The following is a 72089-nucleotide window of genomic DNA, read 5'->3' as shown; positions in this document are numbered from 1 at the left end:
TGGTTTTGGCAGTGTTGTATTGTCTTTTCAGACTAATATTTTGATTCAGAGAAGCACATTTTCCATTCAAATGAGTGGAATATTGAGAAAATGGTCTTTGAGAAATATTTGAACCCTAACCCTAATTAGCAAAACCCGAAGCTAGGGTTAGGGTTTTATTCCCATACAATGTAGACAGTTTTTGATGGCATGGCTGTGTTTTAGAGCTGAAAGGATACCTTGGAATATAGTTCTTTCAATGTTCTAAACATTTTTTTCTGACCTATATGGCTGTATACAGTGCTTTGCCCCAAAAAGGAATGGTGTCTGAATTGCCCGACAAGCAACAGTTCGAAAGAACCTGATTTAACGTTCAAACTCTTGCCATGGGCTTTAAAATCAAGGCATATTAACAAATGAAGCCAAAATGTATTAAATGTTTCTGACTTTTAGGGCACTTAAGCCCAAACGTACGTTCATTCAGCACTCCGTTTAACACAACATTTCCAATGAAAGAATACCTTTCAAAAATTAATTTGACCATTCCTGACACACTCTTTTGGTATTGGCAGTGTTGTATTGTCTTTTCAGACTAATATTTTGATTCAGCGAAGCACATTTTCCATTCAAATGAGTGGAATATTGAGAAAATGGTCTTTGAGAAATATTTGAACCCTAACCCTAATTAGCAAAACCCGAAGCTAGGGTTAGGGTTTTATTCCCATACAATGTAGACAGTTTTTGATGGCATGGCTGTGTTTTAGAGCTGAAAGGATACTTAGGAATATAGTTCTTTCAATGTTTTCTAAACATTTTTTTCTGACCTATATGGCTGTGTACAGTGCTTTGCCCAAAAAAGGAATAGTGTCTGAATTGCCCGAGAAGCAACAGTTCGAAAGAACCTGATTTAACTTTCAAACTCTTGCCATGGGCTTTAAAATCAAAGGCATATTAACAAATGAAGCCAAAATGTATTAAATGTTTCAGACTTTTAGGGCACTTAAGCCTAAACGTACGTTCAATCAATACTAAGTTTAACACAACATTTCCAATGAAAGAATACCATTCAAAAATTAATTTGACCATTCCTGACACACTCTTTTGGTTTTGATAGTGTTGTATTGTCTTTTCAGACTAATATTTTGATTCAGAGAAGCACATTTTCCATTCAAATGAGTGGAATATTGAGAATATGGTCTTTGAGAAATATTTGAACCCTAACCCTAACTAGCAAAACACGAAGCTAGGGTTAGGGTTTTATTCCCATACAATGTAGACAGTTTTTGATGGCATGGCTGTGTTTTAGAGCTGAAAGGATACCTAGGAATATAGTTCTTTCAATGTTTTCTAAACATTTTTTTCTGACCTATATGGCTGTATACAGTGCTTTGCCCCAAAAAGGAATGGTGTCTGAATTGCCCGACAAGCAACAGTTCGATAGAAACTGATTTAACATTCAAACTCTTGCCATGGGCTTTAAAATCAAAGGCATATTAACAAATGAAGCCAAAATGTATTAAATGTTTCAGACTTTTAGGGCACTTAATCCTAAACATACATTCATTCAGCACTACGTTTAACACAACATTTCCAATGAAAGAATACCTTTCAAAAATTAATTTGACCATTCCTGCCACACTCTTTTGGTTTTGGCAGTGTTGTATTGTCTTTTCAGACTAATATTTTGATTCAGAGAAGCAGATTTTCCATTCAAATGAGTGGAATATTGAGAAAATGGTCTTTGAGAAATATTTGAACCCTAACCCTAACTAGCAAAACCCGAAGCTAGGGTTAGTGTTTTATTCCCATACAATGTAGACAGTTTTTGATGGCATGGCTGTGTTTTAGGGCTGAAAGGATACCTAGGAATTTAGTTCTTTCAATGTTTTCTAAACATTTTTTTATGACCTCTATGGCTGTATACAGTGCTTTGCCCCAAAAAGGAATGGTGTCTGAATTGCCCGACAAGCAACAGTTGGAAAGAACCTGATTTAACGTTCAAACTCTTGCCATGGGCTTTAAAATCAAAGGCATATTAACAAATGAAGCCAAAATGTATTAAATGTTTCTGACTTTTAGGACACTTAAGCCTAAACGTACGTTCATTCAGTACTACGTTTAACCCAACATTTCCAATGAAAGAATACCTTTCAAAAATTAATTTGATCATTCCTGACACACTCTTTTGGTTTTGACAGTGTTGTATTGTCTTTTCAGACTAATATTTTGATTCAGAGAAGCACATTTTCCATTCAAATGAGTGGAATATTGAGAAAATGGTCTTTGAGAAATATTTGAACCCTAACCCTAACTAGCAAAACCCGAAGCTAGGGTTAGGGTTTTATTCCCATACAATGTAGACAGTTTTTGATGGCATGGCTGTGTTTTAGGGCTGAAAGGATACCTAGGAATTTAGTTCTTTCAATGTTTTCTAAACATTTTTTTCTGACCTCTATGGCTGTATACAGTGCTTTGCCCCAAAAAGGAATGGTGTCTGAATTGCCCGACAAGCAACAGTTTGAAAGAACCTCATTTAACTTTCAAACTCTTGCCATGGGCTTTAAAATCAAAGGCATAATAACAAATGAAGCCAAAATGTATTAAATGTTTCAGACTTTTAGGGCACTTAAGCCTACACGTACATTCATTCAGCACTACGTTTAACCCAACATTTCCAATGAAAGAATAGCTTTCAAAAATTAATTTGACCATTCCTGCCACACTCTTTTGGTTTTGGCAGTGTTGTATTGTCTTTTCAGACTATTATTTTGATTCAGAGAAGCACATTTTCCATTCAAATGAGTGGAATATTGAGAAAATGGTCTTTGAGAAATATTTGAACCCTAACCCTAACTAGCAAAACCCGAAGCTAGGGTTAGGGTTTTATTCCCATACAATGTAGACAGTTTTTGATGGCATGGCTGTGTTTTAGAGCTGAAAGGATACCTAGGAATATAGTTCTTTCAATGTTTTCTAAACATTTTTTTCTGACCTATATGGCTGTATACAGTGCTTTGCCCCAAAAAGGAATGGTGTCTGAATTGCCCGACAAGCAACAGTTCGAAGGAACCTGATTTAACGTTCAAACTCTTTCCATGGGCTTTAAAATCAAAGGCATATTAACAAATAAAGCCAAAATGTATTAAATGTTTCTGACTTTTAGGGCACTTAAGCCCAAACGTACGTTCATTCAGCACTCCGTTTAACACAACATTTCCAATGAAAGAATACCTTTCAAAAATTAATTTAACCATTCCTGACACACTCTTTTGGTATTGGCAGTGTTGTATTGTCTTTTCAGACTAATATTTTGATTCAGAGAAGCACATTTTCCATTCAAATGAGTGGAATATTGAGAAAATGGTCTTTGAGAAATATTTGAACCCTAACCCTAATTAGCAAAACCCGAAGCTAGGGTTAGGGTTTTATTCCCATACAATGTAGACAGTTTTTGATGGCATGGCAGTGTTTTAGAGCTGAAAGGATACTTAGGAATATAGTTCTTTCAATGTTTTCTAAACATTTTTTTCTGACCTATATGGCTGTGTACAGTGCTTTGCCCCAAAAAGGAATGGTGTCTGAATTGCCCGACAAGCAACAGTTCGAAAGAACGTGATTTAACTTTCAAACTCTTGCCATGGGCTTTAAAATCAAAGGCATATTAACAAATGAAGCCAAAATGTATTAAATGTTTCAGACTTTTAGGGCACTTAAGCCTAAACGTACATTCATTCAGCACTACGTTTAACCCAACATTTCCAATGAAAGAATACCTTTCAAAAATTAATTTAACCATTCCTGACACACTCTTTTGGTTTTGATAGTGTTGTATTGTCTTTTCAGACTAATATTTTGATTCAGAGAAGCACATTTTCCAGTCAAATGAGTGGAATATTGAGAAAATGGTCTTTGAGAAATATTTGAACCCTAACCCTAACTAGCAAAACCCGAAGCTAGGGTTAGGGTTTTATTCCCATAGAATGTAGATAGTTTTTGATGGCATGGCAGTGTTTTAGAGCTGAAAGGATACCTAGGAATATAGTTCTTTCAATGTTTTCTAAACATTTTTTTCTGACCTATATGGCTGTGTACAGAGCTTTGCCCCAAAAAGGAATGGTGTCTGAATTGCCCGACAAGCAACAGTTCTAAAGAACGTGATTTAACTTTCAAACTCTTGCCATGGGCTTTAAAATCAAAGGCATATTAACAAATAAAGCCAAAATGTATTAAAAGTTTCAGACTTTTAGGGCACTTAATCCTAAACGTACATTCATTCAGCACTACGTTTAACACAACATTTCCAATGAAAGAATACCTTTCAAAAATTAATTTGACCATTCCTGACACACTCTTTTGGTTTTGGCAGTGTTGTATTGTCTTTTCAGACTAATATTTTGATTCAGAGAAGCACATTTTCCATTCAAATGAGTGGAATATTGAGAAAATGGTCTTTGAGAAATATTTGAACCCTAACCCTAATTAGCAAAACCCGAAGCTAGGGTTAGGGTTTTATTCCCATACAATGTAGACAGTTTTTGATGGCATGGCTGTGTTTTAGAGCTGAAAGGATACCTTGGAATATAGTTCTTTCAATGTTCTAAACATTTTTTTCTGACCTATATGGCTGTATACAGTGCTTTGCCCCAAAAAGGAATGGTGTCTGAATTGCCCGACAAGCAACAGTTCGAAAGAACCTGATTTAACGTTCAAACTCTTGCCATGGGCTTTAAAATCAAGGCATATTAACAAATGAAGCCAAAATGTATTAAATGTTTCTGACTTTTAGGGCACTTAAGCCCAAACGTACGTTCATTCAGCACTCCGTTTAACACAACATTTCCAATGAAAGAATACCTTTCAAAAATTAATTTAACCATTCCTGACACACTCTTTTGGTATTGGCAGTGTTGTATTGTCTTTTCAGACTAATATTTTGATTCAGCGAAGCACATTTTCCATTCAAATGAGTGGAATATTGAGAAAATGGTCTTTGAGAAATATTTGAACCCTAACCCTAATTAGCAAAACCCGAAGCTAGGGTTAGGGTTTTATTCCCATAGAATGTAGACAGTTTTTGATGGCATGGCTGTGTTTTAGAGCTGAAAGGATACTTAGGAATATAGTTCTTTCAATGTTTTCTAAACATTTTTTTCTGACCTATATGGCTGTGTACAGTGCTTTGCCCAAAAAAGGAATAGTGTCTGAATTGCCCGAGAAGCAACAGTTCGAAAGAACCTGATTTAACTTTCAAACTCTTGCCATGGGCTTTAAAATCAAAGGCACATTAACAAATGAAGCCAAAATGTATTAAATGTTTCAGACTTTTAGGGCACTTAAGCCTAAACGTATGTTCAATCAATACTAAGTTTAACACAACATTTCCAATGAAAGAATACCATTCAAAAATTAATTTGACCATTCCTGACACACTCTTTTGGTTTTGATAGTGTTGTATTGTCTTTTCAGACTAATATTTTGATTCAGAGAAGCACATTTTCCATTCAAATGAGTGGAATATTGAGAAAATGGTCTTTGAGAAATATTTGAACCCTAACCCTAACTAGCAAAACCCGAAGCTAGGGTAAGGGTTTTATTCCCATACAATGTAGACAGTTTTTGATGGCATGGCAGTGTTTTAGAGCTGAAAGGATACCTAGGAATATAGTTCTTTCAATGTTTTCTAAACATTTTTTTCTGACCTATATGGCTGTGTACAGTGCTTTGCCCAAAAAAGGAATGGTGTCTGAATTGCCCGACAAGCAACAGTTCGAAAGAACCTGATTTAACTTTCAAACTCTTACCATGGGCTTTAAAATCAAAGGCATATTAACAAATGAAGCCAAAATGTATTAAATGTTTCAGACTTTAGGGCACTTAAGCCTAAACATACGTTCAATCAGCACTAAGTTTAACACAACATTTCCAATGAAAGAATACCTTTCAAAAATTAATTTGACCATTCCTGACACACTCTTTTGGTTTTGGCAGTGTTGTATTGTTTTTTCAGACTAATATTTTGATTCAGAGAAGCACATTATCCATTCAAATTAGTGGAATATTGAGGAAATGGTCTTTGAGAAATATTTGAACCCTAACCCTAACTAGCAAAACCCGAAGCTAGGGTTAGGGTTTTATTCCCATACAATGTAGACAGTTTTTGATGGCATAGCTGTGTTTTAGAGCTGAAAGGATACCGAGGAATATAGTTCTTTCAATGTTTTCTAAACATTTTTTTCTGACCTATATGGCTGTATACAGTGCTTTGCCCAAAAAAGGAATGGTGTCTGAATTGCCCGACAAGCAACAGTTCGAAAGAACCTGATTTAACTTTCAAACTCTTGCCATGGGCTTTAAAATCAAAGGCATATTAACAAATGAAGCCAAAATGTATTAAATGTTTCAGACTTTTAGGGCACTTAATCCTAAACGTACATTCATTCAGCACTACGTTTAACACAACATTTCCAATGAAAGAATACCTTTCAAAAATTAATTTGACCATTCCTGACACACTCTTTTGGTTTTGGCAGTGTTGTATTGTCTTTTCAGACTAATATTGTGATTCAGAGAAGCACATTTTCCATTCAAATGAGTGGAATATTGAGAAAATGGTCTTTGAGAAATATTTGAACCCTAACCCTAACTAGCAAAACCCGAAGCTAGGGTTAGGGTTTTATTCCCATACAATGTAGACAGTTTTTGATGGCATGGCTGTGTTTTAGAGCTGAAAGGAAACCTTGGAATATAGTTCTTTCAATGTTTTCTAAACATTTTTTTCTGACCTATATGGCTGTATACAGTGCTTTGCCCCAAAAAGGAATGGTGTCTGAATTGCCCGACAAGCAACAGTTCGAAAGAACATGATTTAAAGTTCAAACTCTTGCCATGGGCTTTAAAATCAAAGGCATATTAACAAATGAAGCCAAAATGTATTAAATGTTTCAGACTTTTAGGGCACTTAAGCCCAAACGTACATTCATTCAGCACTCCGTTTAACACAACATTTCCAATGAAAGAATACCTTTCAAAAATTAATTTAACCATTCCTGACACACTCTTTTGGTATTGGCAGTGTTGTATTGTCTTTTCAGACTAATATTTTGATTCAGCGAAGCACATTTTCCATTGAAATGAGTGGAATATTGAGAAAATGGTCTTTGAGAAATATTTGAACCCTAACCCTAATTAGCAAAACCCGAAGCTAGGGTTAGGGTTTTATTCCCATACAATGTAGACAGTTTTTGATGGCATGGCTGTGTTTTAGGGCTGAAAGGATACCTAGGAATTTAGTTCTTTCAATGTTTTCTAAACATTTTTTTCTGACCTATATGGCTGTGTACAGTGCTTTGCCCAAAAAAGGAATAGTGTCTAAATTGCCCGAGAAGCAACAGTTCGAAAGAACCTGATTTAACTTTCAAACTCCTGCCATGGGCTTTAAAATCAAAGGCATATTAACAAATGAAGCCCAAATGTATTAAATGTTTCAGACTATTAGGGCACTTAAGCCTAAACATACGTTCAATCAGCACTAAGTTTAACACAACATTTCCAATGAAAGAATACCATTCAAAAATTAATTTGACCATTCCTGACACACTCTTTTGGTTTTGATAGTGTTGTATTGTCTTTTCAGACTAATATTTTGATTCAGAGAAGCACATTTTCCAGTCAAATGAGTGGAATATTGAGAAAATGGTCTTTGAGAAATATTTGAACCCTAACCCTAACTAGCAAAACCCGAAGCTAGGGTTAGGGTTTTATTCCCATACAATGTAGACAGTTTTTGATGGCATGGCTGTGTTTTAGAGCTGAAAGGATACCTTGGAATATAGTTCTTTCAATGTTTTCTAAACATTTTTTTCTGACCTATATGGCTGTATACAGTGCTTTGCCCCAAAAAGGAATGGTGTCTGAATTGCCCGACAAGCAACAGTTCGAAACAACCTGATTTAACGTTCAAACTCTTGCCATGGGCTTTAAAATCAAAGGCATATTAACAAATGAACCCAAAATGTATTAAATGTTTCTGACTTTTAGGGCACTTAAGCCCAAACGTACGTTCATTCAGCACTACGTTTAACACAACATTTCCAATGAAAGAATACCTTTCAAAAATTAATTTAACCATTCCTGACACACTCTTTTGGTATTGGCAGTGTTGTATTGTCTTTTCAGACTAATATTTTGATTCAGCGAAGCACATTTTCCATTCAAATGAGTGGAATATTGAGAAAATGGTCTTTGAGAAATATTTGAACCCTAACCCTAATTAGCAAAACCCGAAGCTAGGGTTAGGGTTTTATTCCCATACAATGTAGACAGTTTTTGATGGCATGGCTGTGTTTTAGAGCTGAAAGGATACTTAGGAATATAGTTCTTTCAATGTTTTCTAAACATTTTTTTCTGACCTATATGGCTGTGTACAGTGCTTTGCCCAAAAAAGGAATAGTGTCTGAATTGCCCGAGAAGCAACAGTTCGAAAGAACCTGATTTAACTTTCAAACTCTTGCCATGGGCTTTAAAATCAAAGGCATATTAACAAATGAAGCCAAAATGTATTAAATGTTTCTGACTTTTAGGGCACTTAAGCCTAAATGTACATTCATTCAGCACTACGTTTAACCCAACATTTCCAATGAAAGAATACCTTTCAAAAATTAATTTGACCATTCCTGACACACTCTTTTGGTATTGGCAGTGTTGTATTGTCTTTTCAGACTAATATTTTGATTCAGAGAAGCACATTTTCCATTCAAATGAGTGGAATATTGAGAAAATGGTCTTTGAGAAATATTTGAACCCTAACCCTAATTAGCAAAACCCGAAGCTAGGGTTATGGTTTTATTCCCATACAATGTAGACAGTTTTTGATGGCATGGCTGTGTTTTAGACCTGAAAGGATACCTAGGAATATAGTTCTTTCAATGTTTTCTAAACATTTTTTTCTGACCTATATGGCTGTGTACAGTGCTTTGCCCAAAAAAGGAATGGTGTCTGAATTGCCCGACAAGCAACAGTTCGAAAGAACCTGATTTAACTTTCAAACTCTTGCCATGGGCTTTAAAATCAAAGGCATATTAACAAATGAAGCCAAAATGTATTAAATGTTTCAGACTTTTGGGGCACTTAAGCCTAAACGTACATTCATTCAGCACTAAGTTTAACACAACATTTCCAATGAAAGAATACCTTTCAAAAATTAATTTAACCATTCCTGACACACTCTTTTGGTATTGGCAGTGTTGTATTGTCTTTTCAGACTAATATTTTGATTCAGAGAAGCACATTTTCCATTCAAATGAGTGGAATATTGAGAAAATGGTCTTTGAGAAATATTTGAACCCTAACCCTAATTAGCAAAACCCGAAGCTAGGGTTAGGGTTTTATTCCCATACAATGTAGACAGTTTTTGATGGCATGGCTGTGTTTTAGAGCTGAAAGGATACCTAGGAATATAGTTCTTTCAATGTTTTCTAAACATTTTTTTCTGACCTATATGGCTGTGTACAGTGCTTTGCCCAAAAAAGGAATAGTGTCTGAATTGCCCGACAAGCAACAGTTCGAAAGAACCTGATTTAACTTTCAAACTCTTGCCATAGGCTTTAAAATCAAAGGCATATTAACAAATGAAGCCAAAATGTATTAAATGTTTCAGACTTTTAGGGCACTTAAGCCTAAACGTACGTTCAATCAGCACTAAGTTTAACACAACATTTCCAATGAAAGAATACCATTCAAAAATTAATTTGACCATTCCTGACACACTCTTTTGGTTTTGATAGTGTTGTATTGTCTTTTCAGACTAATATTTTGATTCAGAGAAGCACATTTTCCAGTCAAATGAGTGGAATATTGAGAAAATGGTCTTTGAGAAATATTTGAACCCTAACCCTAACTAGCAAAACCCGAAGCTAGGGTTAGGGTTTTATTCCCATACAATGTAGACAGTTTTTGATGGCATGGCTGTGTTTTAGGGCTGAAAGGATACCTAGGAATTTAGTTCTTTCAATGTTTTCTAAACATTTTTTTCTGACCTATATGGCTGTGTACAGTGCTTTGCCCAAAAAAGGAATAGTGTCTGAATTGCCCGACAAGCAACAGTTCGAAAGAACCTGATTTAAATTTCAAACTCTTGCCATGGGCTTTAAAATCAAAGGCATATTAACAAATGAAGCCAAAATGTATTAAAAGTTTCAGACTTTTGGGGCACTTAAGCCTAAACGTACATTCATTCAGCACTATGTTTAACACAACATTTCCAATGAAAGAATACCTTTCAAAAATTAATTTGACCATTCCTGACACACCCTTTTGGGTTTGGCAGTGTTGTATTGTCTTTTCAGACTAATATTTTGATTCAGAGAAGCACATTTTCCATTCAAATGAGTGGAATATTGAGAAAATGGTCTTTGAGAAATATTTGAACCCTAACCCTAACTAGCAAAACCCGAAGCTAGGGTTAGGGTTTTATTCCCATACAATGTAGACAGTTTTTGATGGCATGGCTGTGTTTTAGAGCTGAAAGGATACCTAGGAATATAGTTCTTTCAATGTTTTCTAAACATTTTTTTCTGACCTGTATGGCTGTGTACAGTGCTTTGCCCAAAAAAGGAATAGTGTCTGAATTGCCCGACAAGCAACAGTTCGAAAGAACCTGATTTAACTTTCAAACTCTTGCCATAGGCTTTAAAATCAAAGGCATATTAACAAATGAAGCCAAAATGTATTAAATGTTTCAGACTTTTAGGGCACTTAAGCCTAAACGTAATTTCAATCAGCACTAAGTTTAACACAACATTTCCAATGAAAGAATACCATTCAAAAATTAATTTGACCATTCCTGACACACTCTTTTGGTTTTGGCAGTGTTGTATTGTCTTTTCAGACTAATATTTTGATTCAGAGAAGCACATTTTCCATTCAAATGAGTGGAATATTGAGAAAATGGTCTTTGAGAAATATTTGAACCCTAACCCTAATTAGCAAAACCCAAAGCTAGGGTTAGGGTTTTATTCCCATACAATGTAGACAGTTGATGGCATGGCTGTGTTTTTGAGCTGAAAGGATACCTAGGAATATAGTTCTTTCAATGTTTTCTAAACATTTTTTTCTGACCTATATGGCTGTGTACAGTGCTTTGCCCAAAAAAGGAATAGTGTCTGAATTGCCCGACAAGCAACAGTTCGAAAGAACCTGATTTAACTTTCAAACTCTTGTCATAGGCTTTAAAATCAAAGGCATATTAACAAATGAAGCCAAAATGTATTAAATGTTTCTGACTTTTAGGGCACTTAAGCCCAAACGTACATTCATTCAGCACTACGTTTAACACAACATTTCCAATGAAAGAATACCTTTCAAAAATTATTTTGACCATTCCTGACACACTCTTTTGGTTTTGGCAGTGTTGTTTTGTCTTTTCAGACTAATATTTTGATTCAGAGAAGCACATTTTCCATTCAAATGAGTGGAATATTGAGAAAATGGTCTTTGAGAAATATTTGAACCCTAACCCTAATTAGCAAAACCCGAAGCTAGGGTTAGGGTTTTATTCCCATACAATGTTGACAGTTTTTGATGGCATGGCTGTGTTTTAGAGCTGAAAGAATATCTAGGAATATAGTTCTTTCAATGTTTTCTAAACATTTTTTTCTGACCTATATGGCTGTGTACAGTGCTTTGCCCAAAAAAGGAATAGTGTCTGAATTGCCCGACAAGCAACAGTTCGAAAGAACCTGATTTAAATTTCAAACTCTTGCCATGGGCTTTAAAATCAAAGGCATATTAACAAATGAAGCCAAAATGTATTAAAAGTTTCAGACTTTTGGGGCACTTAAGCCTAAACGTACATTCATTCAGCACTATGTTTAACACAACATTTCCAATGAAAGAATACCTTTCAAAAATTAATTTGACCATTCCTGACACACTCTTTTGGTTTTGGCAGTGTTGTATTGTCTTTTCAGACTAATATTTTGATTCAGAGAAGCACATTTTCCATTCAAATGAGTGGAATATTGAGAAAATGGTCTTTGAGAAATATTTGAACCCTAACCCTAACTAGCAAAACCCGAAGCTAGGGTTAGGGTTTTATTCCCATACAATGTAGACAGTTTTTGATGGCATGGCTGTGTTTTAGGGCTGAAAGGATACCTAGGAATTTAGTTCTTTCAATGTTTTCTAAACATTTTTTTCTGACCTCTATGGCTGTATACAGTGCTTTGCCCCAAAAAGGAATGGTGTCTGAATTGCCCGACAAGCAACAGTTTGAAAGAACCTGATTTAACTTTCAAACTCTTGCCATGGGCTTTAAAATCAAAGGCATATTAACAAATGAAGCCAAAATGTATTAAAAGTTTCAGACTTTTGGGGCACTTAAGCCTAAACGTACATTCATTCAGCACTACGTTTAACACAACATTTCCAATGAAAGAATACCTTTCAAAAATTAATTTGACCATTCCTGACACACTCTTTTGGTTTTGGCAGTGTTGTATTGTCTTTTCAGACTAATATTGTGATTCAGAGAAGCACATTTTCCATTCAAATGAGTGGAATATTGAGAAAATGGTCTTTGAGAAATATTTGAACCCTAACCCTAACTAGCAAAACCCGAAGCTAGGGTTAGGGTTTTATTCCCATACAATGTAGACAGTTGATGGCATGGCTGTGTTTTTGAGCTGAAAGGATACCTAGGAATATAGTTCTTTCAATGTTTTCTAAACATTTTTTTCTGACCTATATGGCTGTGTACAGTGCTTTGCCCAAAAAAGGAATAGTGTCTGAATTGCCCGACAAGCAACAGTTCGAAAGAACCTGATTTAACTTTCAAACTCTTGCCATAGGCTTTAAAATCAAAGGCATATTAACAAATGAAGCCAAAATGTATTAAATGTTTCAGACTTTTAGGGCACTTAAGCCTAAACGTACGTTCAATCAGCACTAAGTTTAACACAACATTTCCAATGAAAGAATACCATTCAAAAATTAATTTGACCATTCCTGACACACTCTTTTGGTTTTGATAGTGTTGTATTGTCTTTTCAGACTAATATTTTGATTCAGAGAAGCACATTTTCCAGTCAAATGAGTGGAATATTGAGAAAATGGTCTTTGAGAAATATTTGAACCCTAACCCTAACTAGCAAAACCCGAAGCTAGGATAGGGTTTTATTCCCATACAATGTAGACAGTTTTTGATGGCATGGCTGTGTTTTAGGGCTGAAAGGATACCTAGGAATTTAGTTCTTTCAATGTTTTCTAAACATTTTTTTCTGACCTCTATGGCTGTATACAGTGCTTTGCCCCAAAAAGGAATGGTGTCTGAATTGCCCGACAAGCAACAGTTTGAAAGAACCTGATTTAACTTTCAAACTCTTGCCATGGGCTTTAAAATCAAAGGCATATTAACAAATGAAGCCAAAATGTATTAAAAGTTTCAGACTTTTGGGGCACTTAATCCTAAACGTACATTCATTCAGCACTACGTTTAACACAACATTTCCAATGAAAGAATACCTTTCAAAAATTAATTTGACCATTCCTGACACACTCTTTTGGTTTTGGCAGTGTTGTATTGTCTTTTCAGACTAATATTGTGATTCAGAGAAGCACATTTTCCATTCAAATGAGTGGCATATTGAGAAAATGGTCTTTGAGAAATATTTGAACCCTAACCCTAACTAGCAAAACCCGAAGCTAGGGTTAGGGTTTTATTCCCATACAATGTAGACAGTTTTTGATGGCATGGCTGTGTTTTAGAGCTGAAAGGATACCTAGGAATATAGTTCTTTCAATGTTTTCTAAACATTTTTTTCTGACCTATATGGCTGTATACAGTGCTTTGCCCCAAAAAGGAATGGTGTCTGAATTGCCCGACAAGCAACAGTTCGAAAGAACCTGATTTAACGTTCAAACTCTTGCCATGGGCTTTAAAATCAAAGGCATATTAACAAATAAACCCAAAATGTATTAAATGTTTCTGACTTTTAGGGCACTTAAGCCTAAACGTACGTTCAATCAGCACTAAGTTTAACACAACATTTCCAATGAAAGAATACCATTCAAAAATTAATTTGACCATTCCTGACACACTCTTTTGGTTTTGATAGTGTTGTATTGTCTTTTCAGACTAATATTTTGATTCAGAGAAGCACATTTTCCAGTCAAATGAGTGGAATATTGAGAAAATGGTCTTTGAGAAATATTTGAACCCTAACTAGCAAAACCCGAAGCTAGGGTTAGGGTTTTATTCCCATACAATGTAGACAGTTTTTGATGGCATGGCTGTGTTTTAGAGCTGAAAGGATACCTAGGAATATAGTTCTTTCAATGTTTTCTAAACATTTTTTTCTGACCTATATGGCTGTATACAGTGCTTTGCCCCAAAAAGGAATGGTGTCTGAATTGCCCGACAAGCAACAGTTCGAAAGAACCTGATTTAACGTTCAAACTCTTGCCATGGGCTTTAAAATCAAAGGCATATTAACAAATAAAAGCCAAAATGTATTAAATGTTTCTGACTTTTAGGGCACTTAAGCCCAAACGTACATTCATTCAGCACTACGTTTAACACAACATTTCCAATGAAAGAATACCTTTCAAAAATTATTTTGACCATTCCTGACACACTCTTTTGGTTTTGGCAGTGTTGTATTGTCTTTTCAGACTAATATTTTGATTCAGAGAAGCACATTTTCCATTCAAATGAGTGGAATATTGAGAAAATGGTCTTTGAGAAATATTTGAACCCTAACCCTAATTAGCAAAACCCGAAGCTAGGGTTAGGGTTTTATTCCCATACAATGTTGACAGTTTTTGATGGCATGGCTGTGTTTTAGAGCTGAAAGGATATCTAGGAATATAGTTCTTTCAATGTTTTCTAAACATTTTTTTCTGACCTATATGGCTGTGTACAGTGCTTTGCCCAAAAAAGGAATAGTGTCTGAATTGCCCGACAAGCAACAGTTCGAAAGAACCTGATTTAAATTTCAAACTCTTGCCATGGGCTTTAAAATCACAGGCATATTAACAAATGAAGCCAAAATGTATTAAAAGTTTCAGACTTTTGGGGCACTTAAGCCTAAACGTACATTCATTCAGCACTATGTTTAACACAACATTTCCAATGAAAGAATACCTTTCAAAAATTAATTTGACCATTCCTGACACACTCTTTTGGTTTTGGCAGTGTTGTATTGTCTTTTCAGACTAATATTTTGATTCAGAGAAGCACATTTTCCATTCAAATGAGTGGAATATTGAGAAAATGGTCTTTGAGAAATATTTGAACCCTAACCCTAACTAGCAAAACCCGAAGCTAGGGTTAGGGTTTTATTCCCATACAATGTAGACAGTTTTTGATGGCATGGCTGTGTTTTAGAGCTGAAAGGATATCTAGGAATATAGTTCTTTCAATGTTTTCTAAACATTTTTTTCTGACCTATATGGCTGTGTACAGTGCTTTGCCCAAAAAAGGAATAGTGTCTGAATTGCCCGACAAGCAACAGTTCGAAAGAACCTGATTTAACTTTCAAACTCTTGCCATGGGCTTTAAAATCAAAGGCATATTAACAAATGAAGCCAAAATGTTTTAAAAGTTTCAGACTTTTGGGGCACTTAAGCCTAAACGTACATTCATTCAGCACTAAGTTTAACACAACATTTCCAATGAAAGAATACCTTTCAAAAATTAATTTAACCATTCCTGACACACTCTTTTGGTATTGGCAGTGTTGTATTGTCTTTTCAGACTAATATTTTGATTCAGAGAAGCCCATTTTCCATTCAAATGAGTGGAATATTGAGAAAATGGTCTTTGAGAAATATTTGAACCCTAACCCTAATTAGCAAAACCCGAAGCTAGGGTTAGGGTTTTATTCCCATACAATGTAGACAGTTTTTGATGGCATGGCTGTGCTTTAGAGCTGAAAGGATACCTAGGAATATAGTTCTTTCAATGTTTTCTAAACATTTTTTTCTGACCTATATGGCTGTGTACAGTGCTTTGCCCAACAAAGGAATAGTGTCTGAATTGCCCGACAAGCAACAGTTCGAAAGAACCTGATTTAACTTTCAAACTCTTGCCATAGGCTTTAAAATCAAAGGCATATTAACAAATGAAGCCAAAATGTATTAAATGTTTCAGACTTTTAGGGCACTTAAGCCTAAACGTACGTTCAATCAGCACTAAGTTTAACACAACATTTCCAATGAAAGAATACCATTCAAAAATTAATTTGACCATTCCTGACACACTCTTTTGGTTTTGATAGTGTTGTATTGTCTTTTCACACTAATATTTTGATTCAGAGAAGCACATTTTCCAGTCAAATGAGTGGAATATTGAGAAAATGGTCTTTGAGAAATATCTGAACCCTAACCCTAACTAGCAAAACCCGAAGCTAGGGTTAGGGTTTTATTCCCATACAATGTAGACAGTTTTTGATGGCATGGCTGTGTTTTAGGGCTGAAAGGATACCTAGGAATTTAGTTCTTTCAATGTTTTCTAAACATTTTTTTCTGACCTCTATGGCTGTATACAGTGCTTTGCCCCAAAAAGGAATGGTGTCTGAATTGCCCGACAAGCAACAGTTTGAAAGAACCTGATTTAACTTTCAAACTCTTGCCATGGGCTTTAAAATCAAAGGCATATTAACAAATGAACCCAAAATGTATTAAAAGTTTCAGACTTTTGGGGCACTTAATCCTAAACGTACATTCATTCAGCACTATGTTTAACACAACATTTCCAATGAAAGAATACCTTTCAAAAATTAATTTGACCATTCCTGACACACTCTTTTGGTTTTGGCAGTGTTGTATTGTCTTTTCAGACTAATATTTTGATTCAGAGAAGCACATTTTCCATTCAAATGAGTGGAATATTGAGAAAATGGTCTTTGAGAAATATTTGAACCCTAACCCTAACTAGCAAAACCCGAAGCTAGGATAGGGTTTTATTCCCATACAATGTAGACAGTTTTTGATGGCATGGCTGTGTTTTAGGGCTGAAAGGATACCTAGGAATTTAGTTCTTTCAATGTTTTCTAAACATTTTTTTCTGACCTCTATGGCTGTATACAGTGCTTTGCCCCAAAAAGGAATGGTGTCTGAATTGCCCGACAAGCAACAGTTCGAAAGAACCTGATTTAACGTTCAAACTCTTGCCATGGGCTTTAAAATCAAAGGCATATTAACAAATAAACCCAAAATGTATTAAATGTTTCTGACTTTTAGGGCACTTAAGCCTAAACGTACGTTCAATCAGCACTAAGTTTAACACAACATTTCCAATGAAAGAATACCATTCAAAAATTAATTTGACCATTCCTGACACACTCTTTTGGTTTTGATAGTGTTGTATTGTCTTTTCAGACTAATATTTTGATTCAGAGAAGCACATTTTCCAGTCAAATGAGTGGAATATTGAGAAAATGGTCTTTGAGAAATATTTGAACCCTAACTAGCAAAACCCGAAGCTAGGGTTAGGGTTTTATTCCCATACAATGTAAACAGTTTTTGATGGCATGGCTGTGTTTTAGAGCTGAAAGGATACCTAGGAATATAGTTCTTTCAATGTTTTCTAAACATTTTTTTCTGACCTATATGGCTGTATACAGTGCTTTGCCCCAAAAAGGAATGGTGTCTGAATTGCCCGACAAGCAACAGTTCGAAAGAACCTGATTTAACGTTCAAACTCTTGCCATGGGCTTTAAAATCAAAGGCATATTAACAAATAAAAGCCAAAATGTATTAAATGTTTCTGACTTTTAGGGCACTTAAGCCCAAACGTACATTCATTCAGCACTACGTTTAACACAACATTTCCAATGAAAGAATACCTTTCAAAAATTATTTTGACCATTCCTGACACACTCTTTTGGTTTTGGCAGTGTTGTATTGTCTTTTCAGACTAATATTTTGATTCAGAGAAGCACATTTTCCATTCAAATGAGTGGAATATTGAGAAAATGGTCTTTGAGAAATATTTGAACCCTAACCCTAATTAGCAAAACCCGAAGCTAGGGTTAGGGTTTTATTCCCATACAATGTTGACAGTTTTTGATGGCATGGCTGTGTTTTAGAGCTGAAAGGATATCTAGGAATATAGTTCTTTCAATGTTTTCTAAACATTTTTTTCTGACCTATATGGCTGTGTACAGTGCTTTGCCCAAAAAAGGAATAGTGTCTGAATTGCCCGACAAGCAACAGTTCGAAAGAACCTGATTTAAATTTCAAACTCTTGCCATGGGCTTTAAAATCACAGGCATATTAACAAATGAAGCCAAAATGTATTAAAAGTTTCAGACTTTTGGGGCACTTAAGCCTAAACGTACATTCATTCAGCACTATGTTTAACACAACATTTCCAATGAAAGAATACCTTTCAAAAATTAATTTGACCATTCCTGACACACTCTTTTGGTTTTGGCAGTGTTGTATTGTCTTTTCAGACTAATATTTTGATTCAGAGAAGCACATTTTCCATTCAAATGAGTGGAATATTGAGAAAATGGTCTTTGAGAAATATTTGAACCCTAACCCTAACTAGCAAAACCCGAAGCTAGGGTTAGGGTTTTATTCCCATACAATGTAGACAGTTTTTGATGGCATGGCTGTGTTTTAGAGCTGAAAGGATATCTAGGAATATAGTTCTTTCAATGTTTTCTAAACATTTTTTTCTGACCTATATGGCTGTGTACAGTGCTTTGCCCAAAAAAGGAATAGTGTCTGAATTGCCCGACAAGCAACAGTTCGAAAGAACCTGATTTAACTTTCAAACTCTTGCCATGGGCTTTAAAATCAAAGGCATATTAACAAATGAAGCCAAAATGTTTTAAAAGTTTCAGACTTTTGGGGCACTTAAGCCTAAACGTACATTCATTCAGCACTAAGTTTAACACAACATTTCCAATGAAAGAATACCTTTCAAAAATTAATTTAACCATTCCTGACACACTCTTTTGGTATTGGCAGTGTTGTATTGTCTTTTCAGACTAATATTTTGATTCAGAGAAGCCCATTTTCCATTCAAATGAGTGGAATATTGAGAAAATGGTCTTTGAGAAATATTTGAACCCTAACCCTAATTAGCAAAACCCGAAGCTAGGGTTAGGGTTTTATTCCCATACAATGTAGACAGTTTTTGATGGCATGGCTGTGCTTTAGAGCTGAAAGGATACCTAGGAATATAGTTCTTTCAATGTTTTCTAAACATTTTTTTCTGACCTATATGGCTGTGTACAGTGCTTTGCCCAACAAAGGAATAGTGTCTGAATTGCCCGACAAGCAACAGTTCGAAAGAACCTGATTTAACTTTCAAACTCTTGCCATAGGCTTTAAAATCAAAGGCATATTAACAAATGAAGCCAAAATGTATTAAATGTTTCAGACTTTTAGGGCACTTAAGCCTAAACGTACGTTCAATCAGCACTAAGTTTAACACAACATTTCCAATGAAAGAATACCATTCAAAAATTAATTTGACCATTCCTGACACACTCTTTTGGTTTTGATAGTGTTGTATTGTCTTTTCACACTAATATTTTGATTCAGAGAAGCACATTTTCCAGTCAAATGAGTGGAATATTGAGAAAATGGTCTTTGAGAAATATCTGAACCCTAACCCTAACTAGCAAAACCCGAAGCTAGGGTTAGGGTTTTATTCCCATACAATGTAGACAGTTTTTGATGGCATGGCTGTGTTTTAGGGCTGAAAGGATACCTAGGAATTTAGTTCTTTCAATGTTTTCTAAACATTTTTTTCTGACCTCTATGGCTGTATACAGTGCTTTGCCCCAAAAAGGAATGGTGTCTGAATTGCCCGACAAGCAACAGTTTGAAAGAACCTGATTTAACTTTCAAACTCTTGCCATGGGCTTTAAAATCAAAGGCATATTAACAAATGAAGCCAAAATGTATTAAAAGTTTCAGACTTTTGGGGCACTTAATCCTAAACGTACATTCATTCAGCACTATGTTTAACACAACATTTCCAATGAAAGAATACCTTTCAAAAATTAATTTGACCATTCCTGACACACTCTTTTGGTTTTGGCAGTGTTGTATTGTCTTTTCAGACTAATATTTTGATTCAGAGAAGCACATTTTCCATTCAAATGAGTGGAATATTGAGAAAATGGTCTTTGAGAAATATTTGAACCCTAACCCTAACTAGCAAAACCCGAAGCTAGGATAGGGTTTTATTCCCATACAATGTAGACAGTTTTTGATGGCATGGCTGTGTTTTAGGGCTGAAAGGATACCTAGGAATTTAGTTCTTTCAATGTTTTCTAAACATTTTTTTCTGACCTCTATGGCTGTATACAGTGCTTTGCCCCAAAAAGGAATGGTGTCTGAATTGCCCGACAAGCAACAGTTTGAAAGAACCTGATTTAACTTTCAAACTCTTGCCATGGGCTTTAAAATCAAAGGCATATTAACAAATGAAGCCAAAATGTATTAAAAGTTTCAGACTTTTGGGGCACTTAATCCTAAACGTACATTCATTCAGCACTACGTTTAACACAACATTTCCAATGAAAGAATACCTTTCAAAAATTAATTTGACCATTCCTGACACACTCTTTTGGTTTTGGCAGTGTTGTATTGTCTTTTCAGACTAATATTGTGATTCAGAGAAGCACATTTTCCATTCAAATGAGTGGCATATTGAGAAAATGGTCTTTGAGAAATATTTGAACCCTAACCCTAACTAGCAAAACCCGAAGCTAGGGTTAGGGTTTTATTCCCATACAATGTAGACAGTTTTTGATGGCATGGCTGTGTTTTAGAGCTGAAAGGATACCTAGGAATATAGTTCTTTCAATGTTTTCTAAACATTTTTTTCTGACCTATATGGCTGTATACAGTGCTTTGCCCCAAAAAGGAATGGTGTCTGAATTGCCCGACAAGCAACAGTTCGAAAGAACCTGATTTAACGTTCAAACTCTTGCCATGGGCTTTAAAATCAAAGGCATATTAACAAATAAACCCAAAATGTATTAAATGTTTCTGACTTTTAGGGCACTTAAGCCTAAACGTACGTTCAATCAGCACTAAGTTTAACACAACATTTCCAATGAAAGAATACCATTCAAAAATTAATTTGACCATTCCTGACACACTCTTTTGGTTTTGATAGTGTTGTATTGTCTTTTCAGACTAATATTTTGATTCAGAGAAGCACATTTTCCAGTCAAATGAGTGGAATATTGAGAAAATGGTCTTTGAGAAATATTTGAACCCTAACTAGCAAAACCCGAAGCTAGGGTTAGGGTTTTATTCCCATACAATGTAGACAGTTTTTGATGGCATGGCTGTGTTTTAGAGCTGAAAGGATACCTAGGAATATAGTTCTTTCAATGTTTTCTAAACATTTTTTTCTGACCTATATGGCTGTATACAGTGCTTTGCCCCAAAAAGGAATGGTGTCTGAATTGCCCGACAAGCAACAGTTCGAAAGAACCTGATTTAACGTTCAAACTCTTGCCATGGGCTTTAAAATCAAAGGCATATTAACAAATAAAAGCCAAAATGTATTAAATGTTTCTGACTTTTAGGGCACTTAAGCCCAAACGTACATTCATTCAGCACTACGTTTAACACAACATTTCCAATGAAAGAATACCTTTCAAAAATTATTTTGACCATTCCTGACACACTCTTTTGGTTTTGGCAGTGTTGTATTGTCTTTTCAGACTAATATTTTGATTCAGAGAAGCACATTTTCCATTCAAATGAGTGGAATATTGAGAAAATGGTCTTTGAGAAATATTTGAACCCTAACCCTAATTAGCAAAACCCGAAGCTAGGGTTAGGGTTTTATTCCCATACAATGTTGACAGTTTTTGATGGCATGGCTGTGTTTTAGAGCTGAAAGGATATCTAGGAATATAGTTCTTTCAATGTTTTCTAAACATTTTTTTCTGACCTATATGGCTGTGTACAGTGCTTTGCCCAAAAAAGGAATAGTGTCTGAATTGCCCGACAAGCAACAGTTCGAAAGAACCTGATTTAAATTTCAAACTCTTGCCATGGGCTTTAAAATCACAGGCATATTAACAAATGAAGCCAAAATGTATTAAAAGTTTCAGACTTTTGGGGCACTTAAGCCTAAACGTACATTCATTCAGCACTATGTTTAACACAACATTTCCAATGAAAGAATACCTTTCAAAAATTAATTTGACCATTCCTGACACACTCTTTTGGTTTTGGCAGTGTTGTATTGTCTTTTCAGACTAATATTTTGATTCAGAGAAGCACATTTTCCATTCAAATGAGTGGAATATTGAGAAAATGGTCTTTGAGAAATATTTGAACCCTAACCCTAACTAGCAAAACCCGAAGCTAGGGTTAGGGTTTTATTCCCATACAATGTAGACAGTTTTTGATGGCATGGCTGTGTTTTAGAGCTGAAAGGATATCTAGGAATATAGTTCTTTCAATGTTTTCTAAACATTTTTTTCTGACCTATATGGCTGTGTACAGTGCTTTGCCCAAAAAAGGAATAGTGTCTGAATTGCCCGACAAGCAACAGTTCGAAAGAACCTGATTTAACTTTCAAACTCTTGCCATGGGCTTTAAAATCAAAGGCATATTAACAAATGAAGCCAAAATGTTTTAAAAGTTTCAGACTTTTGGGGCACTTAAGCCTAAACGTACATTCATTCAGCACTAAGTTTAACACAACATTTCCAATGAAAGAATACCTTTCAAAAATTAATTTAACCATTCCTGACACACTCTTTTGGTATTGGCAGTGTTGTATTGTCTTTTCAGACTAATATTTTGATTCAGAGAAGCCCATTTTCCATTCAAATGAGTGGAATATTGAGAAAATGGTCTTTGAGAAATATTTGAACCCTAACCCTAATTAGCAAAACCCGAAGCTAGGGTTAGGGTTTTATTCCCATACAATGTAGACAGTTTTTGATGGCATGGCTGTGCTTTAGAGCTGAAAGGATACCTAGGAATATAGTTCTTTCAATGTTTTCTAAACATTTTTTTCTGACCTATATGGCTGTGTACAGTGCTTTGCCCAACAAAGGAATAGTGTCTGAATTGCCCGACAAGCAACAGTTCGAAAGAACCTGATTTAACTTTCAAACTCTTGCCATAGGCTTTAAAATCAAAGGCATATTAACAAATGAAGCCAAAATGTATTAAATGTTTCAGACTTTTAGGGCACTTAAGCCTAAACGTACGTTCAATCAGCACTAAGTTTAACACAACATTTCCAATGAAAGAATACCATTCAAAAATTAATTTGACCATTCCTGACACACTCTTTTGGTTTTGATAGTGTTGTATTGTCTTTTCACACTAATATTTTGATTCAGAGAAGCACATTTTCCAGTCAAATGAGTGGAATATTGAGAAAATGGTCTTTGAGAAATATCTGAACCCTAACCCTAACTAGCAAAACCCGAAGCTAGGGTTAGGGTTTTATTCCCATACAATGTAGACAGTTTTTGATGGCATGGCTGTGTTTTAGGGCTGAAAGGATACCTAGGAATTTAGTTCTTTCAATGTTTTCTAAACATTTTTTTCTGACCTCTATGGCTGTATACAGTGCTTTGCCCCAAAAAGGAATGGTGTCTGAATTGCCCGACAAGCAACAGTTTGAAAGAACCTGATTTAACTTTCAAACTCTTGCCATGGGCTTTAAAATCAAAGGCATATTAACAAATGAAGCCAAAATGTATTAAAAGTTTCAGACTTTTGGGGCACTTAATCCTAAACGTACATTCATTCAGCACTATGTTTAACACAACATTTCCAATGAAAGAATACCTTTCAAAAATTAATTTGACCATTCCTGACACACTCTTTTGGTTTTGGCAGTGTTGTATTGTCTTTTCAGACTAATATTTTGATTCAGAGAAGCACATTTTCCATTCAAATGAGTGGAATATTGAGAAAATGGTCTTTGAGAAATATTTGAACCCTAACCCTAATTAGCAAAACCCAAAGCTAGGGTTAGGGTTTTATTCCCATACAATGTAGACAGTTGATGGCATGGCTGTGTTTTTGAGCTGAAAGGATACCTAGGAATATAGTTCTTTCAATGTTTTCTAAACATTTTTTTCTGACCTATATGGCTGTGTACAGTGCTTTGCCCAAAAAAGGAATAGTGTCTGAATTGCCCGACAAGCAACAGTTCGAAAGAACCTGATTTAAATTTCAAACTCTTGCCATGGGCTTTAAAATCAAAGGCATATTAACAAATGAAGCCAAAATGTATTAAAAGTTTCAGACTTTTGGGGCACTTAAGCCTAAACGTACATTCATTCAGCACTATGTTTAACACAACATTTCCAATGAAAGAATACCTTTCAAAAATTAATTTGACCATTCCTGACACACTCTTTTGGTTTTGATAGTGTTGTATTGTCTTTTCAGACTAATATTTTGATTCAGAGAAGCACATTTTCCAGTCAAATGAGTGGAATATTGAGAAAATGGTCTTTGAGAAATATTTGAACCCTAACCCTAACTAGCAAAACCCGAAGCTAGGGTAAGGGTTTTATTCCCATACAATGTAGACAGTTTTTGATGGCATGGCAGTGTTTTAGAGCTGAAAGGATACCTAGGAATATAGTTCTTTCAATGTTTTCTAAACATTTTTTTCTGACCTATATGGGTGTATACAGTGCTTTGCCCCAAAAAGGAATGGTGTCTGAATTGCCCGACAAGCAACAGTTCGAAAGAACCTGATTTAACGTTCAAACTCTTGCCATGGGCTTTAAAATCAAAGGCATATTAACAAATGAAGCCAAAATGTATTAAATGTTTCAGAATTTTAGGGCACTTAATCCTAAACGTACATTCATTCAGCACTACGTTTAACACAACATTTCCAATGAAAGAATACCTTTCAAAAATTAATTTGACCATTCCTGACACACTCTTTTGGTTTTGGCAGTGTTGTATTGTCTTTTCAGACTAATATTGTGATTCAGAGAAGCACATTTTCCATTCAAATGAGTGGAATATTGAGAAAATGGTCTTTGAGAAATATTTGAACCCTAACCCTAACTAGCAAAACCCGAAGCTAGGGTTAGGGTTTTATTCCCATACAATGTAGACAGTTTTTGATGGCATGGCTGTGTTTTAGAGCTGAAAGGATACCTTGGAATATAGTTCTTTCAATGTTTTCTAAACATTTTTTTCTGACCTATATGGCTGTATACAGTGCTTTGCCCCAAAAAGGAATGGTGTCTGAATTGCCCGACAAGCAACAGTTCGAAAGAACCTGATTTAAAGTTCAAACTCTTGCCATGGGCTTTAAAATCAAAGGCATATTAACAAATGAAGCCAAAATGTATTAAATGTTTCAGACTTTTAGGGCACTTAAGCCCAAACGTACGTTCATTCAGCACTCCGTTTAACACAACATTTCCTATGAAAGAATACCTTTCAAAAATTAATTTAACCATTCCTGACACACTCTTTTGGTATTGGCAGTGTTGTATTGTCTTTTCAGACTAATATTTTGATTCAGCGAAGCACATTTTCCATTGAAATGAGTGGAATATTGAGAAAATGGTCTTTGAGAAATATTTGAACCCTAACCCTAATTAGCAAAACCCGAAGCTAGGGTTAGGGTTTTATTCCCATACAATGTTGACAGTTTTTGATGGCATGGCTGTGTTTTAGAGCTGAAAGGATATCTAGGAATATAGTTCTTTCAATGTTTTCTAAACATTTTTTTCTGACCTATATGGCTGTGTACAGTGCTTTGCCCAAAAAAGGAATAGTGTCTGAATTGCCCGACAAGCAACAGTTCGAAAGAACCTGATTTAAATTTCAAACTCTTGCCATGGGCTTTAAAATCAAAGGCATATTAACAAATGAAGCCAAAATGTATTAAAAGTTTCAGACTTTTGGGGCACTTAAGCCTAAACGTACATTCATTCAGCACTACGTTTAACACAACATTTCCAATGAAAGAATACCTTTCAAAAATTAATTTGACCATTCCTGACACACTCTTTTGGTTTTGGCAGTGTTGTATTGTCTTTTCAGACTAATATTTTGATTCAGAGAAGCACATTTTCCATTCAAATGAGTGGCATATAGAGAAAATGGTCTTTGAGAAATATTTGAACCCTAACCCTAACTAGCAAAACCCGAAGCTAGGGTTAGGGTTTTATTCCCATACAATGTAGACAGTTATTGATGGCATGGCTGTGTTTTAGAGCTGAAAGGATACCTAGGAATATAGTTCTTTCAATGTTTTCTAAACATTTTTTTCTGACCTATATGGCTGTATACAGTGCTTTGCCCCAAAAAGGAATGGTGTCTGAATTGCCCGACAAGCAACAGTTCGGAAGAACCTGATTTAACGTTCAAACTCTTGCCATGGGCTTTAAAATCAAAGGCATATTAACAAATAAAGCCAAAATGTATTAAATGTTTCTGACTTTTAGGGCATTTAAGCCTAAACGTATGTTCAATCAGCACTAAGTTTAACACATTTCCAATGAAAGAATACCTTTCAAAAATTATTTTAACCATTCCTGACACACTCTTTTGGTATTGGCAGTGTTGTATTGTCTTTTCAGACTAATATTTTGATTCAGAGAAGCACATTTTCCATTCAAATGAGTGGAATATTGAGAAAAGGGTCTTTGAGAAATATTTGAACCCTAACCCTAACTAGCAAAACCCGAAGCTAGGGTTAGGGTTTTATTCCCATACAATGTAGACAGTTTTTGATGGCATGGCTGTGTTTTAGAGCTGAAAGGATACCTAGGAATATAGTTCTTTCAATGTTTTCTAAACATTTTTTTCTGACCTATATGGCTGTATACAGTGCTTTGCCCCAAAAAGGAATGGTGTCTGAATTGCCCGACAAGCAACAGTTCGAAAGAACCTTATTTAACTTTCAAACTCTTGCCATGGGCTTTAAAATCAAAGGCATATTAACAAATGAAGCCAAAATGTATTAAATGTTTCTGACTTTTAGGGCACTTAAGCCTAAACGTACGTTCAATCAGCACTAAGTTTAACACAACATTTCCAATGAAAGAATACCATTCAAAAATTAATTTGACCATTCCTGACACACTCTTTTGGTTTTGATAGTGTTGTATTGTCTTTTCAGACTAATATTTTGATTCAGAGAAGCACATTTTCCAGTCAAATGAGTGGAATATTGAGAAAATGGTCTTTGAGAAATATTTGAACGCTAACCCTAACTAGCAAAACCCGAAGCTAGGGTTAGGGTTTTATTCCCATACAATGTAGACAGTTTTTGATGGCATGGCTGTGTTTTAGAGCTTAAAGGATATCTAGGAATATAGTTCTTTCAATGTTTTCTAAACATTTTTTTCTGACCTATATGGCTGTGTACAGTGCTTTGCCCAAAAAAGGAATAGTGTCTGAATTGCCCGACAAGCAACAGTTCGAAAGAACCTGATTTAACTTTCAAACTCTTGCCATGGGCTTTAAAATCAAAGGCATATTAACAAATGAAGCCAAAATGTATTAAAAGTTTCAGACTTTTGGGGCACTTAAGCCTAAACGTACATTCATTCAGCACTAAGTTTAACACAACATTTCCAATGAACGAATACCTTTCAAAAATTAATTTAACCATTCCTGACACACTCTTTTGGTATTGGCAATGTTGTATTGTCTTTTCAGACTAATATTTTGATTCAGAGAAGCACATTTTCCATTCAAATGAGTGGAATATTGAGAAAATGGTCTTTGAGAAATATTTGAACCCTAACCCTAATTAGCAAAACCCGAAGCTAGGGTTAGGGTTTTATTCCCATACAATGTAGACAGTTTTTGATGGCATGGCTGTGTTTTAGAGCTGAAAGGATACCTAGGAATATAGTTCTTTCAATGTTTTCTAAACATTTTTTTCTGACCTATATGGCTGTGTACAGTGCTTTGCCCAAAAAAGGAATAGTGTCTGAATTGCCCGACAAGCAACAGTTCGAAAGAACCTGATTTAACTTTCAAACTCTTGCCATAGGCTTTAAAATCAAAGGCATATTAACAAATGAAGCCAAAATGTATTAAATGTTTCAGACTTTTAGGGCACTTAAGCCTAAACGTACGTTCAATCAGCACTAAGTTTAACAACATTTCCAATGAAAGAATACCATTCAAAAATTAATTTGACCATTCCTGACACACTCTTTTGGTTTTGATAGTGTTGTATTGTCTTTTCAGACTAATATTTTGATTCAGAGAAGCACATTTTCCAGTCAAATGAGTGTAATATTGAGAAAATGGTCTTTGAGAAATATTTGAACCCTAACCCTAACTAGCAAAACCCGAAGCTAGGGTTAGGGTTTTATTCCCATACAATGTAGACAGTTTTTGATGGCATGGCTGTGTTTTAGGGCTGAAAGGATACCTAGGAATTTAGTTCTTTCAATGTTTTCTAAACATTTTTTTCTGACCTCTATGGCTGTATACAGTGCTTTGCCCCAAAAAGGAATGGTGTCTGAATTGCCCGACAAGCAACAGTTTGAAAGAACCTGATTTAACTTTCAAACTTTTGCCATGGGCTTTAAAATCAAAGGCATATTAACAAATGAAGCCAAAATGTATTAAAAGTTTCAGACTTTTGGGGCACTTAATCCTAAACGTACATACATTCAGCACTATGTTTAACACAACATTTCCAATGAAAGAATACCTTTCAAAAATTAATTTGACCATTCCTGACACACTCTTTTGGTTTTGGCAGTGTTGTATTGTCTTTTCAGACTAATATTTTGATTCAGAGAAGCACATTTTCCATTCAAATGAGTGGAATATTGAGAAAATGGTCTTTGAGAAATATTTGAACCCTAACCCTAATTAGCAAAACCCAAAGCTAGGGTTAGGGTTTTATTCCCATACAATGTAGACAGTTGATGGCATGGCTGTGTTTTTGAGCTGAAAGGATACCTAGGAATATAGTTCTTTCAATGTTTTCTAAACATTTTTTTCTGACCTATATGGCTGTGTACAGTGCTTTGCCCAAAAAAGGAATAGTGTCTGAATTGCCCGACAAGCAACAGTTCGAAAGAACCTGATTTAACTTTCAAACTCTTGTCATAGGCTTTAAAATCAAAGGCATATTAAGAAATGAAGCCAAAATGTATTAAATGTTTCTGACTTTTAGGGCACTTAAGCCCAAACGTACATTCATTCAGCACTACGTTTAACACAACATTTCCAATGAAAGAATACCTTTCAAAAATTATTTTGACCATTCCTGACACACTCTTTTGGTTTTGGCAGTGTTGTATTGTCTTTTCAGACTAATATTTTAATTCAGAGAAGCACATTTTCCATTCAAATGAGTGGAATATTGAGAAAATGGTCTTTGAGAAATATTTGAACCCTAACCCTAATTAGCAAAACCCGAAGCTAGGGTTAGGGTTTTATTCCCATACAATGTTGACAGTTTTTGATGGCATGGCTGTGTTTTAGAGCTGAAAGGATATCTAGGAATTTAGTTCTTTCAATGTTTTCTAAACATTTTTTTCTGACCTATATGGCTGTGTACAGTGCTTTGCCCAAAAAAGGAATAGTGTCTGAATTGCCCGACAAGCAACAGTTCGAAAGAACCTGATTTAACTTTCAAACTCTTGCCATGGGCTTTAAAATCAAAGGCATATTAACAAATGAAGCCAAAATGTATTAAAAGTTTCAGACTTTTGGGGCACTTAAGCCTAAACGTACATTCATTCAGCACTAAGTTTAACACAACATTTCCAATGAAAGAATACCTTTCAAAAATTAATTTAACCATTCCTGACACACTCTTTTGGTATTGGCAGTGTTGTATTGTCTTTTCAGACTAATATTTTGATTCAGAGAAGCACATTTTCCATTCAAATGAGTGGAATATTGAGAAAATCGTCTTTGAGAAATATTTGAACCCTAACCCTAATTAGCAAAACCCGAAGCTAGGGTTAGGGTTTTATTCCCATACAATGTAGACAGTTTTTGATGGCATGGCTGTGTTTTAGAGCTGAAAGGATACCTAGGAATATAGTTCTTTCAATGTTTTCTAAACATTTTTTTCTGACCTATATGGCTGTGTACAGTGCTTTGCCCAAAAAAGGAATAGTGTCTGAATTGCCCGACAAGCAACAGTTCAAAAGAACCTGATTTAACTTTCAAACTCTTGCCATGGGCTTTAAAATCAAAGGCATATTAACAAATGAAGCCAAAATGTATTAAAAGTTTCAGACTTTTGGGGCACTTAAGCCTAAACGTACATTCATTCAGCACTAAGTTTAACACAACATTTCCAATGAAAGAATACCTTTCAAAAATTAATTTAACCATTCCTGACACACTCTTTTGGTATTGGCAGTGTTGTATTGTCTTTTCAGACTAATATTTTGATTCAGAGAAGCACATTTTCCATTCAAATGAGTGGAATATTGAGAAAATGGTCTTTGAGAAATATTTGAACCCTAACCCTAATTAGCAAAACCCGAAGCTAGGGTTATGGTTTTATTCCCATACAATGTAGACAGTTTTTGATGGCATGGCTGTGTTTTAGAGCTGAAAGGATACCTAGGAATATAGTTCTTTCAATGTTTTCTAAACATTTTTTTCTGACCTATATGGCTGTGTACAGTGCTTTGCCCAAAAAAGGAATAGTGTCTGAATTGCCCGACAAGCAACAGTTCGAAAGAACCTGATTTAACTTTCAAACTCTTGCCATAGGCTTTAAAATCAAAGGCATATTAACAAATGAAGCCAAAATGTATTAAATGTTTCTGACTTTTAGGGCACTTAAGCCCAAACGTACATTCATTCAGCACTACGTTTAACACAACATTTCCAATGAAAGAATACCTTTCAAAAATTAATTTAACCATTCCTGACACACTCTTTTGGTATTGGCAGTGTTGTATTGTCTTTTCAGACTAATATTTTGATTCAGAGAAGCACATTTTCCATTCAAATGAGTGGAATATTGAGAAAATGGTCTTTGAGAAATATTTGAACCCTAACCCTAATTAGCAAAACCCGAAGCTAGGGTTAGGGTTTTATTCCCATACAATGTAGACAGTTTTTGATGGCATGGCTGTGTTTTAGAGCTGAAAGGATACCTAGGAATATAGTTCTTTCAATGTTTTCTAAACATTTTTTTCTGACCTATATGGCTGTGTACAGTGCTTTGCCCAAAAAAGGAATAGTGTCTGAATTGCCCGACAAGCAACAGTTCGAAAGAACCTGATTTAACTTTCAAACTCTTGCCATAGGCTTTAAAATCAAAGGCATATTAACAAATGAAGCCAAAATGTATTAAATGTTTCAGACTTTTAGGGCACTTAAGCCTAAACGTACGTTCAATCAGCACTAAGTTTAACACAACATTTCCAATGAAAGAATACCATTCAAAAATTAATTTGACCATTCCTGACACACTCTTTTGGTTTTGATAGTGTTGTATTGTCTTTTCAGACTAATATTTTGATTCAGAGAAGCACATTTTCCAGTCAAATGAGTGGAATATTGAGAAAATGGTCTTTGAGAAATATTTGAACCCTAACCCTAACTAGCAAAACCCGAAGCTAGGGTTAGGGTTTTATTCCCATACAATGTAGACAGTTTTTGATGGCATGGCTGTGTTTTAGGGCTGAAAGGATACCTAGGAATTTAGTTCTTTCAATGTTTTCTAAACATTTTTTTCTGACCTATATGGCTGTGTACAGTGCTTTGCCCAAAAAAGGAATAGTGTCTGAATTGCCCGACAAGCAACAGTTCGAAAGAACCTGATTTAAATTTCAAACTCTTGCCATGGGCTTTAAAATCAAAGGCATATTAACAAATGAAGCCAAAATGTATTAAAAGTTTCAGACTTTTGGGGCACTTAAGCCTAAACGTACATTCATTCAGCACTATGTTTAACACAACATTTCCAATGAAAGAATACCTTTCAAAAATTAATTTGACCATTCCTGACACACCCTTTTGGGTTTGGCAGTGTTGTATTGTCTTTTCAGACTAATATTTTGATTCAGAGAAGCACATTTTCCATTCAAATGAGTGGAATATTGAGAAAATGGTCTTTGAGAAATATTTGAACCCTAACCCTAACTAGCAAAACCCGAAGCTAGGGTTAGGGTTTTATTCCCATACAATGTAGACAGTTTTTGATGGCATGGCTGTGTTTTAGAGCTGAAAGGATATCTAGGAATATAGTTCTTTCAATGTTTTCTAAACATTTTTTTCTGACCTATATGGCTGTGTACAGTGCTTTGCCCAAAAAAGGAATAGTGTCTGAATTGCCCGACAAGCAACAGTTCGAAAGAACCTGATTTAACTTTCAAACTCTTGCCATGGGCTTTAAAATCAAAGGCATATTAACAAATGAAGCCAAAATGTATTAAAAGTTTCAGACTTTTGGGGCACTTAAGCCTAAACGTACATTCATTCAGCACTAAGTTTAACACAACATTTCCAATGAAAGAATACCTTTCAAAAATTAATTTAACCATTCCTGACACACTCTTTTGGTATTGGCAGTGTTGTATTGTCTTTTCAGACTAATATTTTGATTCAGAGAAGCACATTTTCCATTCAAATGAGTGGAATATTGAGAAAATGGTCTTTGAGAAATATTTGAACCCTAACCCTAATTAGCAAAACCCGAAGCTAGGGTTATGGTTTTATTCCCATACAATGTAGACAGTTTTTGATGGCATGGCTGTGTTTTAGAGCTGAAAGGATACCTAGGAATATAGTTCTTTCAATGTTTTCTAAACATTTTTTTCTGACCTGTATGGCTGTGTACAGTGCTTTGCCCAAAAAAGGAATAGTGTCTGAATTGCCCGACAAGCAACAGTTCGAAAGAACCTGATTTAACTTTCAAACTCTTGCCATAGGCTTTAAAATCAAAGGCATATTAACAAATGAAGCCAAAATGTATTAAATGTTTCAGACTTTTAGGGCACTTAAGCCTAAACGTACGTTCAATCAGCACTAAGTTTAACACAACATTTCCAATGAAAGAATACCATTCAAAAATTAATTTGACCATTCCTGACACACTCTTTTGGTTTTGATAGTGTTGTATTGTCTTTTCAGACTAATATTTTGATTCAGAGAAGCACATTTTCCAGTCAAATGAGTGTAATATTGAGAAAATGGTCTTTGAGAAATATTTGAACCCTAACCCTAACTAGCAAAACCCGAAGCTAGGGTTAGGGTTTTATTCCCATACAATGTAGACAGTTTTTGATGGCATGGCTGTGTTTTAGGGCTGAAAGGATACCTAGGAATTTAGTTCTTTCAATGTTTTCTAAACATTTTTTTCTGACCTCTATGGCTGTATACAGTGCTTTGCCCCAAAAAGGAATGGTGTCTGAATTGCCCGACAAGCAACAGTTTGAAAGAACCTGATTTAACTTTCAAACTCTTGCCATGGGCTTTAAAATCAAAGGCATATTAACAAATGAAGCCAAAATGTATTAAAAGTTTCAGACTTTTGGGGCACTTAATCCTAAACGTACATACATTCAGCACTATGTTTAACACAACATTTCCAATGAAAGAATACCTTTCAAAAATTAATTTGACCATTCCTGACACACTCTTTTGGTTTTGGCAGTGTTGTATTGTCTTTTCAGACTAATATTTTGATTCAGAGAAGCACATTTTCCATTCAAATGAGTGGAATATTGAGAAAATGGTCATTGAGAAATATTTGAACCCTAACCCTAATTAGCAAAACCCAAAGCTAGGGTTAGGGTTTTATTCCCATACAATGTAGACAGTTGATGGCATGGCTGTGTTTTTGAGCTGAAAGGATACCTAGGAATATAGTTCTTTCAATGTTTTCTAAACATTTTTTTCTGACCTATATGGCTGTGTACAGTGCTTTGCCCAAAAAAGGAATAGTGTCTGAATTGCCCGACAAGCAACAGTTTGAAAGAACCTGATTTAACTTTCAAACTCTTGTCATAGGCTTTAAAATCAAAGGCATATTAACAAATGAAGCCAAAATGTATTAAATGTTTCTGACTTTTAGGGCACTTAAGCCCAAACGTACATTCATTCAGCACTACGTTTAACACAACATTTCCAATGAAAGAATACCTTTCAAAAATTATTTTGACCATTCCTGACACACTCTTTTGGTTTTGGCAGTGTTGTTTTGTCTTTTCAGACTAATATTTTGATTCAGAGAAGCACATTTTCCATTCAAATGAGTGGAATATTGAGAAAATGGTCTTTGAGAAATATTTGAACCCTAACCCTAATTAGCAAAACCCGAAGCTAGGGTTAGGGTTTTATTCCCATACAATGTTGACAGTTTTTGATGGCATGGCTGTGTTTTAGAGCTGAAAGAATATCTAGGAATATAGTTCTTTCAATGTTTTCTAAACATTTTTTTCTGACCTATATGGCTGTGTACAGTGCTTTGCCCAAAAAAGGAATAGTGTCTGAATTGCCCGACAAGCAACAGTTCGAAAGAACCTGATTTAAATTTCAAACTCTTGCCATGGGCTTTAAAATCAAAGGCATATTAACAAATGAAGCCAAAATGTATTAAAAGTTTCAGACTTTTGGGGCACTTAAGCCTAAACGTACATTCATTCAGCACTATGTTTAACACAACATTTCCAATGAAAGAATACCTTTCAAAAATTAATTTGACCATTCCTGACACACTCTTTTGGTTTTGGCAGTGTTGTATTGTCTTTTCAGACTAATATTTTGATTCAGAGAAGCACATTTTCCATTCAAATGAGTGGAATATTGAGAAAATGGTCTTTGAGAAATATTTGAACCCTAACCCTAACTAGCAAAACCCGAAGCTAGGGTTAGGGTTTTATTCCCATACAATGTAGACAGTTTTTGATGGCATGGCTGTGTTTTAGGGCTGAAAGGATACCTAGGAATTTAGTTCTTTCAATGTTTTCTAAACATTTTTTTCTGACCTCTATGGCTGTATACAGTGCTTTGCCCCAAAAAGGAATGGTGTCTGAATTGCCCGACAAGCAACAGTTCGAAAGAACCTGATTTAACTTTCAAACTCTTGCCATGGGCTTTAAAATCAAAGGCATATTAACAAATGAAGCCAAAATGTATTAAAAGTTTCAGACTTTTGGGGCACTTAATCCTAAACGTACATTCATTCAGCACTACGTTTAACACAACATTTCCAATGAAAGAATACCTTTCAAAAATTAATTTGACCATTCAAGACACACTCTTTTGGTTTTGGCAGTGTTGTATTGTCTTTTCAGACTAATATTGTGATTCAGAGAAGCACATTTTCCATTCAAATGAGTGGCATATTGAGAAAATGGTCTTTGAGAAATATTTGAACCCTAACCCTAACTAGCAAAACCCGAAGCTAGGGTTAGGGTTTTATTCCCATACAATGTAGACAGTTTTTGATGGCATGGCTGTGTTTTAGAGCTGAAAGGATACCTAGGAATATAGTTCTTTCAATGTTTTCTAAACATTTTTTTCTGACCTATATGGCTGTATACAGTGCTTTGCCCCAAAAAGGAATGGTGTCTGAATTGCCCGACAAGCAACAGTTTGAAAGAACCTGATTTAACTTTCAAACTCTTGCCATGGGCTTTAAAATCAAAGGCATATTAACAAATGAAGCCAAAATGTATTAAAAGTTTCAGACTTTTGGGGCACTTAATCCTAAACGTACATTCATTCAGCACTACGTTTAACACAACATTTCCAATGAAAGAATACCTTTCAAAAATTAATTTGACCATTCCTGACACACTCTTTTGGTTTTGGCAGTGTTGTATGGTCTTTTCAGACTAATATTTTGATTCAGAGAAGCACATTTTCCATTCAAATGAGTGGAATATTGAGAAAATGGTCTTTGAGAAATATTTGAACCCTAACCCTAACTAGCAAAACCCGAAGCTAGGGTTAGGGTTTTATTCCCATACAATGTAGACAGTTTTTGATGGCATGGCTGTGTTTTAGAGCTGAAAGGATATCTAGGAATATAGTTCTTTCAATGTTTTCTAAACATTTTTTTCTGACCTATATGGCTGTGTACAGTGCTTTGCCCAAAAAAGGAATAGTGTCTGAATTGCCCGACAAGCAACAGTTCGAAAGAACCTGATTTAACTTTCAAACTCTTGCCATGGGCTTTAAAATCAAAGGCATATTAACAAATGAAGCCAAAATGTATTAAAAGTTTCAGACTTTTGGGGCACTTAAGCCTAAACGTACATTCATTCAGCACTAAGTTTAACACAACATTTCCAATGAAAGAATACCTTTCAAAAATTAATTTAACCATTCCTGACACACTCTTTTGGTATTGGCAGTGTTGTATTGTCTTTTCAGACTAATATTTTGATTCAGAGAAGCACATTTTCCATTCAAATGAGTGGAATATTGAGAAAATGGTCTTTGAGAAATATTTGAACCCTAACCCTAATTAGCAAAACCCGAAGCTAGGGTTAGGGTTTTATTCCCATACAATGTAGACAGTTTTTGATGGCATGGCTGTGTTTTAGAGCTGAAAGGATACCTAGGAATATAGTTCTTTCAATGTTTTCTAAACATTTTTTTCTGACCTATATGGCTGTGTACAGTGCTTTGCCCAAAAAAGGAATAGTGTCTGAATTGCCCGACAAGCAACAGTTCGAAAGAACCTGATTTAACTTTCAAACTCTTGCCATAGGCTTTAAAATCAAAGGCATATTAACAAATGAAGCCAAAATGTATTAAATGTTTCAGACTTTTAGGGCACTTAAGCCTAAACGTACGTTCAATCAGCACTAAGTTTAACACAACATTTCCAATGAAAGAATACCATTCAAAAATTAATTTGACCATTCCTGACACACTCTTTTGGTTTTGATAGTGTTGTATTGTCTTTTCAGACTAATATTTTGATTCAGAGAAGCACATTTTCCAGTCAAATGAGTGGAATATTGAGAAAATGGTCTTTGAGAAATATTTGAACCCTAACCCTAACTAGCAAAACCCGAAGCTAGGGTTAGGGTTTTATTCCCATACAATGTAGACAGTTTTTGATGGCATGGCTGTGTTTTAGGGCTGAAAGGATACCTAGGAATTTAGTTCTTTCAATGTTTTCTAAACATTTTTTTCTGACCTCTATGGCTGTATACAGTGCTTTGCCCCAAAAAGGAATGGTGTCTGAATTGCCCGACAAGCAACAGTTTGAAAGAACCTGATTTAACTTTCAAACTCTTGCCATGGGCTTTAAAATCAAAGGCATATTAACAAATGAAGCCAAAATGTATTAAAAGTTTCAGACTTTTGGGGCACTTAATCCTAAACGTACATTCATTCAGCACTACGTTTAACACAACATTTCCAATGAAAGAATACCTTTCAAAAATTAATTTGACCATTCCTGACACACTCTTTTGGTATTGGCAGTGTTGTATTGTCTTTTCAGACTAATATTTTGATTCAGAGAAGCCCATTTTCCATTCAAATGAGTGGAATATTGAGAAAATGGTCTTTGAGAAATATTTGAACCCTAACCCTAATTAGCAAAACCCGAAGCTAGGGTTAGGGTTTTATTCCCATACAATGTAGACAGTTTTTGATGGCATGGCTGTGCTTTAGAGCTGAAAGGATACCTAGGAATATAGTTCTTTCAATGTTTTCTAAACATTTTTTTCTGACCTATATGGCTGTGTACAGTGCTTTGCCCAACAAAGGAATAGTGTCTGAATTGCCCGACAAGCAACAGTTCGAAAGAACCTGATTTAACTTTCAAACTCTTGCCATAGGCTTTAAAATCAAAGGCATATTAACAAATGAAGCCAAAATGTATTAAATGTTTCAGACTTTTAGGGCACTTAAGCCTAAACGTACGTTCAATCAGCACTAAGTTTAACACAACATTTCCAATGAAAGAATACCATTCAAAAATTAATTTGACCATTCCTGACACACTCTTTTGGTTTTGATAGTGTTGTATTGTCTTTTCACACTAATATTTTGATTCAGAGAAGCACATTTTCCAGTCAAATGAGTGGAATATTGAGAAAATGGTCATTGAGAAATATCTGAACCCTAACCCTAACTAGCAAAACCCGAAGCTAGGGTTAGGGTTTTATTCCCATACAATGTAGACAGTTTTTGATGGCATGGCTGTGTTTTAGGGCTGAAAGGATACCTAGGAATTTAGTTCTTTCAATGTTTTCTAAACATTTTTTTCTGACCTCTATGGCTGTATACAGTGCTTTGCCCCAAAAAGGAATGGTGTCTGAATTGCCCGACAAGCAACAGTTTGAAAGAACCTGATTTAACTTTCAAACTCTTGCCATGGGCTTTAAAATCAAAGGCATATTAACAAATGAAGCCAAAATGTATTAAAAGTTTCAGACTTTTGGGGCACTTAATCCTAAACGTACATTCATTCAGCACTATGTTTAACACAACATTTCCAATGAAAGAATACCTTTCAAAAATTAATTTGACCATTCCTGACACACTCTTTTGGTTTTGGCAGTGTTGTATTGTCTTTTCAGACTAATATTTTGATTCAGAGAAGCACATTTTCCATTCAAATGAGTGGAATATTGAGAAAATGGTCTTTGAGAAATATTTGAACCCTAACCCTAATTAGCAAAACCCAAAGCTAGGGTTAGGGTTTTATTCCCATACAATGTAGACAGTTGATGGCATGGCTGTGTTTTTGAGCTGAAAGGATACCTAGGAATATAGTTCTTTCAATGTTTTCTAAACATTTTTTTCTGACCTATATGGCTGTGTACAGTGCTTTGCCCAAAAAAGGAATAGTGTCTGAATTGCCCGACAAGCAACAGTTCGAAAGAACCTGATTTAAATTTCAAACTCTTGCCATGGGCTTTAAAATCAAAGGCATATTAACAAATGAAGCCAAAATGTATTAAAAGTTTCAGACTTTTGGGGCACTTAAGCCTAAACGTACATTCATTCAGCACTATGTTTAACACAACATTTCCAATGAAAGAATACCTTTCAAAAATTAATTTGACCATTCCTGACACACTCTTTTGGTTTTGGCAGTGTTGTATTGTCTTTTCAGACTAATATTTTGATTCAGAGAAGCACATTTTCCATTCAAATGAGTGGAATATTGAGAAAATGGTCTTTGAGAAATATTTGAACCCTAACCCTAACTAGCAAAACCCGAAGCTAGGGTTAGGGTTTTATTCCCATACAATGTAGACAGTTTTTGATGGCATGGCTGTGTTTTAGAGCTGAAAGGATATCTAGGAATATAGTTCTTTCAATGTTTTCTAAACATTTTTTTCTGACCTATATGGCTGTGTACAGTGCTTTGCCCAAAAAAGGAATAGTGTCTGAATTGCCCGACAAGCAACAGTTCGAAAGAACCTGATTTAACTTTCAAACTCTTGCCATGGGCTTTAAAATCAAAGGCATATTAACAAATGAAGCCAAAATGTATTAAAAGTTTCAGACTTTTGGGGCACTTAAGCCTAAACGTACATTCATTCAGCACTAAGTTTAACACAACATTTCCAATGAAAGAATACCTTTCAAAAATTAATTTAACCATTCCTGACACACTCTTTTGGTATTGGCAGTGTTGTATTGTCTTTTCAGACTAATATTTTGATTCAGAGAGGAACATTTTCCATTCAAATGAGTGGAATATTGAGAAAATGGTCTTTGAGAAATATTTGAACCCTAACCCTAATTAGGAAAACCCGAAGCTAGGGTTAGGGTTTTATTCCCATACAATGTAGACAGTTTTTGATGGCATGGCTGTGTTTTAGAGCTGAAAGGATACCTAGGAATATAGTTCTTTCAATGTTTTCTAAACATTTTTTTCTGACCTATATGGCTGTGTACAGTGCTTTGCCCAAAAAAGGAATAGTGTCTGAATTGCCCGACAAGCAACAGTTCGAAAGAACCTGATTTAACTTTCAAACTCTTGCCATAGGCTTTAAAATCAAAGGCATATTAACAAATGAAGCCAAAATGTATTAAATGTTTCAGACTTTTAGGGCACTTAAGCCTAAACGTACGTTCAATCAGCACTAAGTTTAACACAACATTTCCAATGAAAGAATACCATTCAAAAATTAATTTGACCATTCCTGACACACTCTTTTGGTTTTGATAGTGTTGTATTGTCTTTTCAGACTAATATTTTGATTCAGAGAAGCACATTTTCCAGTCAAATGAGTGGAATATTGAGAAAATGGTCTTTGAGAAATATTTGAACCCTAACCCTAACTAGCAAAACCCGAAGCTAGGGTTAGGGTTTTATTCCCATACAATGTAGACAGTTTTTGATGGCATGGCTGTGTTTTAGGGCTGAAAGGATACCTAGGAATTTAGTTCTTTCAATGTTTTCTAAACATTTTTTTCTGACCTCTATGGCTGTATACAGTGCTTTGCCCCAAAAAGGAATGGTGTCTGAATTGCCCGACAAGCAACAGTTTGAAAGAACCTGATTTAACTTTCAAACTCTTGCCATGGGCTTTAAAATCAAAGGCATATTAACAAATGAAGCCAAAATGTATTAAAAGTTTCAGACTTTTGGGGCACTTAATCCTAAACGTACATTCATTCAGCACTATGTTTAACACAACATTTCCAATGAAAGAATACCTTTCAAAAATTAATTTGACCATTCCTGACACACTCTTTTGGTTTTGGCAGTGTTGTATTGTCTTTTCAGACTAATATTTTGATTCAGAGAAGCACATTTTCCATTCAAATGAGTGGAATATTGAGAAAATGGTCTTTGAGAAATATTTGAACCCTAACCCTAATTAGCAAAACCCAAAGCTAGGGTTAGGGTTTTATTCCCATACAATGTAGACAGTTGATGGCATGGCTGTGTTTTTGAGCTGAAAGGATACCTAGGAATATAGTTCTTTCAATGTTTTCTAAACATTTTTTTCTGACCTATATGGCTGTGTACAGTGCTTTGCCCAAAAAAGGAATAGTGTCTGAATTGCCCGACAAGCAACAGTTCGAAAGAACCTGATTTAAATTTCAAACTCTTGCCATGGGCTTTAAAATCAAAGGCATATTAACAAATGAAGCCAAAATGTATTAAAAGTTTCAGACTTTTGGGGCACTTAAGCCTAAACGTACATTCATTCAGCACTATGTTTAACACAACATTTCCAATGAAAGAATACCTTTCAAAAATTAATTTGACCATTCCTGACACACTCTTTTGGTTTTGGCAGTGTTGTATTGTCTTTTCAGACTAATATTTTGATTCAGAGAAGCACATTTTCCATTCAAATGAGTGGAATATTGAGAAAATGGTCTTTGAGAAATATTTGAACCCTAACCCTAACTAGCAAAACCCGAAGCTAGGGTTAGGGTTTTATTCCCATACAATGTAGACAGTTTTTGATGGCATGGCTGTGTTTTAGAGCTGAAAGGATATCTAGGAATATAGTTCTTTCAATGTTTTCTAAACATTTTTTTCTGACCTATATGGCTGTGTACAGTGCTTTGCCCAAAAAAGGAATAGTGTCTGAATTGCCCGACAAGCAACAGTTCGAAAGAACCTGATTTAACTTTCAAACTCTTGCCATGGGCTTTAAAATCAAAGGCATATTAACAAATGAAGCCAAAATGTATTAAAAGTTTCAGACTTTTGGGGCACTTTAGCCTAAACGTACATTCATTCAGCACTAAGTTTAACACAACATTTCCAATGAAAGAATACCTTTCAAAAATTAATTTAACCATTCCTGACACACTCTTTTGGTATTGGCAGTGTTGTATTGTCTTTTCAGACTAATATTTTGATTCAGAGAGGAACATTTTCCATTCAAATGAGTGGAATATTGAGAAAATGGTCTTTGAGAAATATTTGAACCCTAACCCTAATTAGGAAAACCCGAAGCTAGGGTTAGGGTTTTATTCCCATACAATGTAGACAGTTTTTGATGGCATGGCTGTGTTTTAGAGCTGAAAGGATACCTAGGAATATAGTTCTTTCAATGTTTTCTAAACATTTTTTTCTGACCTATATGGCTGTGTACAGTGCTTTGCCCAAAAAAGGAATAGTGTCTGAATTGCCCGACAAGCAACAGTTCGAAAGAACCTGATTTAACTTTCAAACTCTTGCCATAGGCTTTAAAATCAAAGGCATATTAACAAATGAAGCCAAAATGTATTAAATGTTTCAGACTTTTAGGGCACTTAAGCCTAAACGTACGTTCAATCAGCACTAAGTTTAACACAACATTTCCAATGAAAGAATACCTTTCAAAAATTTATTTGACCATTCCTGACACACTCTTTTGGTTTTGGCAGTGTTGTATTGTCTTTTCAGACTAATATTTTGATTCAGAGAAGCACATTTTCCATTCAAATGAGTGGAATATTGAGAAAATGGTCTTTGAGAAATATTTGAACCCTAACCCTAATTAGCAAAACCCAAAGCTAGGGTTAGGGTTTTATTCCCATACAATGTAGACAGTTGATGGCATGGCTGTGTTTTTGAGCTGAAAGGATACCTAGGAATATAGTTCTTTCAATGTTTTCTAAACATTTTTTTCTGACCTATATGGCTGTGTACAGTGCTTTGCCCAAAAAAGGAATAGTGTCTGAATTGCCCGACAAGCAACAGTTCGAAAGAACCTGATTTAACTTTCAAACTCTTGCCATAGGCTTTAAAATCAAAGGCATATTAACAAATGAAGCCAAAATGTATTAAATGTTTCCGACTTTTAGGGCACTTAAGCCCAAACGTACATTCATTCAGCACTACGTTTAACACAACATTTCCAATGAAAGAATACCTTTCAAAAATTATTTTGACCATTCCTGACACAATCTTTTGGTTTTGGCAGTGTTGTATTGTCTTTTCAGACTAATATTTTGATTCAGAGAAGCACATTTTCCATTCAAATGAGTGGAATATTGAGAAAATGGTCTTTGAGAAATATTTGAACCCTAACCCTAATTAGCAAAACCCGAAGCTAGGGTTAGGGTTTTATTCCCATACAATGTTGACAGTTTTTGATGGCATGGCTGTGTTTTAGAGCTGAAAGGATATCTAGGAATATAGTTCTTTCAATGTTTTCTAAACATTTTTTTCTGACCTATATGGCTGTGTACAGTGCTTTGCCCAAAAAAGGAATAGTGTCTGAATTGCCCGACAAGCAACAGTTCGAAAGAACCTGATTTAAATTTCAAACTCTTGCCATGGGCTTTAAAATCAAAGGCATATTAACAAATGAAGCCAAAATGTATTAAAAGTTTCAGACTTTTGGGGCACTTAAGCCTAAACGTACATTCATTCAGCACTATGTTTAACACAACATTTCCAATGAAAGAATACCTTTCAAAAATTAATTTGACCATTCCTGACACACTCTTTTGGTTTTGGCAGTGTTGTATTGTCTTTTCAGACTAATATTTTGATTCAGAGAAGCACATTTTCCATTCAAATGAGTGGAATATTGAGAAAATGGTCTTTGAGAAATATTTGAACCCTAACCCTAATTAGCAAAACCCAAAGCTAGGGTTAGGGTTTTATTCCCATACAATGTAGACAGTTGATGGCATGGCTGTGTTTTTGAGCTGAAAGGATACCTAGGAATATAGTTCTTTCAATGTTTTCTAAACATTTTTTTCTGACCTATATGGCTGTGTACAGTGCTTTGCCCAAAAAAGGAATAGTGTCTGAATTGCCCGACAAGCAACAGTTCGAAAGAACCTGATTTAAATTTCAAACTCTTGCCATGGGCTTTAAAATCAAAGGCATATTAACAAATGAAGCCAAAATGTATTAAAAGTTTCAGACTTTTGGGGCACTTAAGCCTAAACGTACATTCATTCAGCACTATGTTTAACACAACATTTCCAATGAAAGAATACCTTTCAAAAATTAATTTGACCATTCCTGACACACTCTTTTGGTTTTGGCAGTGTTGTATTGTCTTTTCAGACTAATATTTTGATTCAGAGAAGCACATTTTCCATTCAAATGAGTGGAATATTGAGAAAATGGTCTTTGAGAAATATTTGAACCCTAACCCTAATTAGCAAAACCCAAAGCTAGGGTTAGGGTTTTATTCCCATACAATGTAGACAGTTGATGGCATGGCTGTGTTTTTGAGCTGAAAGGATACCTAGGAATATAGTTCTTTCAATGTTTTCTAAACATTTTTTTCTGACCTATATGGCTGTGTACAGTGCTTTGCCCAAAAAAGGAATAGTGTCTGAATTGCCCGACAAGCAACAGTTCGAAAGAACCTGATTTAACTTTCAAACTCTTGTCATAGGCTTTAAAATCAAAGGCATATTAACAAATGAAGCCAAAATGTATTAAATGTTTCTGACTTTTAGGGCACTTAAGCCCAAACGTACATTCATTCAGCACTACGTTTAACACAACATTTCCAATGAAAGAATACCTTTCAAGAAATATTTTGACCATTCCTGACACACTCTTTTGGTTTTGGCAGTGTTGTATTGTCTTTTCAGACTAATATTTTGATTCAGAGAAGCACATTTTCCATTCAAATGAGTGGAATATTGAGAAAATGGTCTTTGAGAAATATTTGAACCCTAACCCTAATTAGCAAAACCCGAAGCTAGGGTTAGGGTTTTATTCCCATACAATGTTGACAGTTTTTGATGGCATGGCTGTGTTTTAGAGCTGAAAGAATATCTAGGAATATAGTTCTTTCAATGTTTTCTAAACATTTTTTTCTGACCTATATGGCTGTGTACAGTGCTTTGCCCAAAAAAGGAATAGTGTCTGAATTGCCCGACAAGCAACAGTTCGAAAGAACCTGATTTAAATTTCAAACTCTTGCCATGGGCTTTAAAATCAAAGGCATATTAACAAATGAAGCCAAAATGTATTAAAAGTTTCAGACTTTTGGGGCACTTAAGCCTAAACGTGCATTCATTCAGCACTATGTTTAACACAACATTTCCAATGAAAGAATACCTTTCAAAAATTAATTTAACCATTCCTGACACACTCTTTTGGTATTGGCAGTGTTGTATTGTCTTTTCAGACTAATATTTTGATTCAGAGAAGCACATTTTCCATTCAAATGAGTGGAATATTGAGAAAATGGTCTTTGAGAAATATTTGAACCCTAACCCTAATTAGCAAAACCCGAAGCTAGGGTTAGGGTTTTATTCCCATACAATGTAGACAGTTTTTGATGGCATGGCTGTGTTTTAGAGCTGAAAGGATACCTAGGAATATAGTTCTTTCAATGTTTTCTAAACATTTTTTTCTGACCTATATGGCTGTGTACAGTGCTTTGCCCAAAAAAGGAATAGTGTCTGAATTGCCCGACAAGCAACAGTTCGAAAGAACCTGATTTAACTTTCAAACTGTTGCCATAGGCTTTAAAATCAAAGGCATATTAACAAATGAAGCCAAAATGTATTAAATGTTTCAGACTTTTAGGGCACTTAAGCCTAAACGTACGTTCAATCAGCACTAAGTTTAACACAACATTTCCAATGAAAGAATACCATTCAAAAATTAATTTGACCATTCCTGACACACTCTTTTGGTTTTGATAGTGTTGTATTGTCTTTTCAGACTAATATTTTGATTCAGAGAAGCACATTTTCCATTCAAATGAGTGGAATATTGAGAAAATGGTCTTTGAGAAATATTTGAACCCTAACCCTAATTAGCAAACCCCGAAGCTAGGGTTAGGGTTTTATTCCCATACAATGTAGACAGTTTTTGATGGCATGGCTGTGTTTTAGAGCTGAAAAGATACCTAGGAATATAGTTCTTTCATTGTTTTCTAAACATTTTTTTCTGACCTCTATGGCTGTATACAGTGCTTTGCCCCAAAAAGGAATGGTGTCTGAATAGCCCGACAAGCAACAGTTTGAAAGAACCTGATTTAACTTTCAAACTCTTGCCATGGGCTTTAAAATCAAAGGCATATTAACAAATGAAGCCAAAATGTATTAAAAGTTTCAGACTTTTGGGGCACTTAATCCTAAACGTACATTCATTCAGCACTATGTTTAACACAACATTTCCAATGAAAGAATACCTTTCAAAAATTAATTTGACCATTCCTGACACACTCTTTTGGTTTTGATAGTGTTGTATTGTCTTTTCAGACTAATATTTTGATTCAGAGAAGCACATTTTCCATTCAAATGAGTGGAATATTGAGAAAATGGTCTTTGAGAAATATTTGAACCCTAACCCTAACTAGCAAAACCCGAAGCTAGGGTTAGGGTTTTATTCCCATACAATGTAGACAGTTTTTGATGGCATGGCTGTGTTTTAGAGCTGAAAGGATACCTAGGAATATAGTTCTTTCAACGTTTTCTAAACATTTTTTTCTGACCTCTATGGCTGTATACAGTGCTTTGCCCCAAAAAGGAATGGTGTCTGAATTGCCCGACAAGCAACTGTTCGAAAGAACCTGATTTAAATTTCAAACTCTTGCCATGGGCTTTAAAATCAAAGGCATATTAACAAATGAAGCCAAAATGTATTAAAAGTTTCAGACTTTTGGGGCACTTAATCCTAAACGTACATTCATTCAGCACTACGTTTAACACAACATTTCCAATGAAAGAATACCTTTCAAAAATTAATTTGACCATTCCTGACACACTCTTTTGGTTTTGGCAGTGTTGTATTGTCTTTTCAGACTAATATTTTGATTCAGAGAAGCACATTTTCCATTCAAATGAGTGGAATATTGAGAAAATGGTCTTTGAGAAATATTTGAACCCTAACCCTAATTAGCAAAACCCGAAGCTAGGGTTAGGGTTTTATTCCCATACAATGTTGACAGTTTTTGATGGCATGGCTGTGTTTTAGAGCTGAAAGGATACCTAGGAATATAGTTCTTTCAATGTTTTCTAAACATTTTTTTCTGACCTCTATAGCTGTATACAGTGCATTGCCCCAAAAAGGAATGGTGTCTGAATTGCCCGACAAGCAACAGTTCGAAAGAACCTTATTTAACGTTCAAACTCTTGCCATGGGCTTTAAAATCAAACGCATATTAACAAATAAAACCAAAATGTATTAAATGTTTCTGACTTTTAGGGCACTTAAGCCCAAACGTACATTCATTCAGCACTACGTTTAACAAAACATTTCCAATGAAAGAATACCTTTCAAAAATTAATTTGACCATTCCTGCCACACACTTTTGGTTTTGGCAGTGTTGTATTGTCTTTTCAGACTAATATTTTGATTCAGAGAAGCACATTTTCCATTCAAATGAGTGGAATATTGAGAAAATGGTCTTTGAGAAATATTTGAACCCTAACCCTAATTAGCAAAACCCGAAGCTAGGGTTAGGGTTTTATTCCCATACAATGTAGACAGTTTTTGATGGCATGGCTGTGTTTTAGAGCTGAAAGGATACCTAGGAATATAGTTCTTTCAATGTTTTCTAAACATTTTTTTCTGACCTATATGGCTGTATACAGTGCTTTGCCCCAAAAAGGAATGGTGTCTGAATTGCCCGACAAGCAACAGTTCGAAAGAACCTTATTTAACGTTCAAACTCTTGCCATGGGCTTTAAAATCAAAGGCATATTAACAAATAAAGCCAAAATGTATTAAATGTTTCTGACTTTTAGGGCACTTAAGCCTAAACGTACATTCATTCAGCACTAAGTTTAACACAACATTTCCAATGAAAGAATACCTTTCAAAAATTAATTTGACCATTCCTGACACACTCTTTTGGTATTGGCAGTGTTGTATTGTCTTTTCAGACTAATATTTTGATTCAGAGAAGCACATTTTCCAGCCCATGAGTGGAATATTGAGAAAATGGTCTTTGAGAAATATTTGAACCCTAACCCTAACTAGCAAAACCCAAAGCTAGGGTTAGGGTTTTATTCCCATACAATGTAGACAGTTTTTGATGGCATGGCTGTGTTTTAGAGCTGAAAGGATATCTAGGAATATAGTTCTTTCAATGTTTTCTAAACATTTTTTTCTGACCTCTATGGCTGTATACAGTGCTTTGCCCCAAAAAGGAATGGTGTCTGAATTGCCCGACAAGCAACAGTTTGAAAGAACCTGATTTAACTTTCAAACTCTTGCCATGGGCTTTAAAATCAAAGGCATATTAACAAATGAAGCCAAAATGTATTAAAAGTTTCAGACTTTTGGGGCACTTAATCCTAAACGTACATTCATTCAGCACTATGTTTAACACAACATTTCCAATGAAAAAATACCTTTCAAAAATTAATTTAACCATTCCTGACACACTCTTTTGGTTTTGGCAGTGTTGTATTGTCTTTTCAGACTAATATTTTGATTCAGAGAAGCACATTTTCCATTCAAATGAGTGGAATATTGAGAAAATGGTCTTTGAGAAATATTTGAACCCTAACCCTAATTAGCAAAACCCGAAGCTAGGGTTAGGGTTTTATTCCCATACAATGTTGACAGTTTTTGATGGCATGGCTGTGTTTTAGAGCTGAAAGGATATCTAGGAATATAGTTCTTTCAATGTTTTCTAAACATTTTTTTCTGACCTATATGGCTGTGTACAGTGCTTTGCCCAAAAAAGGAATAGTGTCTGAATTGCCCGACAAGCAACAGTTCGAAAGAACCTGATTTAAATTTCAAACTCTTGCCATGGGCTTTAAAATCACAGGCATATTAACAAATGAAGCCAAAATGTATTAAATGTTTCAGACTTTTAGGGCACTTAAGCCTAAACGTACCTTCAATCAGCAGTAAGTTTAACACAACATTTCCAATGAAAGAATACCATTCAAAAATTAATTTGACCATTCCTGACACACTCTTTTGGTTTTGATAGTGTTGTATTGTCTTTTCAGACTAATATTTTGATTCAGAGAAGCACATTTTCCATTCAAATGAGTGGAATATTGAGAAAATGGTCTTTGAGAAATATTTGAACCCTAACCCTAACTAGCAAAACCCGAAGCTAGGGTTAGGGTTTTATTCCCATACAATGTAGACAGTTTTTGATGGCATGGCTGTGTTTTAGGGCTGAAAGGATACCTAGGAATTTAGTTCTTTCAATGTTTTCTAAACATTTTTTTCTGACCTCTATGGCTGTATACAGTGCTTTGCCCCAAAAAGGAATGGTGTCTGAATTGCCCGACAAGCAACAGTTTGAAAGAACCTGATTTAACTTTCAAACTCTTGCCATGGGCTTTAAAATCAAAGGCATATTAACAAATGAAGCCAAAATGAATTAAAAGTTTCAGACTTTTGGGGCACTTAATCCTAAACGTACATTCATTCAGCAGTGCGTTTAACACAACATTTCCAATGAAAGAATACCTTTCAAAAATTAATTTGACCATTCCTGCCACACTCTTTTGGTTTTGGCCGTGTTGTATTGTTTTTTCAGACTAATATTTTGATTCAGAGAAGCACATTTTCCATTCAAATGAGTGGAATATTGAGAAAATGGTCTTTGAGAAATATTTGAACCCTAACCCTAATTAGCAAAACCCGAAGCTAGGGTTAGGGTTTTATTCCCATACAATGTAGATAGTTTTTGATGGCATGGCTGTTTTTTAGAGCTGAAAGGATACCTAGGAATATAGTTCTTTCAATGTTTTCTAAACATTTTTTTCTGACCTATATGCTGTGTACAGTGCTTTGCCCAAAAAAGGAATAGTGTCTGAATTGCCCGACAAGCAACAGTTCGAAAGAACCTGATTTAACTTTCAAACTCTTGCCATGGGCTTTAAAATCAAAGGCATATTAACAAATGGAGCCAAAATGTATTAAATGTTTCAGACTTTTAGGGCACTTAAGCCTAAACGTACGTTCAATCAGCACTAAGTTTAACACAACATTTCCAATGAAAGAATACCATTCAAAAATTAATTTGACCATTCCTGACACACTCTTTTGGTTTTGGCATTGTTGTATTGTCTTTTCAGACTAATATTTTCATTCAGAGAAGCACATTTTCCATTCAAATGAGTGGAATATTGAGAAAATGGTCTTTGAGAAATATTTGAACCCTAACCCTAACTAGCAAAACCCGAAGCTAGGGTTAGGGTTTTATTCCCATACAATGTAGACAGTTTTTGATGGCATGGCTGTGTTTTAGAGCTGAAAGGATACCTAGGAATATAGTTCTTTCAATGTTTTCTAAACATTTTTTTCTGACCTATATGGCTGTATACAGTGCTTTGCCCCAAAAAGGAATGGTGTCTGAATTGCCCGACAAGCAACAGTTCGAAAGAACCTTATTTAACGTTCAAACTCTTGCCATGGGCTTTAAAATCAAAGGCATATTAACAAATAAAGCCAAAATGTATTAAATGTTTCTGACTTTTAGGGCACTTAAGCCCAAACGTACATTCATTCAGCACTACGTTTAACACAACATTTCCAATGAAAGAATACCTTTCAAAAATTAATTTGACCATTCCTGCCACACTCTTTTGGTTTTGGCCGTGTTGTATTGTCTTTTCAGACTAATATTTTGATTCAGAGAAGCACATTTTCCATTCAAATGAGTGGAATATTGAGAAAATGGTCTTTGAGAAATATTTGAACCCTAACCCTAACTAGCAAAACCCGAAGCTAGGGTTAGGGTTTTATTCCCATACAATGTAGACAGTTTTTGATGGCATGGCTGTGTTTTAGAGCTGAAACGATACCTAGGAATATAGTTCTTTCAATGTTTTCTAAACATTTTTTTCTGACCTATATGGCTGAATACAGTGCTTTGCCCCAAAAAGGAATGGTGTCTGAATTGCCCGACAAGCAACACTTCGAAAGAACCTTATTTAACGTTCAAACTCTTGCCATGGGCTTTAAAATCAAAGGCATATTAACAAATGAAGCCAAAATGTATTAAATGTTTCAGACTTTTAGGGCACTTAAGCCCAAAAGTACGTTCATTCAGCACTACATTTAACATAACATTTCCAATGAAAGAATACCTTTCAAAAATTATTTTGACCATTCCTGACACACTCTTTTGGTTTTGGCAGTGTTGCATTGTCTTTTCAGACTAATATTTTGATTCAGAGAAGCACATTTTCCATTCAAATGAGTGGAATATTGAGAAAATGGTCTTTGAGAAATATTTGAACCCTAACCCTAACTAGCAAAACCCGAAGCTAGGGTTAGGGTTTTATTCCCATACAATGTAGACAGTTTTTGGTGGCATGCCTGTGTTTTATAGCTGAAAGGATACCTAGGAATATAGTTCTTTCAATGTTTTCTAAACATTTTTTTCTGACCTATATGGCTGTATACAGTGCTTTGCCCCAAAAAGGAATGGTGTCTGAATTGCCCGACAAGCAACAGTTCGAAAGAACCTGATTTAACTTTCAAACTCTTGCCATGGGCTTTAAAATCAAAGGCATATTAATAAATGAAGCCAAAATGTATTAAATGTTTCAGACTTTTAGGGTCCTTAAGCCTAAACGTACGTTCAATCAGCACTAAGTTTAACACAACATTTCCAATGAAGGAATACCTTTCAAAAATTAATTTAACCATTCCTGACACACTCTTTTGGTATTGGCAGTGTTGTATTGTCTTTTCAGACTAATATTTTGATTCAGAGAAGCACATTTTCCATTCAAATGAGTGGAATATTGAGAAAATGGTCTTTGAGAAATATTTGAACCCTAACCCTAATTAGCAAAACCCGAAGCTAGGGTTAGGGTTTTATTCCCATACAATGTAGACAGTTTTTGATGGCATGGCTGTGTTTTAGAGCTGAAAGGATACCTAGGAATATAGTTCTTTCAATGTTTTCTAAACATTTTTTTCTGACCTCTATGGCTGTATACAGTGCTTTGCCCCAAAAAGGAATGGTGTCTGAATAGCCCGACAAGCAACAGTTTGAAAGAACCTGATTTAACTTTCAAACTCTTGCCATGGGCTTTAAAATCAAAGGCATATTAACAAATGAAGCCAAAATGTATTAAATGTTTCAGACTTTTAGGGCACTTAAGCCTAAACGTACGTTCAATCAGCACTAAGTTTAACACAACATTTCCAATGAAAGAATACCATTCAAAAATTAATTTGACCATTCCTGACACACTCTTTTGGTTTTGATAGTGTTGTATTGTCTTTTCAGACTAATATTTTGATTCAGAGAAGCACATTTTCCAGTCAAATGAGTGGAATATTGAGAAAATGGTCTTTGAGAAATATTTGAACCCTAACCCTAACTAGCAAAACCCGAAGCTAGGGTTAGGGTTTTATTCCCATACAATGTAGACAGTTTTTGATGGCATGGCTGTGTTTTAGGGCTGAAAGGATACCTAGGAATTTAGTTCTTTCAATGTTTTCTAAACATTTTTTTCTGACCTCTATGGCTGTATACAGTGCTTTGCCCCAAAAAGGAATGGTGTCTGAATTGCCCGACAAGCAACAGTTTGAAAGAACCTGATTTAACTTTCAAACTCTTGCCATGGGCTTTAAAATCAAAGACATATTAACAAATGAAGCCAAAATGTATTAAATGTTTCAGACTTTTATGGCACTTAAGCCTAAACGTACGTTCAATCAGCACTAAGTTTAACACAACATTTCCAATGAAAGAATACCTTTCAAAAATTAATTTGACCATTCCTGACACACTCTTTTGGTTTTGATAGTGTTGTATTGTCTTTTCAGACTAATATTTTGATTCAGAGAAGCACATTTTCCAATCAAATGAGTGGAATATTGAGAAAATGGTCTTTGAGAAATATTTGAACCCTAACCCTAACTAGCAAAACCCGAAGCTAGGGTTAGGGTTTTATTCCCATACAATGTAGACAGTTTTTGATGGCATGGCTGTGTTTGAGAGCTGAAAGGATACCTAGGAATATAGTTCTTTCAATGTTTTCTAAACATTTTTTTCTGACCTATATGGCTGTGTACAGTGCTTTGCCCCAAAAAGGAATAGTGTCTAAATTGCCCGACAAGCAACAGTTTGAAAGAACCTGATTTAACTTTCAAACTCTTGCCATGGGCTTTAAAATCAAAGGCATATTAACAAATGAAGCCAAAATGTATTAAAAGTTTCAGACTTTTGGGGCACTTAATCCTAAACGTACATTCATTCAGCACTATGTTTAACACAACATTTCCAATGAAAGAATACCTTTCAAAAATTAATTTGACCATTCCTGACACACTCTTTTGGTTTTGGCAGTGTTGTATTGTCTTTTCAGACTAATATTTTGATTCAGAGAAGCACATTTTCCATTCAAATGAGTGGAATATTGAGAAAATGGTCTTTGAGAAATATTTGAACCCTAAGCCTAATTACCAAAACCCGAAGCTAGGGTTAGGGTTTTATTCCCATACAATGTAGACAGTTTTTGATGGCATGGCTGTGTTTTAGAGCTGAAAGGATACCTAGGAATATAGTTCTTTCAATGTTTTCTAAACATTTTTTTCTGACCTATATGGCTGTGTACAGTGCTTTGCCCAAAAAAGGAATAGTGTCTAAATTGCCCGACAAGCAACAGTTCGAAAGAACCTGATTTAACTTTCAAACTCTTGCCATGGGCTTTAAAATCAAAGGCATATTAACAAATGAAGCCAAAATGTATTAAATGTTTCAGACTTTTAGGGCACTTAAGCCTAAACGTACGTTCAATCAGCACTAAGTTTAACACAACATTTCCAATGAAAGAATACCATTCAAAAATTAATTTGACCATTCCTGACACACTCTTTTGGTTTTGATAGTGTTGTATTGTCTTTTCAGACTAATATTTTGATTCAGAGAAGCACATTTTCCAATCAAATGAGTGGAATATTGAGAAAATGGTCTTTGAGAAATATTTGAACCCTAACCCTAACTAGCAAAACCCGAAGCTAGGGTTAGGGTTTTATTCCCATACAATGTAGACAGTTTTTGATGGCATGGCTGTGTTTTAGGGCTGAAAGGATACCTAGGAATTTAGTTCTTTCAATGTTTTCTAAACATTTTTTTCTGACCTCTATAGGTGTATACAGTGCTTTGCCCCAAAAAGGAATGGTGTCTGAATTGCCCGACAAGCAACAGTTCGAAAGAACCTTATTTAACGTTCAAACTCTTGCCATGGGCTTTAAAATCAAAGGCATATTAACAAATGAAGCCAAAATGTATTAAATGTTTCAGACTTTTAGGGCACTTAAGCCTAAACGTACGTTCAATCAGCACTAAGTTTAACACAACATTTCCAATGAAAGAATACCATTCAAAAATTAATTTGACCATTCCTGACACACTCTTTTGGTTTTGGCAGTGTTGTATTGTCTTTTCAGACTAATATTTTGATTCAGAGAAGCACATTTTCCATTCAAATGAGTGGAATATTGAGAAAATGGTCTTTGAGAAATATTTGAACCCTAACCCTAATTAGCAAAACCCGAAGCTAGGGTTAGGGTTTTATTCCCATACAATGTAGACAGTTTTTGATGGCATGGCTGTGTTTTAGAGCTGAAAGGATACCTAGGAATATAGTTCTTTCAATGTTTTCTAAACATTTTTTTCTGACCTCTATGGCTGTATACAGTGCTTTGCCCCAAAAAGGAATGGTGTCTGAATAGCCCGACAAGCAACAGTTTGAAAGAACCTGATTTAACTTTCAAACTCTTGCCATGGGCTTTAAAATCAAAGGCATATTAACAAATGAAGCCAAAATGTATTAAATGTTTCAGACTTTTAGGGCACTTAAGCCTAAACGTACGTTCAATCAGCACTAAGTTTAACACAACATTTCCAATGAAAGAATACCATTCAAAAATTAATTTGACCATTCCTGACACACTCTTTTGGTTTTGATAGTGTTGTATTGTCTTTTCAGACTAATATTTTGATTCAGAGAAGCACATTTTCCAGTCAAATGAGTGGAATATTGAGAAAATGGTCTTTGAGAAATATTTGAACCCTAACCCTAACTAGCAAAACCCGAAGCTAGGGTTAGGGTTTTATTCCCATACAATGTAGACAGTTTTTGATGGCATGGCTGTGTTTTAGGGCTGAAAGGATACCTAGGAATATAGTTCTTTCAATGTTTTCTAAACATTTTTTTCTGACCTCTATGGCTGTATACAGTGCTTTGCCCCAAAAAGGAATGGTGTCTGAATTGCCCGACAAGCAACAGTTTGAAAGAACCTGATTTAACTTTCAAACTCTTGCCATGGGCTTTAAAATCAAAGACATATTAACAAATGAAGCCAAAATGTATTAAATGTTTCAGACTTTTATGGCACTTAAGCCTAAACGTACGTTCAATCAGCACTAAGTTTAACACAACATTTCCAATGAAAGAATACCTTTCAAAAATTAATTTGACCATTCCTGACACACTCTTTTGGTTTTGATAGTGTTGTATTGTCTTTTCAGACTAATATTTTGATTCAGAGAAGCACATTTTCCAATCAAATGAGTGGAATATTGAGAAAATGGTCTTTGAGAAATATTTGAACCCTAACCCTAACTAGCAAAACCCGAAGCTAGGGTTAGGGTTTTATTCCCATACAATGTAGACAGTTTTTGATGGCATGGCTGTGTTTGAGAGCTGAAAGGATACCTAGGAATATAGTTCTTTCAATGTTTTCTAAACATTTTTTTCTGACCTATATGGCTGTGTACAGTGCTTTGCCCCAAAAAGGAATAGTGTCTAAATTGCCCGACAAGCAACAGTTTGAAAGAACCTGATTTAACTTTCAAACTCTTGCCATGGGCTTTAAAATCAAAGGCATATTAACAAATGAAGCCAAAATGTATTAAAAGTTTCAGACTTTTGGGGCACTTAATCCTAAACGTACATTCATTCAGCACTATGTTTAACACAACATTTCCAATGAAAGAATACCTTTCAAAAATTAATTTGACCATTCCTGACACACTCTTTTGGTTTTGGCAGTGTTGTATTGTCTTTTCAGACTAATATTTTGATTCAGAGAAGCACATTTTCCATTCAAATGAGTGGAATATTGAGAAAATGGTCTTTGAGAAATATTTGAACCCTAAGCCTAATTACCAAAACCCGAAGCTAGGGTTAGGGTTTTATTCCCATACAATGTAGACAGTTTTTGATGGCATGGCTGTGTTTTAGAGCTGAAAGGATACCTAGGAATATAGTTCTTTCAATGTTTTCTAAACATTTTTTTCTGACCTATATGGCTGTGTACAGTGCTTTGCCCAAAAAAGGAATAGTGTCTAAATTGCCCGACAAGCAACAGTTCGAAAGAACCTGATTTAACTTTGAAACTCTTGCCATGGGCTTTAAAATCAAAGGCATATTAACAAATGAAGCCAAAATGTATTAAATGTTTCAGACTTTTAGGGCACTTAAGCCTAAACGTACGTTCAATCAGCACTAAGTTTAACACAACATTTCCAATGAAAGAATACCATTCAAAAATTAATTTGACCATTCCTGACACACTCTTTTGGTTTTGATAGTGTTGTATTGTCTTTTCAGACTAATATTTTGATTCAGAGAAGCACATTTTCCAATCAAATGAGTGGAATATTGAGAAAATGGTCTTTGAGAAATATTTGAACCCTAACCCTAACTAGCAAAACCCGAAGCTAGGGTTAGGGTTTTATTCCCATACAATGTAGACAGTTTTTGATGGCATGGCTGTGTTTTAGGGCTGAAAGGATACCTAGGAATTTAGTTCTTTCAATGTTTTCTAAACATTTTTTTCTGACCTCTATAGGTGTATACAGTGCTTTGCCCCAAAAAGGAATGGTGTCTGAATTGCCCGACAAGCAACAGTTCGATAGAACCTTATTTAACGTTCAAACTCTTGCCATGGGCTTTAAAATCAAAGGCATATTAACAAATGAAGCCAAAATGTATTAAATGTTTCAGACTTTTAGGGCACTTAAGCCTAAACGTACGTTCAATCAGCACTAAGTTTAACACAACATTTCCAATGAAAGAATACCATTCAAAAATTAATTTGACCATTCCTGACACACTCTTTTGGTTTTGGCAGTGTTGTATTGTCTTTTCAGACTAATATTTTGATTCAGAGAAGCACATTTTCCATTCAAATGAGTGGAATATTGAGAAAATGGTCTTTGAGAAATATTTGAACCCTAACCCTAACTAGCAAAACCCGAAGCTAGGGTTAGGGTTTTATTCCCATACAATGTAGACAGTTTTTGATGGCATGGCTGTGTTTTAGAGCTGAAAGGATACCTAGGAATATAGTTCTTTCAATGTTTTCTAAACATTTTTTTCTGACCTCTATGGCTGTATACAGTGCTTTGCCCCAAAAAGGAATGGTGTCTGAATTGCCCGACAAGCAACAGTTTGAAAGAACCTGATTTAACTTTCAAACTCTTGCCATGGGCTTTAAAATCAAAGGCATATTAACAAATGAAGCCAAAATGTATTAAATGTTTCTGACTTTTAGGGCACTTAAGCCCAAAAGTACGTTCATTCAGCATTACATTTAACATAACATTTCCAATGAAAGAATACCTTTCAAAAATTATTTTGACCATTCCTGACACACTCTTTTGGTTTTGGCAGTGTTGCATTGTCTTTTCAGACTAATATTTTGATTCAGAGAAGCACATTTTCCATTCAAATGAGTGGAATATTGAGAAAATGGTCTTTGAGAAATATTTGAACCCTAACCCTAACTAGCAAAACCCGAAGCTAGGGTTAGCGTTTTATTCCCATACAATGTAGACAGTTTTTGGTGGCATGCCTGTGTTTTATAGCTGAAAGGATACCTAGGAATATAGTTCTTTCAATGTTTTCTAAACATTTTTTTCTGACCTATATGGCTGTATACAGTGCTTTGCCCCAAAAAGGAATGGTGTCTGAATTGCCCGACAAGCAACAGTTCGAAAGAACCTGATTTAACTTTCAAACTCTTGCCATGGGCTTTAAAATCAAAGGCATATTAATAAATGAAGCCAAAATGTATTAAATGTTTCAGACTTTTAGGGTCCTTAAGCCTAAACGTACGTTCAATCAGCACTAAGTTTAACACAACATTTCCAATGAAAGAATACCTTTCAAAAATTAATTTAACCATTCCTGACACACTCTTTTGGTATTGGCAGTGTTGTATTGTCTTTTCAGACTAATATTTTGATTCAGAGAAGCACATTTTCCATTCAAATGAGTGGAATATTGAGAAAATGGTCTTTGAGAAATATTTGAACCCTAACCCTAATTAGCAAAACCCGAAGCTAGGGTTAGGGTTTTATTCCCATACAATGTAGACAGTTTTTGATGGCATGGCTGTGTTTTAGAGCTGAAAGGATACCTAGGAATATAGTTCTTTCAATGTTTTCTAAACATTTTTTTCTGACCTCTATGGCTGTATACAGTGCTTTGCCCCAAAAAGGAATGGTGTCTGAATAGCCCGACAAGCAACAGTTTGAAAGAACCTGATTTAACTTTCAAACTCTTGCCATGGGCTTTAAAATCAAAGGCATATTAACAAATGAAGCCAAAATGTATTAAATGTTTCAGACTTTTAGGGCACTTAAGCCTAAACGTACGTTCAATCAGCACTAAGTTTAACACAACATTTCCAATGAAAGAATACCATTCAAAAATTAATTTGACCATTCCTGACACACTCTTTTGGTTTTGATAGTGTTGTATTGTCTTTTCAGACTAATATTTTGATTCAGAGAAGCACATTTTCCAGTCAAATGAGTGGAATATTGAGAAAATGGTCTTTGAGAAATATTTGAACCCTAACCCTAACTAGCAAAACCCGAAGCTAGGGTTAGGGTTTTATTCCCATACAATGTAGACAGTTTTTGATGGCATGGCTGTGTTTTAGGGCTGAAAGGATACCTAGGAATTTAGTTCTTTCAATGTTTTCTAAACATTTTTTTCTGACCTCTATGGCTGTATACAGTGCTTTGCCCCAAAAAGGAATGGTGTCTGAATTGCCCGACAAGCAACAGTTTGAAAGAACCTGATTTAACTTTCAAACTCTTGCCATGGGCTTTAAAATCAAAGGCATATTAACAAATGAAGCCAAAATGTATTAAATGTTTCAGACTTTTATGGCACTTAAGCCTAAACGTACGTTCAATCAGCACTAAGTTTAACACAACATTTCCAATGAAAGAATACCTTTCAAAAATTAATTTGACCATTCCTGACACACTCTTTTGGTTTTGATAGTGTTGTATTGTCTTTTCAGACTAATATTTTGATTCAGAGAAGCACATTTTCCAATCAAATGAGTGGAATATTGAGAAAATGGTCTTTGAGAAATATTTGAACCCTAACCCTAACTAGCAAAACCCGAAGCTAGGGTTAGGGTTTTATTCCCATACAATGTAGACAGTTTTTGATGGCATGGCTGTGTTTTAGAGCTGAAAGGATACCTAGGAATATAGTTCTTTCAATGTTTTCTAAACATTTTTTTCTGACCTATATGGCTGTGTACAGTGCTTTGCCCAAAAAAGGAATAGTGTCTGAATTGCCCGACAAGCAACAGTTCGAAAGAACCTGATTTAAATTTCAAACTCTTGCCATGGGCTTTAAAATCAAAGGCATATTAACAAATGAAGCCAAAATGTATTAAAAGTTTCAGACTTTTGGGGCACTTAATCCTAAACGTACATTCATTTAGCACTACGCTTAACACAACATTTCCAATGAAAGAATACCTTTCAAAAATTAATTTGACCATTCCTGACACACTCTTTTGGTTTTGGCAGTGTTGTATTGTCTTTTCAGACTAATATTTTGATTCAGAGAAGCACATTTTCCATTCAAATGAGTGGAATATTGAGAAAATGGTCTTTGAGAAATATGTGAACCCTAACCCTAATTAGCAAAACCTGAAGCTAGGGTTAGGGTTTTATTCCCATACAATGTTGACAGTTTTTGATGGCATGGCTGTGTTTTAGAGCTGAAAGGATATCTAGGAATATAGTTCTTTCAATGTTTTCTAAACATTTTTTTCTGACCTATATGGCTGTGTACAGTGCTTTGCCCAAAAAAGGAATAGTGTCTGAATTGCCCGACAAGCAACTGTTCGAAAGAACCTGATTTAAATTTCAAACTCTTGCCATGGGCTTTAAAATCAAAGGCATATTAACAAATGAAGCCAAAATGTATTAAAAGTTTCAGACTTTTGGGGCACTTAATCCTAAACGTACATTCATTCAGCACTACGTTTAACACAACATTTCCAATGAAAGAATACCTTTCAAAAATTAATTTGACCATTCCTGACACACTCTTTTGGTTTTGGCAGTGTTGTATTGTCTTTTCAGACTAATATTTTGATTCAGAGAAGCACATTTTTCATTCAAATGAGTGGAATATTGAGAAAATGGTCTTTGAGAAATATTTGAACCCTAACCCTAACTAGCAAAACCCGAAGCTAGGGTTAGGGTTTTATTCCCCTACAATGTAGACAGTTTTTGATGGCATGGCTGTGTTTTAGAGCTGAAAGGATACCTAGGAATTTAGTTCTTTCAATGTTTTCTAAACATTTTTTTCTGACCTCTATAGCTGTATACAGTGCTTTACCCCAAAAAGGAATGGTGTCTGAATTGCCCGACAAGCAACAGTTTGAAAGAACCTTATTTAACGTTCAAACTCTTGCCATGGGCTTTAAAATCAAAGGCATATTAACAAATGAAGCCAAAATGTATTAAAAGTTTCAGACTTTTGGGGCACTTAATCCTAAACGTACATTCATTTAGCACTATGTTTAACACAACATTTCCAATGAAAGAATACCTTTCAAAAATTAATTTGACCATTCCTGACACACTCTTTTGGTTTTGGCAGTGTTGTATTGTCTTTTCAGACTAATATTTTGATTCAGAGAAGCACATTTTCCATTCAAATGAGTGGAATATTGAGAAAATGGTCTTTGAGAAATATGTGAACCCTAACCCTAATTAGCAAAACCTGAAGCTAGGGTTAGGGTTTTATTCCCATACAATGTTGACAGTTTTTGATGGCATGGCTGTGTTTTAGAGCTGAAAGGATATCTAGGAATATAGTTCTTTCAATGTTTTCTAAACATTTTTTTCTGACCTATATGGCTGTGTACAGTGCTTTGCCCAAAAAAGGAATAGTGTCTGAATTGCCCGACAAGCAACTGTTCGAAAGAACATGATTTAAATTTCAAACTCTTGCCATGGGCTTTAAAATCAAAGGCATATTCACAAATGAAGCCAAAATGTATTAAAAGTTTCAGACTTTTGGGGCACTTAATCCTAAACGTACATTCATTCAGCACTACGTTTAACACAACATTTCCAATGAAAGAATACCTTTCAAAAATTAATTTGACCATTCCTGACACACTCTTTTGGTTTTGGCAGTGTTGTATTGTCTTTTCAGACTAATATTTTGATTCAGAGAAGCACATTTTTCATTCAAATGAGTGGAATGTTGAGAAAATGGTCTTTGAGAAATATTTGAACCTTAACCCTAACTAGCAAAACCCGAAGCTAGGGTTAGGGTTTTATTCCCCTACAATGTAGACAGTTTTTGATGGCATGGCTGTGTTTTAGAGCTGAAAGGATACCTAGGAATTTAGTTCTTTCAATGTTTTCTAAACATTTTTTTCTGACCTCTATAGCTGTATACAGTGCTTTACCCCAAAAAGGAATGGTGTCTGAATTGCCCGACAAGCAACAGTTTGAAAGAACCTTATTTAACGTTCAAACTCTTGCCATGGGCTTTAAAATCAAAGGCATATTAACAAATGAAGCCAAAATGTATTAAAAGTTTCAGACTTTTGGGGCACTTAATCCTAAACGTACATTCATTTAGCACTATGTTTAACACAACATTTCCAATAAAAGAATACCTTTCAAAAATTAATTTGACCATTCCTGACACACTCTTTTGGTTTTGGCAGTGTTGTATTGTCTTTTCAGACTAATATTTTGATTCAGAGAAGCACATTTTCCATTCAAATGAGTGGAATATTGAGAAAATGGTCTTTGAGAAATATGTGAACCCTAACCCTAATTAGCAAAACCCGAAGCTAGGGTTAGGGTTTTATTCCCATACAATGTTGACAGTTTTTGATGGCATGGCTGTGTTTTAGAGCTGAAAGGATATCTAGGAATATAGTTCTTTCAATGTTTTCTAAACATTTTTTTCTGACCTATATGGCTGTGTACAGTGCTTTGCCCAAAAAAGGAATAGTGTCTGAATTGCCCGACAAGCAACTGTTCGAAAGAACCTGATTTAAATTTCAAACTCTTGCCATGGGCTTTAAAATCAAAGGCATATTAACAAATGAAGCCAAAATGTATTAAAAGTTTCAGACTTTTGGGGCACTTAATCCTAAACGTACATTCATTCAGCACTACGTTTAACACAACATTTCCAATGAAAGAATACCTTTCAAAAATTAATTTGACCATTCCTGACACACTCTTTTGGTTTTGGCAGTGTTGTATTGTCTTTTCAGACTAATATTTTGATTCAGAGAAGCACATTTTTCATTCAAATGAGTGGAATATTGAGAAAATGGTCTTTGAGAAATATTTGAACCCTAACCCTAACTAGCAAAACCCGAAGCTAGGGTTAGGGTTTTATTCCCCTACAATGTAGACAGTTTTTGATGGCATGGCTGTGTTTTAGAGCTGAAAGGATATCTAGGAATATAGTTCTTTCAATGTTGTCTAAACATTTTTTTCTGACCTATATGGCTGTGTACAGTGCTTTGCCCAAAAAAGGAATAGTGTCTGAATTGCCCGACAAGCAACAGTTCGAAAGAACCTGATTTAACTTTCAAACTCTTGCCATGGGCTTTAAAATCAAAGGCATATTAACAAATAAAGCCAAAATGTATTAAAAGTTTCAGACTTTTGGGGCAATTAATCCTAAACGTACATTCATTCAGCACTACGTTTAACACAACATTTCCAATGAAAGAATACCTTTCAAAAATTAATTTGACCATTCCTGACACACTCTTTTGGTTTTGGGAGTGTTGTATTGTCTTTTCAGACTAATATTTTGATTCAGAGAAGCACATTTTTCATTCAAATGAGTGGAATATTGAGAAAATGGTCTTTGAGAAATATTTGAACCCTAACCCTAACTAGCAAAACCCGAAGCTAGGGTTAGGGTTTTATTCCCATGCAATGTAGACAGTTTTTGATGGCATGGCTGTGTTTTAGAGCTGAAAGGATACCTAGGAATATAGTTCTTTCAATGTTTTCTAAACATTTTTTTCTGACCTATATGGCTGTATACAGTGCTTTGCCCCAAAAAGGAATGGTGTCTGAATTGCCCGACAAGCAACAGTTCGAAAGAACCTGATTTAACTTTCAAACTCTTGCCATGGGCTTTAAAATCAAAGGCATATTAACAAATAAAGCCAAAATGTATTAAATGTTTCAGACTTTTAGGGCACTTAAGCCTAAACGTACGTTCAATCAGCACTAAGTTTAACACAACATTTCCAATGAAAGAATACAGATGCAGCCATTCAAAATGCGTGCGTTATTTTGCGGCATACCCCGGTGGGCGTGTCGCGGCATCACGCAGTGTCACGCAGTGTGACGTGGTTAATCGCGCGTCATTTGACGCTCTGCCGGAAACTATCCGGCGTCACCTTGTAAAACCGCCAGGGGGAGCTTAACCTCTCATGTACAGCATTTGAGCCTTTAATTTTGAACAGTGTATTACAGCATGTTAATCTTCAGTCATTAAAATGTTGGTATATTTTATGAAAGCAAGATTGCTCAGTTGGACAAAAGTACACAACCTACCTTTATCAGAAATATTTATGCATCAAAGCCTTTACCGAAGATATTACTAATAGTATTAATAATGGATGACTTTGGACAAGCTGTATACTCAAAGTATAATTTCTTTAGCACATTTGTACAAGCACTTGGAATCTGTCCAAACCATACTTTGTCAGGCATTTTGTTTTACTTCAACGGGCATAAAAACTTCCTTGCTTTTAACAGGGCGTTTCATAATTTCTAACTACGAAAATGATTTAAAATGCGACACCTATCATTCAACTAGAGCTTAAAATATCACAAGGAAAAATACACACCGGTATTCCATTTCTCCCTAAACATTGTAAGCTTCGAAGTCTTTAACTAACGTGATACCGGAGTCAACAAGCATACTTTTAGAATTTGATTAAAAGGGAATATAATATGGAATCGCGTATCTCAAGAATTTAATAACGGTATGATTATATCCGTGTACTGCGGCAGGGCTGTGTAGGGCTGTTTCGCCTGCCTGCTCATGCGAGCTGACTGTAGCCGACTGGTCTAGGTGCGTGCCTGCCAACGGGCAGGTTGTGTGCTCGAATCCAGCTGGTGCTGAACCTTCCAGTTTTATTTATTTATTTTTTAATCGCGTAACATATTACCGTATGCAAACTGTACTGTATACAGTATGTATATGTATATTTAATGTCTTAACTGTGCCCGTTTAATTGAATTTTAAAAAATTATTTAACACGAACATTAAGCTGTTTACATCTTCCGCCTGAGAACAGTCACCCGTTGCTACCCAACGCAGAATGGTGATTGGCTGACACCATCTGACACCCCTCTGATTGGAGAAAAAAGACGTGCTAGTTTGCTATACATACTGTAACAGGAAGAGGATTTCTTTCTATTCAAAACGTGTATTTTAAAAGTTTAAGAAGTAAAAACCTTACAGCGTACACAGATTTCTAAACTGATCAGGATCGTTATCTTTGTCTTATGCATAATAATATTCACCGCTCTGTGCAGCAAATTAATAATAAACTTTATTTTATATAGCGTTTTAAACGAATAAGTAATTAGATTGCTCATAAACCTAATCACTTGCTTTTTCTTTTTATTTAGGCTCAGATTTCAACTATAGATCGTATTATTAATAACCATAATAACAACCAACCAACAAAAACAACCATATAAACATAATACCAACCAAAAACATAGATAACAACCACAATACAAAATCAAATATATCAAACCATTTTACTCTCGCAAAGTCCTCCAATTATCATAATCCCGCCCCTTATGCAAAACCAAACCTTCCTCCCATCCCAGTTTATCCTGTTTATCATAAACAAAATCCACCTCAATTTTCAACATAAAGCATTACACAAAATCAATACCTCAACACTCCATACTCAACAACGATAATTCACAAACAGCCAGAACATGTAACTACACATTCCCAAACAGACCTAATTTCCATAGCCCCGCCCCTTATGCAAAACCAACATCCCTCCCCTGTTCTCTCTCTCCCCTGGCGGTTGTAATTGTTTTTATTTTCAAATAAATTTTAGCAAAGTCATGCATTTTAAAAATCTTAAGATTTTTATATTTATGTCTTTATTTAGTGGTTTCATTAGTGACAAAGGCTAAACTTTCTTGGAAAAATGTCTTTTATGTAAACCATGTTTGCTATTTATTCATTCAGGGCTAAAATATGTTCATTGTATTCTAATGAAAGAAGGGTTCCTTTCGCCGTAGTCGGGAGCCTAGCCTTTAACTAGTAAGTACTGTACTTACTGGGTTTTTGAGGGGGGGGGGAGAAAAATCGTTTTCCCAGCCTAACAGTATTGTTTTTAACCTGTAAATTTGCTGGACAGAGAGGTGAACATTATCACACAGAAGACAAAGATAGCGATTTACGTTGCATTGTGTATCGTGCTGCTTTAATACAGTTTTAAATAATTGGAAGTCTAAACAGTATCAGCTTTATTTATGGGTTTTAAATAAAGGTGATTTAAACGCGATTTAAATCAATATAAATGTTTATATTGTAACGCATAGGTGACTATTCATTGTTATTAAAATGACTTAAATTCGATCATGTTGTGATATTTAGAAATATACATTTGTTTGGTGCGAGTGAAGTTTTATTTAATCTCTGAGCCATACTGATTCTTCTGGAAGCCAGTTTCCGCCAGGGAGTAAAAAAAAACACACTATGGTATTCTCTCCAATGCAGTGCAGTTAAAAACATACCTCTGATGCTGCTCCTAAATGAATATCGTTTATGACCATCAGAAGCTTTATGCTCCTTTTCTTTTTTCCAGTGGATTGAACAGGGAGAGGCATTTCATGATGTACTTTTCACTGATGAAACAACAGTGGCTCTGGAACAGTTTTCAACCATGTCGTTTTATAAAAAGGGGAGATATGTACACGTTACTGAAGCTAAACGTTTAGCCTTTGTCACTAATGTAAACACTAAATAAAGACGTATAGAAATCCCTACGTTACAGACTGTATATGGCTGGTATTGGTAGTTTAAAGAAAAAATACACACCAGTATTCCACTTTCTCCCTAAACATTTTAAGCATCAGAGTCTTACATGTGGTTATTTATTGCATAATTTAATTTTGAAAGCCACTGAGACATCAGGTACTACTGTTGTATGGTACAAGTGTGGTACTTTTAGGGGTACCACGGTACAGAACACTAGTTATTTAAATATGATTGATAGATAAATAGGCCCACTTTATTCATCCTGAAGAAGATAGAAGACATCCTGATGTCTTAACACAGATACTACAGTGCTTAAGTACTACTCACGTATATGTTTCTAGGTTTATATTATGCATTTCATACGGTCAAATTACTTTTGAGCAACTAATAAGAAGCGCGAAACGGTATGCGTTTTAGTTTCGTTTCGTGCTGGGACCCGTGGATTGATTAGAGATATCAAGTACATACAAGTCATTTTTTAAATGTTGTAGTTCGTCTTGAAAAAATGTTACGAGTACATCATCTATCAACAATTACACAGGTTCTGTTTCCATATTGCGGATTTTGGTTACGTAATATTATGTTCTAGATTTCACGTTGTGAATATATGATTTGGGCAAACAGCCGCAAAGAAGTACATTATGGGTGGTTGTTTTTTTTTTGCAGTTTTATCTAGAACAAGCGATGCTTAAACCTTTGTCTGATTCTTGTGAAACTATCCACACGACAGTTACAGTACCTAGGAGTTGACTTCAGTGATGTCACTGATGGGATGTTTCTAAAAATCCATCCTCTGTAAAACGTCTTCTCTAGTTGTCCTGCATATGTATTCGCTAATGAAGCTGTGTGTTCTGAGCCTGGATCTCTACATTTGTGTATGAACCAGCTTAGAGGGCTAAAGACAGCTTGTGTTTAAATTGAGTGTAAGGCAATTTATGCTTCTAAAGTCATGGTCAGCATTTTTGTACTGTGCTGTAAACTTGTTCTGTGCCAAGTCACATTATTTTATAGCGTTTTTATAGCGTTATCAAATCCGGTGGCGCGGTGTTAGTTTCCTGACTCCCATGTCACATGGTCTGTGATTGAAACCTGTAATACCGGTTTAATTCGTCACAGCCAGCACTCCGGTTGTAAAGTAGAAGCAGGCGAGATTTCCAGCGAAAAACACCTCCCCCTTCTTCAGGTGTGAGGGTCTTCTGCTCAGAATGAAACGCTAAAATGTAATGTAAGCTCTGAATGGGTTCAATTGTGATTTGGGCTTGATTAAGGTCGCTGCCTTTCATCTAAAACCCTACTTGAATCCTTCTAAACTAAAAATCAGTGTTAGTGAGTTCTAAATAAAGAGGTATCCAGGTAACAGTGAAACGGGCGGACAGTCTGGGGAGATCGCCCGTTTTCCATGTAAATAGTTCCCTGGTTCCGCACCCCTTGGTGTTTCTCTCGCTCTCTCTCGGGTCACCTGATCATTAGCTCGAAAGATTTGAGTGCTTTGTGTATATTCTAATGGTAGTGGGGGCAGGGTGTGTGGGAACAGGTTTGGTTGAAATTGCATTGGAGATCTATGTTCTTCACACCTGAAACATTTTCTCTGAAAGCATTTTCTTCGCTGTTTAACCGATCTTGTTACAGCATGTTACAGTTTACTATTATTAACCATATTAATTTTAAGTGCTTAATGTAAAATCTTGTAAAAATATATTTTCATTGTTCAAATATACATTAAGTCTGACTATCATATAATAAGTTAAATACAAAACTAAAGAAAAAATAGGGTTAAATATAATTCAAAATATTTTGCTAACAATGTTAACTGTTTATGAATAATAAAATGTATTAGCTAAGGAGTAGGATGGCACAGTTGTTAGTATGTTTTTTGTTTTGTTTCTTTTTCATAAATACAACAGTAGTACCTGATGTCTCAGTGGCTTTCAAAATTAAATTATGCATGCAAACCTGTGAACTAGAAAGATAACTAAGATATTCATCCATTTATAATGGTGGCAAAGTGGTTAGCATTGCTATCTTGCAGCACTGGGGTCCTAGGTTCAATTCCTGCCATCCTGTGTGTGTGGGGTTTACATGTTCTCTCTGGGTTACATGGTTTTTCTCCATATGTGTGATATGACTCCCTCTCGCACTCCAAAACATACTGGTAAGTTAATTAGTTTATGGGAAACCTGGCCCTGGTCTGTGTGTGTTTGTGTCTGTCTGTCCTGTGATGGACTGGCACTATGTCCAGGGTGTATTCTGCCTTGTGTCCGTTGCTTACTGGGATAGGCTCCAAATCCTCTGTACTGGATAAAGAGATTAGAAATGGAAGTAAAGGCACTGTGTGGATGGAACTATACACAGTGTTAGAAACCCACTATGAAATGGCAGCATCTCACTGAGAATAAAATATTTTATACTGCTGGCTTAAGGAAACAGCCTTTCCACCTCTCTTGCACATCAGTATCCATACCTAGTTATTTAAACAAATTGCCTCTAATTATAAACATCTTAATATGCTGGCTCTGTGGATCCGCATCAGCTATGTTTGCCCATTCCTTCAATTCATGTGCATCCAACACACAGTTCAATGCCAGCAACTACACATAATCTAAAATACAATCCTTATTTCAGTATCTATGTAAACATATAGTCTGTTAACTTCATCATCTTCATCAAAAGTATGCCTAACCCCATTAGGAAGTGTTCTTGTTATAAGTGTATTCCTCAGCTTTCCCCAAACTATCTTCTTCTTGCCAACATCTCTAGTCTTTTATCCTGCAATAACTCAGCCAACACTTAAATCTCCAAAAGCTGCTTGTGTTAATTTCTTTAAATCACAAATATCATGTGTAAATACTGGCCATGTAATACTCTGCATTGTGGAATAATAGTTTATTTTAAAGGGAACGAGAGAAACTAAGAACTAGAGAAATCAAGAAAAGCTTTTTTTCTAGAATTAATAAATGCACATCCTGTTCACTGGGGAAATTAAATCCACACTGAGCAATCTTCAATATGTTCAGAATATGACAGCAAGAATCCTATCAGGGATGCAGTACACCTGTTTTCAAGTCCTTGCACTGGTTACCTATCAGATTTCGAGTCAACTTCAAAATCCTTATCCTCCTTATATACTGTCCTACAACTGGTATTATTGATCTCCGAATTATTGTACTTGACATGACTTCATTCAGCCTTTCCTGAACGTCTATGACAGGCAGAGAGAGTGCTGTTTCTGGTGCGATCTTTTACAGCTGACATTTCACTGTTTTAAACGAACAAGAAATTAGATTGCTCATAAATCACCTATTCTATATAAACACAGCGTAATTGCCCTCCGAAAATCTTCTTTTTCTTGTTCGTTTTAGAGACCTTGATCGAAACTGATTTTAGATGTCAGAAAGGATTTATTTTCTCTGTATTTCCTACATTGCTTTGTCGAGATTTTAACTTTATATCTAACTTTATATCTAGGCTCAGATTTCAACTATAAATCGTACAGTAATTAATAGCAGTAAATACTGATGTTTATACATAAAAAAGTCATGCCTTGGAGTATAGACCCCCAAAGGAATGCCATAGACTCAAACTGCAAAATAAACACATACAGAAAGAAAGTATTTGTATTGTAATTGCAAATCCTGGTACTGTATGAGTGATTGGTATGACTTTCCTCATTACAAATCTCTTATTAGAATTTAAATTTCTCTGTAACTCCAGGTCAGAACAGAGAAAATGTAACTGCCTTAAGGAGTTTACGATTATGAAAAATAGAAGGATAAGCATGATACGTATGTCTTCTGTCATTTTCTAAGTCATGTTACTGAGCACCAAATCTTATTGAGAATATGAATCCATTTAAGGTTTATACCATTAAAGTAACGGTTTATTCCATGCTGAAAATGTTTGTACCAGACTTTTTTGAGGCCTGTTTAATTGTGTCTGAAGTCTGATGTTGTAAATTTTATTGTTAAAAAGATCCATGAAAATGTCACTACTAAAGTTAGCTGGTACTGTTGGTACTGTAAGTGGCAAGTAGAGCTCATATTTTAGATTTTGTGTAGTTGCTAGCGTTGAACTGTGTGTTGGATGCACATGAATGAAGCGACGGACACAAGGCAGAATACACCCTGGACATAGCGCCAGTCCATCACAGGACAGACACAAACACACACACACACCAGGGCCAGTTTAAATCTAACCTCAGAACCTTTCTTTTCAGAAGACTTAGTGTCTGTATCTGCTTCATTTTCTAATTTTGGTAGCACCTCTACCTGCTTGTCTTTCTTATATGCATTTACTTTGTAATCTGTGGTCCTTTTATCTGTTTTTACATCTACTGTATTGCTTTGAGATGCCACCTTTAATGGTGATATATCAAATAACGTTTTTTATTATTGTTATAGGGAAACATGATCAGATTGTCCCTGGTTCAGAAAAAAAAGATCTAAAGTATACTAGTTTGTCACTCTTCTAATTCCCTTTGCTAAATGACTTTTCATACTAATCTGATCAATCTAACTGCCAGTTTTCTGTGCTTTCTCTATCCTGCTAGATTTGCAATTATTCTGAAAATTTTCATCTTGAAATAACTCATTTCTAAATACCTTTTTCACTGTTAACATCTTGCAGCAACTCTGCGACAAAATATACACTCTGACAGTTCATCCTGCTACCAACATTAAATAAAACAAATCTTAAGATTTCTATATTTATGTCTTTATTTAGTGATTTCATTAGTGACGAAGGCTAAACTTTCTTGGAAAAATGTCTTTTATGTGTTGCGGAAAAAACTGACTTGCTTTAACAAAATATGTTTACAAATCCTTTCACCTGCCATTTTCGTAGTTAGAAATTATGGAACGCTCTATTAAAAGCAAGGGAGTTTTTATGTCCGTTGCAGTTCTTTTGCAACATGAATATAATTATATCGTTATTAATTTCTTGAGATACGCGATTCCATATTATATTCCCTTTTAATCAAATTCTAAAAGTATGCTTGTTGACTCCGGTATCGCGGTAGTTAAAGACTTCGATGCTTAAAATGTTTAGGGAGAAATGGAATACTGGTGTGTATGTTTTCTTTAAAGTACCGATACCAGCCATATACTGTATGTTTAAGTTCCAAAATTAATATCGTTTATGGACTTCACACGCGTTGCAGTATGCTCCTATTCTTTTTATGCTCAGGCACAAAGTAAAAGGGGATGCTTCATATTGCTTGACTAATTTTAAAAACTAAGTTAGAAATGCAGACGCTCCCTCGGTGCGCTGCTCTGGTGCGCCGGCTCTTACACAGTGCCTGTCTGCCGTAAGCGTTACAATATACATACCCAACACTGCTTGTACCCATCTGTCATGCAAATAAAACACCTTGAATTGAATTGAATTGAGGGGAGAGGGGGGGAATACTAAAGCCAATACTGGCTCAATACCCTCGATGGGCTTTGACGTGCTAATGCGTTGGTTTAAGAGTCCGGGTGTGGCAGGCTTCCAATGTCAACTCGACTCGATTGGAAGACAATGAACGTATTTTGTGATATTTAGAAATATAAATTTGTTTGGTGCGAGTGAGGTTTTATTTAATCTCTGACTAAGGGAAACGTTTCATTTTTTTCAAAGAAATGTTTGTTAAAAAATAAAGTCATAGTTCTATGGGATTCAATCACAGACCATGTGACATGGGAGTCACGAAACTACTGTAACACACAGCGCCACCAGATTTAATAACGCAATAAAAACGCTATAAAATAATGTGACTAGGCACAGAAAAAGTTTACAGCACAGTACGATAATAAATGCTGACCATGACTTTAGAAGCATAAATTACCTTACACTCAATTTAAACACAAGCTGTCTTTCTGTATGAACCTCTAAGCTGGTTCATACAGAAAATGTAGAAATGCATTAGCCTGATTATGATTAAAAAACACATAATTAAACACGCGTTTGCGATTTAAATCAGAACACGATTTAAATCAATATAAATGTTTATATTGTAACGCATACTGTCCAGCCTCCATTTC

This window comes from Atractosteus spatula, chromosome 8 (genome assembly GCF_055471065.1).
Source record: "Atractosteus spatula isolate fAtrSpa1 chromosome 8, fAtrSpa1.hap1, whole genome shotgun sequence".
NCBI lineage: Eukaryota > Metazoa > Chordata > Actinopteri > Semionotiformes > Lepisosteidae > Atractosteus > Atractosteus spatula.
The sequence above is the reverse complement of the archived record's forward strand: the minus strand, read 5'-3'. Positions refer to the sequence as shown.